Source organism: Ruditapes philippinarum, unplaced genomic scaffold (genome assembly GCF_026571515.1).
Source record: "Ruditapes philippinarum isolate M1 unplaced genomic scaffold, ASM2657151v2 ctg2328_1_1_1_1, whole genome shotgun sequence".
NCBI classification, from domain to species: Eukaryota; Metazoa; Mollusca; class Bivalvia; order Venerida; family Veneridae; genus Ruditapes; species Ruditapes philippinarum.
This window is the reverse complement of record NW_026856099.1, coordinates 55,712-113,944: the sequence shown is the minus strand read 5'-3', so window position 1 is coordinate 113,944 and position 58,233 is coordinate 55,712. Positions and strand designations below refer to the sequence as shown.

The 58,233-nt window shown below is 33.0% G+C and overlaps 2 protein-coding genes across 2 annotated transcripts; both read right to left on the bottom strand.

The window, feature by feature from the left end:
• Nucleotides 1-1,955: 1,955 nt before the first annotated feature.
• Nucleotides 1,956-54,177, bottom strand: LOC132745396 (probable leucine--tRNA ligase, mitochondrial). The gene is made up of 23 exons (XM_060734308.1): nucleotides 54,088-54,177; nucleotides 53,481-53,609; nucleotides 52,539-52,630; nucleotides 51,970-52,030; nucleotides 49,914-50,003; nucleotides 49,308-49,451; nucleotides 48,732-48,845; nucleotides 48,094-48,219; nucleotides 47,465-47,486; nucleotides 46,541-46,651; nucleotides 45,997-46,112; nucleotides 45,393-45,446; nucleotides 15,661-15,771; nucleotides 15,129-15,250; nucleotides 11,839-12,005; nucleotides 10,051-10,224; nucleotides 9,391-9,482; nucleotides 7,925-8,015; nucleotides 7,292-7,452; nucleotides 4,671-4,748; nucleotides 3,973-4,095; nucleotides 2,747-2,815; nucleotides 1,956-2,360 (listed from the first exon to the last, which is right to left on the bottom strand). Exons 1-23 carry the CDS (start codon nucleotides 54,166-54,168, stop codon nucleotides 2,091-2,093), a joined length of 2,598 nt encoding a protein of 865 aa, XP_060590291.1. The 5' UTR covers nucleotides 54,169-54,177; the 3' UTR covers nucleotides 1,956-2,090.
• LOC132745397 (DNA topoisomerase I, mitochondrial-like) lies at nucleotides 19,094-30,347 on the bottom strand. Its single transcript, XM_060734309.1, has 3 exons — nucleotides 30,093-30,347; nucleotides 21,958-22,107; nucleotides 19,094-20,101 (listed from the first exon to the last, which is right to left on the bottom strand). The coding sequence occupies exons 1-3, from the start codon at nucleotides 30,227-30,229 to the stop codon at nucleotides 20,065-20,067; spliced, it is 324 nt and encodes a 107-aa protein (XP_060590292.1). The 5' UTR covers nucleotides 30,230-30,347; the 3' UTR covers nucleotides 19,094-20,064.
• Nucleotides 54,178-58,233: the final 4,056 nt, after the last annotated feature.

The window sequence follows — 58,233 nt, the reverse complement described above, 5'->3', positions numbered from 1 at the left end:
TGCTTTAGACCAGAATTATCAATATAGTTAAGGAACAAGAAATGCTTCCTGTCAAGAAAATCAGGACAGTATATCAACAGACTCTGGTGCTAGGTTTTATACAGGCCTTAGTTTGAAAGTGATGCTAACTCTTACAAAAACTCTGTCAGAGTATGGCAAAAAATTGCCACATAAACTGGATATATATATCTACAAAATACTTGCAGTGCTGGTCAGAATAGGACTAGAGCTAACATTCCATGATCTTGCAAGATGACTTAGTGTATCAACACAGTAAATGAGCAATATCTACAGTTCATGGGTAGACATAATGGCAAGACAATAGTGTAATTTGGGATGCCAAGAGAAACATTATGCCAAACGTTGCCATTGTCATTTAAAGATACATTTCCAAACAACACTTGTATGATAGATTGTTAGGAGATTTTTATTCAGCGGCCCTTTCGTTTAAATGTTCGAACCAAAATTTGAGCACTTACAAAACAATAATACAGCTAAATTTCTAATTGCTCCAAGTGGATTTATCATGTTTTTGTCTTCTTTATATGGTGGTCGTGCTAGTGATATTTACATCACAAAAAAGTGGGTTTCTAAACTATTAGCGTCCAGGTGATGAAGTTATGGCAAACAGGGGCTTCACTATAAGTGAGGAACTATGTGCAATACGAGTTAAGCTTAACGGTCCTATTATTACTTTCAAGACAATATCTTAAGCTTCAAAGTTAAAAAATTAGGAACTTTCAACGTTCGCATGACCCGTGCCATGTCAATTGTAAACAAAATACCTGCACTATGAACACATTCCTCTTATGTACAGTAAAAGAATATTTACAGTTAAGTTCAAAATATGTATTCTAATTTTAATACTTACGTATTTCTTCATGAACTTTCTGCATATTTTTGTTATAAAGTCTGAAGTTATGAATATGCTAATTGTCATTTACCTAAGGAGGTGCTTTGTTTCAGTAACACAGGTCTGGGAGTGTCACATAACAAATTAATTGTGGCGATCAATTTATCGATTATTTTATCGTCTATAATAAAAGCAAGTCAAAAAGGGGCATAACTAAATTGTAAAGTTACCACCTTTTTGAAATTTCTTTTAAAATCTAAAAGTGAATAATAGTGACTAATAGTGAATAAAAGTAAGTACCTTTCATAGTTTTCGAGAAACAGCCCTTCTTATCATAAAGGTTAAGAAGGTAAAAAAAATTAGGTTTAAACGATACCATTTCGTCAATCTTTGACTTTTACTAAAAACTAAAATTAAAACTGAGTAGCCTCCAGTATTGAGTCTTGTCAGACTGAGAAAATGGCCTTCTTATTTTTTCTTATCATCATAAGGCAGAAATAATTAAGCAAATTTAGCTATTCAGGTGAAATGATTCAATCAAATGTAACATATATACAGAATAACCTCTGTAGAGCCATAACCTCTTTCCAACAGCAGAACTGATTCTTCCCAAAGTAAGACTTTAACAGTTAATTTAACCTTTATAGAGCAAACACCTCTCTACAACAACTAAAATCTTTGTCTTCCAAAGGGTGTTGCTCTCTGAGGTTGTACTGTATACACAATATTCTATTTACACAACATGAATAGAAACAGTACCAATACTTCACAATTTATATCAAACATTCCTTTATGTGTATACATCATTGTAACATCCATTTGTTTTACTTTAGTGCTACTAGTACAATACTAAGACTTATTTGTGACTTTAAGTGACTTTGAGTTCAAAGTTATTCAACATTCTACAAATAACAAGGACTTTTCACTGCCCAATACTGGCAATCATCCTATGTATCCTGAATACTGTATGTCAAAATTTCTTCTTATCAGAGACAGGAAGAGAGCTGGGATACAGACCAAACTGAACAAATCATTGTTCCCAAGTTTGTAACCCTTGTTCACAGAATAAGAAATAAACATTAAGAGTATGCATCTGATAATAAATCAAATGAATTAAACAGTATAAATTACGATAAAATCATACTGAAAATACTCCTTTTTTCAGTTGACGTCTTTACTCCAGCATTTACATACAAACACCATACCTTTCACAAAATTTATCAATTCTTACATTACATCAAAACTCTGTCAACCAAGTCTTTTTCGTCTTCTTTCCTTTCTTCTTTTTCTTCTTCCCCTCTGTCTCGTCCAGGAGGCTCGGAACCTCTAGGTTGAGGATGGCATGTCTGTCCTCTTCAAGTAGGAATGGGTAAGATATAACATTATGATCACCTATAGTGTCTTTGTAAAACAGTTGCTGTTCAGCTAGAGATAGGGCTGACTCTTTGGTTAACACATTTAAGGCAGACGGTTCCATTTCAACAATGCCTATCTGGTTATCGTTACACTGTAAAACAAAAATGTTTTAAAAGATAATTATTTACACACAAAAAAGCAAAAACAAAAAACACCTAGTAATATGGTTTCCATAATAAAAAGTATGTCAAACAACTTTTCACAAATATTTATTAAATGTAGCCCTTTTTTCTTTTGAAAACTTTTATAAATAAACCTTCTTCCCCTGAAAAAAAAGACATCCCTGTGTTTTTAATTGTTTTAATATTATAAAATTTCTGGAGCTAAATGAGCCTTTAAAATTGCAAAAAGTTCTTTCTTCAATCAATACTTCATCAAATAATTATTAATTTAATGTTACATGTTATGGCATTGAAGAGAAATTAATGGCAATTAAGTATAACTGATAAGTAAATGATAACTAAAAAGATAACTCACAAATATGTTTAATCTCAATGAAGCATCTGCATCAAGTTCTGGCCATCTCTGATCTAATACATGACCAGGCTGGAAAATGCAATATAAACATAGCTACACATCATGCAAGTACCAAAAATGGGTAATATTTGAGTTACGCCAATACAATTCAAATATACAACATTCTGAAACATTATCTAACATAGCATTTGGATATTTTTCAGTGTTATCAGTAAAAACTGTCATTTTGAAATATTCAACACAGATAGTAAATCAATTGATTTCCTCTTAAACTACTTAAACTAGCTTGATATATTTCTTACTTAAATAAGAAATTAAACAAACACTTTGAACAAATAATTTGAATAATTTGGAGGAATTTGGACAAAAGCCAGCTTTCAAAATTCAACTTGGCTTGTTCATTTGAAATAAAGTTATTTGTATTGTATATGGTATTGCTTTATAAGCTATATACCATTGAAACAATTAACTGAATAATTGAAGACCGATAACGCAATTATGATAAATTTTTCAGAAGTTATTTAGTATATATGTTAATTTCTAATATCCCCTTTCCATGTAACATTTGCATATCAAACTTGCCTAGCGGTCTGTTTGTATGTACTTCATAAAAGTTATGTAGTATTGAAATACTAAAACCGAGTAAAACTTGTTATACTACAAAATTGTGAAGCCTGGCCTGGTTAAAAGAAGACTGTATTGTTTGATTGTTTTTACGCCAATTTTAACACATTCTCATTGTCACGTCTCGGCAGTCAGTCAACCAAACCAGCTTTCCTGGATAACTAACCAGTAATTATCAACTTCTCCACAACTGACCAATTATTAGTCCTACATGATATCTAAATTAGCATTGAGAGACAAACATAATTCACTGTCACACTAGTTCTCGAAGAGTTTAACCCTAAATCTTCAAAAGTTGTTAAATAAACTAGTCCAGTTATGAAGCTGTCTAATTTTAATTCAAGGAAATCAAAACTAAAATAAAAGTTTATCAGCTGACGGTACAAAGCCTGGCTATATACTGGCCTGGAGATTATAAAAACTTTTTCTGATCTCAGGATTTTTTATCGGTAAATATAAATTCTATGCTGGTTTTTGACCAATCAAATGCCTGAGATTAGAGTTTAAGCATAGGAATTTTTTTTACCCTGGCAGCAAAGGCTAATTACTTACTAAAAGTTGCAGCAGGTTACGAGTTAAAAATTTATTTTTATTTTACATACCTGTTTTAGTGCTGCCCAACACTCGGAGCTAAACAGTGGAGAAAATGGAGCAATAACAGTGACCAGATCTTTCACAGCTCTCTCATACTGACAACTCCCGACAATAACATCAGCTGGAACTTTCTGTGAAATGAAATATCATATCAATTATAAAGATTACTGCTGTTTGACAGGTTTTTAGGTCAGGTATATAAGTAAACCCATGTAATCCTTACCTCAAAGTTCTAACTTCAACATTATCCAATGAAAATTTACAATACAAATAAATGTAAATGTAAATTCATTTATAAATTCAATATTGTTAATTTTCAGTCATCACTTCATCATACAATTTTTATTCCACTGATTTACAGCGATTATGGCTTCAATTTTACGTTAAGATATTTACAGCAATTAAAGTTACGATTTTTAATCCATTGATATACAGCTATTAAGGTTACAATTTTTACTCCATGTATTCACAGGTTTATAAAGGTTGCAATTTTTATTCCATGGATCTACAGCTATTAAGGTTGCATTTTTTCCATTAAGGTTGCATTTTTCCATTAAGGTTGCATATTTTCCATTATGGTTGCATTTTTTCCCATTGATTTACAGCTATTAAGGTTACAGTTCCAAAGCTATGAAAGTTTCTTTAAGCTATTTTCAATATTTAGAGTTACATATTTCTCTAACAAAATATGAACATGAAATCTTACCTTGAGAAAACTAGTAAGTTCATGCATCTTGGAGATTGCCTGGTTAAACATGAATGTTTTGTTTAAGGCGTGTCTGATCTGAAACAATTTACATAATATTTCAACTATGCAAAAAAAATTTAAAGCCATCATCATATTCAATAATACAAGTATATAAATATATGCCCTTATTTAAAGGCCTGTTATGCCTCAGAAATGCTTCTATTTTTAAAGATTTTTAATTTTGGAGTACTTTAATAGTATCCAAAAACTTACTCATTCGTCAATTACCTGAACCATCTTTTTCATGTGTTACTTTTTGGCAATAAGTACAGTTATAGTGAATAAGTATTTTGTATGGAAGTCAAAATACTACTTTATTTACATTCTGCTACTGTTATGACAAATAATTTCATATTTGTCACCACTTTCTTCAGATAACAAGCATCTAACATTCAGTAAAACCATTATATAAACATTACAAAATATTTAAAAAAGTTTTCCCTTTCTAAATTTGTAAAGCATGTATGCCCCCTATCGGCAGCCAATTAGTCATGTGATCAGGTTATTATGCATGACTTCTGACCCAGTGAACAAACAATTAATAAGGGTTATCTAGTATCTACTAGTCATGACTAGTCACAAGGTAATAATTATTTTGACCCCATAGGTTGTGTGCTGCAATTTAAGTTATTATAAATCTTACCAAATAATATATGCATAAATTTTATGAATCATGTAGGCCTCATTAATGACAGCCAAGTTGTTATATTACATAAGACCTTCGAATGTCTATACCAAAAGCATTTTTAGTTTAATATAAAAATATCAACCAATGCAACTTGAGTTGTTGAGATATTGGTCAGAAACCGTCATTAAGTATAAGGTCAATATGACATTGACCCCTTGACCCCAAAATCAATAGGGGCCATCAACTGGTCATGACCAATCATCATACAAAGTTTGAAGTTCCTAGGCATAAGCGTTCTTTAGTTATTGATCAGAAACCATTTTTACCTACAAGGTCAATGTGACCTTGACCTTGGACCCCTTGACCCCAAAATCAATAGGGGTCATCTGCTGGCAATTACCAATTATCATACCAAGTTTGAAGATTCTAGGCCTAAGTGTTCTTAAGTTATTCATCAGAAACTGTTTTTACTTACAAGGTCAATGTGACCTTGACCTTTGACCCCTTGATCCCAAAATCAATAGGGGTCATCTGCTGGTCATGACCAATCACCATACCAAGTTTGAAGTTCCTAGGCCTAAGCATTCTTTAATTATTGATCAGAAACCGTTTTTACTTACAAGGTCAATGTGACCTTTACCTTTGGCACCTTGACCCAAAACTCAATAGGGGTCATCTGCTGGTCACAACAAATCATCATACAAAGTTTGAAGTTCCTAGGCCTTAGCATTTTTAGTTAATTGATCGGAAACTGTTTTTACCTACAAGGTCAATGTGACCTTGACCTTTGACCCCTTGACCCCAAAATCAATAGGTCATCTGCTAGTCATGACCAATCACCATACCAAGTTTGAAGTTCCTAGGCCTAAGGGTTCTTAAGTTATTGATCGGAAACCGTTTTTACCTTCAAGGTTAATGTGACCTTAACCTTTAACCCCTCCACCCCAAAATCAATAGGGGTCATCTGCTGGTCATGACCAATCACCATACCAAGTTTGAAGTTCCTAGGCCTAAGGGTTCTATTGTTATTGATCGGAAACCGTTTTTACCTAATTGGTCAATGTGACCTTGACCTTTGACCCCTTGACCCCAAAATCAATAGGGGTCATCTACTGATCATAACCAATCACCATATCAAGTTTGAAGTCCCTAGGCCTAATCATTCTTCAGTTATTGATTGGAAACCATTTTTACCTACAAGGTCAATGTGACCTTGACCTTTGACCCCAAAATCAATAGGGGTCATCTGCTGGTCATAACCAATCACCATACCAAATTTGAAGTTCCTAGGCGCAAGGGTTCTTTAGTAATTGATCGGAAACCGTTTTTACCCAAGAGGTCAATGTTACCTTGACCTTTGACCCCTTGACCCCAAAATTAATAGGGGTCATCTACTGATCATGACCAATCACCATACCAATTTTGAAGTTCCTAGGCCTTAAGGTTCTTTAGTTATTGATCGGAAACCGTTTTTGCTTACAAGGTCAATATGACCTTGACCTTTGACCCCTTGACCCCAAAATCAATAGGGGTCATCTACTTGTCATGACCAATCACCATACCAAGTTTGAAGTTCCTAGGCCTAAGGGTTCTTTAGTTATCACTCGGAAACCATTTGGTCTACGGACCGACGACCGACGGACCGACAAGTGCAAAGCAATATACCCCCTCTTCTTCGAAGTGGGGGCATAAAAAGTTAATTTGTTTCTGAGGCATAATGTGCCTTTAAACTGGACTTTAGTATAAGTTAAGGTTACATAACACTGAGCCCTACAATACAAGTATATACTTGGGCAAGCACACAGCAGAAAAGATCATTCACATTAAACCATCCAATATATCCTATATTAACTACTTGTTCCAAAACTTGCAAATATATATTGGACAGTCAAGAGGTACAATTCAATTGCAGCCATTCTTCAGTTATTTCCTCCTTTTTTTAATCACTTACCTCAATCAAGTAGTGATTTCTAGCAGCCCTAATTTTCCTGTCCCATTCAGCAATCTGTTCTTCAGTAACAGGTTCCTCTGTATTTGTAATCTCGGGTTCTTTAACAAGTGCTCCGACCAATGACCACACCCTGTTTAACCAGCTACGAACCCCTGCATACACTAAACAGCGGATATACAATACACAGAATTAGAATGGATTTAAAGCAATTCAGTGTTTGTAGCAGTACCTCTAGACGCTCACAGAAATCATGATCACAAAGTAAATAAAATGTCCTGTTTTTTTCCGCCAATTCTTACATTTTTCATTCTTTATTGTAAATATATCGGTGTAAACAGATGAATTAGATGTTGTAAAGTTCATTCCATAGACTTTAGCATTTAATCAATCATTTAATTCAAGCCCCTTGAAAATAAATTTATAGCAGGAAGACATGTATTATAACAACTGGATCATTACACAATATTCAAGTTTTAGTAATCTTTTTTCGAAAAACAAACCATTTTTATCCCTCTGTCTGACTGTACAATCTAAATTTATACACTACACTGACAGTGGAAAACTTGAAATATGGCTAGTTTGTGTAGAAAACTATATAGATGAACACACAAAGAGTCTGAAGGTTATTCTTACCATCATTATTCCAGTTGCGATCTGATTGTGGAGATACATTCGACAGGATACATAAACGAGTCATATCTGCTCCATACTCTTTGAACAGATCCTAAATTATAAAGATAAAACCAAATCATTTAGAAATACCCTGCTTAGTCACACTCCTTGGCTAGGCTATCCTTTTGTTTTGTTGGAGTAGAGGGAATGGGGTATAATTTTAACATCACAGTTCTACATAATAAAGTTTCATATCAAATAACAGACCACAAAGACTTACGGGTTTAGTTTTCATGGTTTTTGCTTCAAATCTATGTAACATTGGTAGCCCTAATGTAATACCCCCTCCCCCGAAATGGTATTAGGAGAACAATGATAGAGGACCAAAGATGACACCTTTTAAGCAATCATAAAGTATTTTGTCTATGCAATTCTGAACAAGATTTTACAAGATGTTTTACTTAGGAAATAGATATCAATTCTGAGTGCATTGTTGTAGAATAATGCACGGTTGGAGTTCAAATGCGTAGTAATATAATCACGAAGGCCGATAGGCCTGAGTGATTAATTACAAAGCATTTGGACGAAAAACATGCATTTTTTTTTTATTATACAATAATGCACAAAGAATTAATATCTATTTCCATTCTAACACGTCAAGAAAAAATATAATTATTATCATAATGTTGGACTTTATGTTTGGTGGTTAAATTTGTTTTCGCCTCAAAGTTTCCAATAGAAACGTTCTTTAAAGGCTGTTCCAATGGTATGAAAAAAACTGTCGTTAAATCTTCCGTATGTAGAAACATTTTGAGAATAACAAATTTTGAAAACGTTGATAAAACTGTTTGTTTATTTTATTTCACTCTCTAATTTTTCAATCGAAATAAAATTTATTAAAAGTAAAATAAATGTAAAACTTAACTCGTTTGCGACATTAAAATAGCGTACTTGATTTGATTGTTTTGCACGTGCTGTTTGGCGCTACATTGTGACGTCACGTAAACAATACTTTAAACGCCTGTACAGCGTTAACGACTGTATAAAAGATATTAGTGTTCGGATTCATTTTCTTAGTTAGACCATTTTCTTTCATTCTAGATAGTTTTCACAACAAAATTCGACAAAAAATTGTTTTTATTCATCAGATTTTTCAAATAAAATGGCGCCCTCAATGTGAAAATACACAGGGAGGTAATAAGAATGGCGAGTGCATTGTTGTAGAATAATGCACGCTTCGGGCCTTCTTTGTTTATATAGAAAAATGTCCGATAGTGTTAGAATTGAATATATACCACAGAGGCACAATTTTAACACCCTTGATTGAGGACCACTAGGAGATACAAATGTACTAAATATCAAATATAAATGTGCTAAGCTATGAAATTCTAGAAAAGAAGATATTTATGAAGTTTTACTGCTCATTATCATATACATTTAGGTAAAACAAGAGTAGAATTTTGATATGACACCCAAAGAATAATTACCTCAGGATCTATTCCATTATGTTTGGATTTCGACATTTTTTCATATTTCACTTCCACTTTCTCTCCTGTGTCCTTCTGAACATAGTTGTTACCTGGTAACAGAAACATAATATCATTTATAAACAGTGAAAATCTTACTTAAAAACTGCCCCATAATATTTTGTTCCAGTACGTTTTATTCTATTTACGTACAATATTCATGTGTTTAATAACAGAAACATTCTACATTACAACTCCTCCAAAAATCAACCATAACATTATGAAAGCAACATTATTTTACTTATTTAAATTCCATAAAAATATTTCATCAGATATAGTTCTATACACTTTAATGAATATATGGTTAAGGTAGTCTTACTGTAATGCTTTCCCGCCAAAAAAAATCTAACATTGGCCAATATCGTAGTAAATTGGTTATTTCAAGAACGTTATTTCTTCAAAATCTTGAATCTTGGGCATTAGATTATTTACAATCACTCATCCTATATCCCTAAGTACTAAATTCCGGTGATAAATGGTTAAAAATTATTGAATTCTGAATATTGTAAAAAAAATGAAGTTCCAGAAAAGACCGATTTATTACGATATTGGCAGATATTAGAAATTTTATGGCCGGAAAGCATTACAGAAAGACTACCTTAAATTCATAGCCATACTTACCCACTTTTTCCACATCACAAGGCTTAAGGTACATCCCCGTCTTCTGGACCTTGTAACTCAAACCTTTCACCATTCCCTGTGTCAGAAGGTTGACAAACGGCTCCCTGTGACACGATATACCCTGGTCACACAGGAAGTGACTGATAAATCGTGCATAGTATAAATGGAGTAATGCTGAAAGTAAAAATAAAGTAAAGCTGGTTGTTGGTTTGCAGGATCTTTTAAAACAAAACAAAGCCTTGATTTGTAGTATATTTAACAAATACTTAAAGTAATTGCCGGATACTGATATACATATGATATAAATGTTTGGTGCTAGAGTTGACAATTATTGGCCTTTTTTGTATAGGTTAGTGTTTATTAGTAAGCATTTACCAAATTAAATTGGTTAAGAATGGCACAGCCTTTTGACAAATTAAATTTGGTAAATGCTTACTAATGAACAATAACCTATGTTTGAAATTATTTTATAAACAGTCGATTTACTCAACTGGTTAATAGTGAGCTGATTTACCAAAGTAAACCAGGAAATCTGACGCTCTCCCTATTGAGCTAAGTGGGCTTAAGTAAGGGGTTAAGTAAGTAAACAAGAGCTGTCACAGGAGACAGCCAAGCTCGACTAATAAAATACTGGACGCAGTAAGGAGGACAAAACTATGAAAGAAAAACCAATTATGTATTAATTATGTATTAAGTTATAGTAAAAATATATCATTTGTTAACATAAATTTCAAGATCAAGGGGAATAATTCTAGAAAAAGTCATGCTAGAGTTATGAACCTTTCACACAACATGTGTGTAATGATAAGAAATATATATTTGAAGTTTGAAGTAGATACCTTAAAAAGTAAAGAAGTTATAATATTTCTAAAAGAAAATCCTAAGTTCAAAGAAAGATAAATCTGTAAATATTGCTTCAAGAGTTACGAACATTGTCACATAAAATGTAATTGATGATAAGGAATAAGTATTTGAAGTTTGAGGTAGATACCTTATAGTAAAAAATAACATTTTTCTAGTAAAAAAATCTAAGTTTATGGGGAGATAATTCTTGCAATATTGGTGCTAGTTATGAACCTTGCCACATAAAATGTGGATGATGATAAGTTACATATATTTGAAGTATGAAGTTGATCCCTTTAGAAATAAATAAGTAGCAGTAAAAAATAGAATTTTTTAAGGAAAATTCTAAGTTCAAGGGGAGATAAATCTGAAAATATTGATGCTAGAGTTATGAACCTTGTCACATAAGATGGGGAGGATGATAAGGTACATATATTTGAAGTATGAGGTTGATCCCTTAACAAATAAAGAAGTAACAGTAAAAAATAGTATTTTTTGAGGAAAATTCTAAGTTCAAGGGGAGATAAATCTGAAAATATTTGTGCTAGAGTTATGAACCTTGTCACATAAGTTGGGATGATGATAAGGTACATATATTTGAAGTATGAGGTTGATCCCTTAAGAAATAAAGAAGTAACAGTAAAAAATAGTATTTTTTAAGGAAAATTCTAAGTTCAAGGGGAGATAAATCTGAAAATATTGGTGCTAGAGTTATGAACCTTGTCACATAAGATGTGGTTGATGATAAGGAACATATATTTGAAGTTTGAAGTTGATACTTTAAGAAATGACAAAGTTATAGTGAAAAATATTTTACTGCACCAAAACTTTTTAATCTGAAATCTGGACGCGGGGCGAGTAGGACAGCTCTCCATATACTTCGTATAGTCGAGCTAAAAAGTAAATTTATAATAAACTAAATATACAGATAACATGCTGCAATACCATGTTCAATCCCTCCTATATATAAATCCACTGGCATGTATTTCTTGGCTATTTCTCGTGATACTGGAACTTTCTCGTTTGAATGATCTAAATATCTCAGGAAGTACCACGATGAATCCACAAATGTATCCATAGTGTCTGTCTCTCGCTTTGCTGGGCCACCACACCTGAAATATATACCTTTTTATAGCTACTTCTTTTTTTTTATCTTTTTTATAAACATTTTTATCTAGGAAATGGGACTTTTTCTAATTTTTAGATTTGTTTGGCTTTAAATCACATGGATGCTGTAAAGGCCAAATGGCAACTTCTAGTTTTACACATCAACAGAAACCCCTCGTGCCCCTCAGTGAATTGTATTAGACTGGGCAAATAAGTACACCTACAAGCATACGATATACTATCTAGATACTACCTTCTTCGCATTAAATTATCCAGAGTATAGCCGGACAAGACCTTACATAGGTGTGTGATCATCACCTGTAAAATCCCATCAATGTGGACAAGATAAAATATTGACTTTTCCATAAAGCAAATAAACACTTTCAATGGAATAAATTAGTGACTTGTATCTTAAACAAGAGCCCGGTTTGAGCCGGGTGATGCTCCCCGAATAGAATTTGGACACAGGAAAGTACACCTCTTATAGTTTCAGAGTACAAAGTGCAATAATTCCAAAATTAGACAAGGCAGAGTTACTGTTCTTTGCACTACACTTCTAATCAATGTGATCTATCAACCTACAAAGTTTCTTGATGATATCTCTTATGATTTCCGAGTTATGTCCCGGACAACTTCAAAAAGTAAAAATAAAAAAAGGGCAATAACTCCAGAATTAGGCAAGGCAGAGTTATGATTCTTGTGCACTGCACATCTTCCCATTGAGATATATCTACCTACAAAGTTTCATGTTCATTTCATTTTTCTTAAAGGGGAGATAATTCAAAAATGAGGTTTAACAGAGTTATGGTTCTTTTGCACCGCACCTCTACTCAATGAGATCTATCTACCTACAATGTTTTATCTTGATATCTCTTAGAGTTTTGTCCGGACAAAGTTCAAAGTGTTAAAATTAACAAAGGGCAATAACTCCAAAATTAGGACAAAAAGAGTTATTGTTCTTATGCACTGCACATCTACCCATTTAGATATATCTACCTACAAAGTTTCATGTTGATATCTCTTATAGTTTTACAGCTATGTCCTGGACAAGATTTTTCTATAAGGGGAGATAATTCAAAAATGAGGTTTAACAGAGTTATGGTTCTTTTGCACCGCACCTCTACTCCATGAGATCTATCTACCTACAATGTTTTATCTTGATATCTCTTATTGTTTTAGAGTTATGTTCTGGACAAAGTTCAAAGTGTTAAAATTAACGAAGGGCAATAACTCCAAAATTAGGACAAAAAGAGTTATTGTTCTTATGCACTGCACATCTACCCATTGAGATCTATTCACCTACAAAGTTTCATGTTGATATCTCTTATAGTTTTAGAATTATGCCCCGGACAAGATTTTTCTATAAGGGGAGATAATTAAACAAGAGCTGTCACAGGAGACAGCCAAGCTCGACTAATAAAATACTGGACGCAGTAAGGAGGACAAAACTATGAAAGAAAAATCAATAATGTATAACTATGTATTAAGTTATAGTAAAAAAATAACATTTGTTAAAATAAATTCCAAGATCAAGGGAAATAATTCTAGAAATAGTCATGCTAGAGTTATGAACCTTGTCACACAACATGTATGTAATGATAAGAAGTATATATTTGAAGTTTGAAGTAGATACCTTAATAAATTAAAAAGTAACAAAGTTATAATATTTCTTAAAGAAAATCCTAAGTTCAAAGAGAAATAAATCTGTAAAAATTACTTCAAGAGTTATGAACATTGTCACATAAAATATAATTGATTATAAGGAATAAGTATTTGAAGTTTGAGGTAGATACCTTTAAAACTAAAAAAGTTATAGTAAAAAATAACATTTTCTAGTAAAAAAATCTAAGTTGATGAGGAGATAATTCTTGCAATATTGGTGCTAGAGTTATGAACCATGTCACATAAGATGTGAATGATGATAAGGTACATTTATTTGAAGTATGAAGTTGATCCGTTTAGAAATAAATAAGTTATAGTAAAAAATAGTATTTTTTAAAGAAAATTCTAAGTTCAAGGGGAGATAAATCTGAAAATATTGGTGCTAAAGTTATGAACCTTGTCACATAAGATGGGGATGATGATAAGGTACATATATTTGAAGTATGGGGTTGATCCCTTAAGAAATAAAGAAGTAACAGTAAAAAATAGTATTTTTTAAGGAAAATTCTAAGTTCAAGGGGAGATAAATCTAAAAATATTGGTGCTAGAGTTATGAACCTTGTCACATCAGATGGGGATGATGATAAGGTACATATATTTGAAGTATGAGGTTGATCCCTTAAGAAATAAAAAAGTAACAGTAAAAAATAGTATTTTTTAAGGAAAATTCTAAGTTCAAGGGGAGATAAATCTGAAAATATTTGTGCTAGAGTTATGAACCTTGTCACATAAGATGTGGTTGATGATAAGGAACATATATTTGAAGTTTGAAGTTGATACCTTAAGAAATGACAAAGTTATAGTGAAAAATATTTTACTGCACCAAAACTTTAATCTAAAATCTGGACGCGGACGCGGACGCCGACGCCGGGGCGAGTAGGACAGCTCTCCATATACTTCGTATAGTCGAGCTAAAAACCAGGCAAAATAGAGTTATGGTTCTTTGACACTGCACTCCCCCTCAATGCCCTCTACCACTGTATGAAGTTTCAACAAATTATCTCCAAGGGTTTTCAAGTTATGCTCCGGACAAGACAACGGACGGACGGACGGACATACAGACGGACAAGGCGCCGACTATAAGAAATTTTTTGGGGAGCATAAAAAAGATATGAAACTATTCTTTAGGTTCTTAACCCTAGAATTCATCTATCTGACTTTTTGTGATCTGGCTGGGGCTAAACAAATGCACAAGATGGTCCGAGTTTAATTTTCTTCAGACACTTTTTTATGTCTTAATATTTTATTAGGTGAAGTGAAGAGCTTGCTATTTCTAGTCAGGAACCAACATTTAGAATGTTAACTGAAATAAAAAATTCATTTTTTTTATTACGTGAAACTGTTTGAATATCTGATTGTTAATCATACCTTTTTCTCTATCACTGTCATTTAACAAAACATACTGTAATTATGTTAGAACTACTTTTGAATCATTTGGGTTTTTTTTTTAACACAACAATACTTACTTTGGGCACTTCACATTAAGCCATTGTTCATCTTGTGCTAGGACTGAGCCACCTTTACTGGTAGTAGGTTTTGTTGTGTCCGGTAGGACCACAGGTAAGTCCTCCATAGGTACTGGCACAGTCTGGAAAAATGTATAACAGAACTGATATTAAATACAAGACAAACAAGGACACCATAGAAAGAAAAGTTTGGTTCAGAAAAGGCATGAAATTTCTGTTAATAAGTCAAACACTATTAGGTTAACAAATAAAAAAAAAATGGAAAAATAACACAACAAAAACCAAATATGGCAATAGCAAGTCAGAACCATATAGGAATAGTTGTTTCCATGAATGTAGGAAAGGTATATGTTCTAAGTCTAAAAAAAATAAATATATAGTTTTAGAGAAAAAAGGTACAAAAAATGGTACATTTAACAATCTGAAAACTGACACTAAAGTCTTATTTGAGAATACTCTCAAACACAATTAAAACTATATCAAGTTCTCAACATAATCCTTTCCATTTTCCAATCAAATACATCAATCCTACCTTACAAGTATCACAGTGTATAACAGGTATCGGTGTACCCCAGTATCTCTGCCGGGATATAAGCCAATCTTTTAGGTGCGAACTCACTTGCTCACCCCCAAAACCTTGTTCCTGCAAATATAAAATACCTAAATTTAGTTCATACATGTATAGCAATAAGAAATTGTCAAAAAACTTGGGCTTTCAATGTTGGCAAGGGAAATAATTGGGGGGGGGGGGGGTGTTCAGCAATACTAGCATGGAAAATTGTCAAAGAACCCAGTTATTCTTTCAAAATTAGCACGGGAATTGTCAAAAACAAGAGGGCCATCATGGCCCTGAGGTCACTCACCTGTATATAGGCCCCCCCACACCTGGGCCAATTTTTACCCAAGGGCTTTTATTTGTTTATTTGAACAGACTTGGTAGACACCCATAAGAAGATGTTTCATGCTAAACTCTAATTTCTAGCTCATTGGGTTTTTTAAAAGAAGATTTTTAAAGTTTTTACTATACACATATAGTTAAAAACAATGACACCCCTGGGGCAGGGCCAGTTTTGACCCCCGGGCTTTTATTTGAACAAACTTTGTAGATATTTACTTAAAGATGTTTCATGCTTAATATCTAAACTCTAGCTATTTGGGTTTTTTCAAAGAAGATTTTTTAAAGTTTTTTCTATACAAATATAAGGAAAATCAATGACCCCCCCCCCCCCCCGGGCGGGGCAAGTTTTGACCCCAGGGCTTTTATTTGAACATACTTGGTAGACACCAATTAGAACATGTTTCATTCTAAATATCTTAGCTCTAGCTCTTTGAGTTCTTTAAAAGAAGATTTTTTAAGTTTTTACTAAATGCATATAGGGAAAATCAATGACCCCCTGGGACGGGGCCAATTTTGACCCCAGGGCTTTTATTTGAACAAACTTGGTAAACACTTATTAGAAGATGTTTCATGCTAAATATCTTAGCTCTAACTCTTTGGGTTCTTTAAAAGAAGATTTTTTAAGTTTTTACTATATGCATATAGGGAAAATCTATGACCCCCTGGGGCGGGGTCAATTTTGACCCCAGGGCTTTTATTTGAACAAACTTGCTAGACATTCACTAGAAGATATTTCATGCCAAATATCTAAGCTCTAGCTCTTATGGTTCTTTAAAAGAAGATTTTTTAAGTTTTTACTATATGCATATAGGGAAAATCAAGGCCCCCCCGGGGTGGGGCCAATTTTGACCACAGGGCTTTAATTTGAACAAACTTGGTAGACACTCACTAGAAGATGTTTCATGCTTAATATCTTAGCTCTAGCTCTTTGGGTTCTTTAAAAGAAGATTTTTTAAGTTTTTACTATATGCATATAGGGAAAATCAATGACCCCCTGGGGCTGGGTCAATTTTGACCCCAGGGCTTTTATTTGAACAAACTTGGTAGACACTTATTAGAAGATGTTTCATGCTAAATATCTTAGCTCTAGCTCTTTGGGTTCTTTAAAAGAAGATTTTTTAAGTTTTTACTATATGCATATAGGGAAAATCAATGACCCCCTGGGGCGGGGCCAATTTTGACCCCAGGGCTTTTATTTGAACAAACTTGGTAGACACTCATTAGTAGATGTTTCATGCTAAATATCTTAGCTCTAGCTCTTTGGGTTCTTTAAAAGAAGATTTTTTAAGTTTTTACTATATTCATATAGGGAAAATCAAAGACCCCCCGGGGTGGGGCCAATTTTGACCACAGGGCTTTAATTTGAACAAACTTGGTAGACACTCACTAGAAGATGTTTCATGCTTAATATCTTAGCTCTAGCTCTTTGGGTTCTTTAAAAGAAGATTTTTTAAGTTTTTACTATATGCATATAGGGAAAATCAATGACCCCCTGGGGCGGGGCCAATTTTGACCCCAGGGCTTTTATTTGAACAAACTTGGTAGACATTCACTAAAAGATGTTTCATGCTTAATATCTAAGCTCTAGCTCTTTTGAGTTCTTTAAAAGAAGATTTTTTAAGTTTTTACTATATGCATATAGGGAAAATCAATGACCCCCCGGGGCGGGGCCAATTTTGACCCCAGGGTTTTTATTTGAACAAACTTGGTAGACACTCACTAGAAGATGTTTCATGCCAAATATCTAAGCTCTAGCTCTTATGGTTCTTTAAAAGAAGATTTTTAAGTTTTTACTATATGCATATAGGGAAAATCAATGACCCCCTGGGGTGGGGCCAATTTTGACCCCAGGGCTTTTATTTTAATAAACTTGGTAGACGCTTACTAGAAGATGTTTCATGCCAAATATCTAAGCTCTAGCTCTTGGGTTTGTTTAAAAGAAGATATTTAAAGATTTTTCTTTCGGTTGCCATGGCAACCAGAGTTCTGCATGGAATTAAATTCTTTGAACAATTTTTAAAGGTGACCACCAAAGGAACATTCCGGTGAAATTTGGATGAAATTGGCTCAGTGGTTTATGAGGAGATGTCATTTAAAGCAAAAGTTTACGGACGGACGCCGGACGAAAAGCGATCACAAAAGCTCACCCTGTCACTTTGTGACAGGTGAGCTAATAATACAGGTTTTCTATAAATATTGGTACTGAAAATTGTCAAAAACCCTTGGTTTTTCTTTTGTTTTTTTTTTATCAAAATTTACAAGGAGCAAAAACATGTTTTCTATCCATACTGGCAAGGGAAATTTTCACCGACTAACCTTTAACCTTATGTTTTCTACCAAAATTGGTAAGGGAAATTGTTGCAACCTAATGTTTACCACCTAAGAAAAGCAGGGGGCAGCTGCACACAAATAAAACTGTTTTTTACCTGCAAGCTACAAACTTATTATTTCTAAAATGCTTCCATTATCACAAAAATCTGCCGATAGCAAAAGGTACAAGGTCATGGCACAGATATGGTGTGGGCAATATTTTTCTATGGTCTTTAGGTGTAACATTAACCTTAGACCTCTGACCTTGAGTATGACACAACATCTCATGATGGTGAACATTTACATGTATATTGAGTAATACTGAAATCTTCCATGCACATAGATGATAAGCACCAGAAAATAAATCTTGAATTTTCATCATCTCTAGTTACCTTGACTTTGCACATATGGATCTGATTCATGGATGAAATGCTCAGCCTCAAGATGGTAAAAAATTACAATCTCTCTATTCAAACATTATCATATTAGATCTATTTACTTTTTTTATGGTGGGGGGAGGGGTGTGCATTATCCTCTCAAAAAATAATTAATTCATTCATTTATAAACATGAAAGAATTTTGGTTTATTTATTTATTTATTCTTTTATTTATTCATAAACATGAAAGAATTTTGTAATAATTTAACAAACAATTAATAAAAAGATTTTTAACTGACAATACTAAACACTTCTGACACTTTATTTTTTAAATCTGTATTTTTTTTTTTTAAACGCAAATGTAACACCTTTCTTAGATAAGAAAATTTCGTGCACTTTAAAAATGTAACATCCATTTTGTTCTTTCTACAGTGTACCATTCTAGTTTATTGCAGTGAAAAATTTGGACCCATCTTTTCTTTTCATAGCAAGGTCAACGGCTCACAAAGAGTATTAACAATTAAAACCTTGTATTGTTTTGTTTAAGTTGTGTAAACCAGGTCAACCAGTAACTATGTATTGTATCATAGTTTGGAGACCTTTCTAATGTAAATGTGAAGGGGAGGAAACGCCTCCTCGTACAAACAAGAAAGCCTCATGCTTTGATGCTCTTTCTATTACTTATCCCAGTGTAGCAGTTGGATAACCAATTTCACCATTTATATAAAAGTGTAAACACTGTAAAGAGATCAAAAAATAATTAGGATTAAATTTTTTAAGTAAAACACACGCAGAATCTTCATTTCTGTTATACATATTAAGCACTACACTATTTTTCATTTTCCAATGATATAAACAAAATTTCACAAAAAAATAAACAATTCTTTTATCTTTGCATGGTTATAAAAAATATTCAAATACAACAGATTTGAATTATTTCTATATGGCATGTTTCACTTTGAGTTGTACAATGAAGGTTGACACCCAATACTGTAAGGGTCATATCCTGACTTTCCAACCCAATAGCACGTTATTCAGCCATAAGCCTGTGCCCTAGTTGAACCATCAGCATTCTGTAGCTAGTTTAGTAGCTTCCACACGTAAAAGATTCTAATTTCCTGGCTGGATTCAAACTCACAGTGAAGGGGAGCATGTGGCTGAAGTCAAAGTCACAGTTACCACCACACCAAGTAGACTCTCTGGCGATATTCAAAATCACAGTGAAGAGGCACAAGTGGTTAAAAAGTGACGGTTACCACCATGCCAAATAGGCCTTATTTGCTACTGTCAAAACCGGATATCTGCATCAGTCATGACAATTGCCAACCAGAACCTGTCCCTCTGGGTCTTGTTACACATTCTCCACTGGTACCTTCCACTTTTTACACCTGATAATGAAAATAATATACTATAGCAGTATGGTACGACAACAATACATTTTTTTTTTCCTGAATCTATGATTAAATTTTGTTCTTTAAAGTGCAAATATTAAGCTAAAATTCTATATACATGTACCGTATAAGTACTTTTTTCTGCGGGAACTTTATTTCTGCTATTTCTGCGGTTTGTTACAACACCGCAGATTTAAAAACCGCAGAAAATTAAGCCATTCTCGGCTTTGTTTATGTATACATGTGTCGGAATTTCAGCAACCGGTAATGTCTAACTACATTACCTAACCATTAACATGTATCGTTATCGGCTTTTAACGGTATAAGTAGATTTTTCTTTCTGTCATGAATTAAAGATTATAAAAAATCGTTACTTTGCTTGTTATTTTTGTTGAAATAAATATCATGTTGGTATGATTTTTGCTCACTCTAAGCTTGAATTATTTGATAGAATAAAATGACTATAGTATATGAAGGTTGAAGGTGCTAAACAAGTCGAAATCTCGGGCTTTGGAGACAAATGACAATTCACTGCCGTATTTGCTGGTACACTGCAAGGTAAATCTAAATTTTCTCTGCCGAATATTTTATATAATTAAATGCTTAATAAAACTTATAATTTTTATCATTGCAATTAAATATTAAAATTGTGTTAAAAATGTGTTCATGTGCAGTGTATATCGTTGTTAATATGGCTGTTTCAGTTTAAAATATATTTAAAAACACCATTATCAAAAACGTGATAAAATGACCATTGTTTGAAATTATCATTAAAAACCTGTAATAAACACGCTTTTATGTACCACTATATTATGTGCGAATTTTGCCATTGTGTATTTTTCACACTTAACTGTAAATGTCCACTTAAGCGAAATGATTGAAATTCTTTTATTCAAATTGTGTTGATTTTTTTTTTCTTACAGGCGAATTTCTTCCGCCGCAAATAATCTTCACTGGTAAAACAACACGTTGTTTACCAAGCTATAAGTTCAAGTATTCATGTTGAAAGAGACTAACATTTGCAAGTTTTTCCATAGATTCTTTTCAATGTATATACATGCATGATTTATTTGTTGTGAAAGGAATATAATGAATATATATATAATGAATATAAGGACTATAATGAACCTATAAGATAGTTAAATACATGAATGCTTCAAATTTATACACATACAGTATTAAAATTGTTGTCATTAAATTTTGTTGTTCTTGTTTTCTTAATAATTACGTAATACCGGTATATAGTGTATACCGATACATGATGATTACAACGAAACACATTATCAGTCGTCTGCATTTTTACCGAAAGTAATGACATATCAACAAATCTTGAAATGCCGTTTATTGGTTAATTGTATACAAATATCATGATTTAAACGCAGAAATAAAACACTTGAATGGGAGAATGATGGCACCGCAGAAATAAGAAACGCAGAAATTTAAGACCCCTAATTTTAACGAAAATCGCAGAATTTTAAGACCGCAGAAATAAGTACTTATACGGTAATACTTAATAGTTCAACCTATAACAGAAACAGAAAATCAAATATTAAATATATTTCAAGACCTTTAATTCTACACAAACCCATTTTAATTAATCTCTACAAGGTGTGGTTCTATACAATAGAGAAAAACATTCTCTAAAGAATGTCCAAAACAGGAAAATCAAAATTGTTGCAGGCCTGGTTTTATTAAACCTGTACAATAATGGCAGTGGTTATTGCAATCTACCATAAAAAACGTAGCAGTCTTGCACTGGCTTAACCTGAATTCAACACCTAACATGAAAATGGTGAAATTATTTAAACCAGTTTTCAGCATTCTTTAAACTGAAAAGGAAAATTTCAGCATACCATGCCACGGAGATTCTAGGATCAAGGTAGTGGAGTTTAGAGGTTCCAAGGGCAAATTCCTTGTTCTCAACTTTAGTTGTTGCTTGTACCTCGAGTCTCGTCAGCTGTTCTTTTGCTTTGTTATATGCTTTCTCTTTCTTCTCATATAACCTAAAAAAAATATAAAAGGTTTTATAACAGACTATTTAATCTTATTCACTTGAATGGAAACTTGTTTCAGACATAAAAAAATAACCTTTCAACTTGTGGAGACATTATCAGGAAATTTATCTGAAACATGTTAACTAACAGAGACATTATAGTGTTGCAACTTCTTCATGAACTGATAATAACGTTATGGAAAAAAAATATCTCATGATGCACAAAGTTTATCAATCGCCTACATTTCCAGGGGTTCAAGCCCTCTTTATCAAGGAGTTTGCTGTTTATTTTATGAATCACATATTTATCTTCTTTTTTTCTTACATTTAGTTATTTACAAAAATTACAGGAAATGACATCATTGATGTCAACATTAGAAATTCTGCAAAGTGATGATTATCTTTTTTTGGTCAAATTTGCAAATCTGCATAATGAAGGAAAAGAGTATTTATCACTAACAGTGAGTGATATTTCATTCTGAAAATAATATAATTATGTTTTTCTTTGAAAAATATGATGTTTTAACACATTCTATATTATTTAAATAGACAGAATTATATAAATAATTAAGACTTATATCATCATGTATTTTTAGAATACATTGAAAAATCTTAAAGGGACATTACTCAATTAACTCTCATAACAACTGTTAGGAAAAGAAAGTGAGTTATTTCCCTTTCATTTCATTCAAAACCAAAAGAGGAAGTAAAAATAGCAAAATTTCCACCTAGCTGGTCAAAAGGAAAGAAACAGTTTTTGTTGATTATTTCTATGATACAACCTTCAAAGTAAGTTTAAAACTTTATTCTAAATACACAGTTTCTCATTTATATAAAATGAATTATGTAAGAAAGTAGTTCAGGCAATATTTTAGACAGTGTTTTTAATTTTTTTGTCTCCCTTTCATGAATCTCAAAAAAAAAAATTGTTAAAATAAATTATGTATTTTAATACATAATTGTTTTACATTATCATGTTTTTTACAATATATTGTAGTGTTATATAAATCTAAATTTCCACATATCTGGTCAAATGAAAAGAAATATTTTCTCTTGATTATTTTCAAGAAATTTAAATCCAGAATTCAAAGTAAATTTAAAACATTATATTATGTACACAATTTCTCATTTATATTGGATGAATTATGTAAGAAAGTATCACATGAATATCTAAATGAGTGTTAAATTTTAGTGTCTCTCTTATATCAAAATTCTGAGAACAAATATTCAAATTTACATAATAGAGAAGAAAATACCACAACCAAATAGAGAAAAATATGCAATATTCTTGATCAATTGATATCTACCTCAACTTATTTATTTTATGTTTCATAATGTCCAGATTCAGGGTCTCCTGTTCTGTTCTGTTCTAGGACACAAAGGACAAATAAATAAAAAGTAGAAGTATGTGATAAAATTAATTAAAACTGCTGACTGCAACATTTTTTCTGTATTAATATATTACAGAATGTTTCAAGAACCTGACTACAGAGAAAACTTATCATTGATGTTATCAGAGGTTTTACATGACATTGGTGTCAATGAAAGAATTGTGATGAGAAGTAGAAGAGGAGTCATGCTGATTGAGACTATGAGTAATATCAGGTGCAGGTTAACTGATCAAAATATAACTAAATATTATCTAGGGAGTCAAAGTGAAGGTACAACTACTGAAGGACTTAGTTCAGACTTTGATACACTAGCCTGTAGTCATAATGTCAATATAATACAAGACTGGTCAGAGTGGGAACATGGCAAGAGAAACTTCCTCATGATACAGGATGAGAACACTACCCCCGGGTATTGTTTCTTACAACGACTCAGACATGATGAACCTCTTCCTATCACTGTCATTCCTGATGAACACCATATTACTGATGGAAGAGGAAGAATATTGTATAAAAACACAGTGATAAATGATTTTCTTGAGGGTGCTCATCAGCAGCATGGACCATCTATTGCTGAACACGGCCAAAATGGATTATGTGATATAGACAGAGTGTTAGCTTTTCCATGTCAATCATGGCCTCAATCAGCATCAGGTTGGTTAGATAGACAGGGTATTGGCAGATGGCCAACACAAGAGATGAGAACATATGCAGCCAGTACTGTATGTTTTGTTGTTCCAACTGGAAGTAAGATCAGTGAATATCCTGAATTGGAATGGAGAATATCTACAACATTGACAGAAAGATGTCTTATGTACAATCTAAATATAACACAAATAAGGTGCTATGTACTATTGAAAATGATTCTTAAATCCTTCCTTAATCCTCAGGATGAAATCAACATATCAAGTTTCATGTGTAAAACAGTTCTTTTACATTGTATAGAAAACACAGAGTCGCGAATATGGAAAGATATCAATTTATTTACATGTTTAACATACTGCTTATTGGAATTACACAGTTGTGTACAGAATGACTGTTGTTCACATTTCATTATACCGGAAAATAATTTGATGGCAGGGCAATTTACAGCTGAGACAAAACATGAACTTTCAAAAAATATTTGTGATTTTATACAGAATGATAGACAATGGTTACTTAGTATTGATATTGATGATGTCGGTCAACGACTTCAAGTTAAACTGAACACGGTACCACATGGTGTTTATTATTTTCCTTCTTTTCTTGAAATATATGAAACTGTTACAGCATTTGCATATATAAACATTGCGAACACAATATGTATACAGCATAAGCTTATTTTAAGACATTTTCACAATAAAAACATTAGAACAATAAACCAACATAAGCAACAAATAGTTCAATTGATGAACTTCAGTGATAATGGTAATAGATTTGAACAAGTTGCATTCAATTTTCTAGCACCTTTTCTTTTCACCACATATGGTTCTACCCTAGCATCATCCAGCATTGGTGAAAATAATCAAGTGTCACCTCAAGCATTGGTCTGGCTATCAGCTGGTTTAAACTCAGATATCTCATCTAGCAGACTTAAATTGGCTTCAGTGTTCTTCAGTACAGGAGATATGGAGAAAGCTGAACTAATTCTTAGACACACAGAGCAACAATATTATTCTTATCCTGTTTTATCTATCTGTTGCTGCTGGCAGCCGCCACTAACAGTATCAGCAGAATTCAAGAGGGCATGTAATGAACAAAGTGAGGACTGTATCAAACATATTACAGCTTTTTGTGTCAGATTTATACAGGGAGAGATCTACTGTGTTCCTCATGAACTACAATATGAAATGTTCAGATCTACACACGATGACATGATACACAGACATGCATATAAAGACTGTTGGATGGACTGGGCTGTAGTTGATTCTCTACCTCTCCTGTACTTCCTACAATACAAGATCTATCGTCATCTACAAAGGCATCAAGATCAACAACAAGCACTTTGTAAACTTATAAGAACCATAGAAACAGATAAAAACCTTGGACATAGAGAAACAGCTCTAAACATTTTAGGACAATGTATGGAACAAGAAAACAGACCTCAACAAGCATTTAAATGCTACATGCTTTCTCTTCGACAAAGGGCAAGGAACAATGCAGCAAACTTCCATATATGTAAGCTCCTTTCTGGCTTAATGGTTAGCCAATAAAATGGGATCAAAAAAAGAAAGTATAAAGACTTCACCTTTCAATGATATCAAAAAGTTTAAAGGACAAAATATAGGCCTATTATCATTATTTTGAAACACAATTAAGCATGTTTAATTGAAAGAATGATTCCAACTTCATTGACTTTGAATATCTGACTTTACATTTAAGAGTTAGGAGCCTCTTGTGTAGAGGACCAGTTTTGCTCGTGAAAATGTATTTTAAATTTTGGTTTATAAGGTAAAGTTTTTTTTCCAAGCTTTTTTATACAGTAGTTAAAACAGTTTTAGCTAGTCTTCTATTGTTGGCAGTTTTTATTAAAAGTCTTGTTCTATAAATGTATCTTGTATATAAAAGTCTTGTTCTTATTTTATATTTTGTACCCCGTACAATACAAAACAATACAACCAAATTCATTGAATTTATATCCCACCACCAGTTATTACTTACACAACAACTGGAGACATAAGGCTTTATTTATATATTTATCATAACATAAACAGTAATATTCTTTATACATGATAAAAATTTAGGACAATAACAATGAGATGCAAATTGCCTTTTTGTATTGATGGTTCCCATAGTTTTTTAAGAATCAATCCAGCAGTTGCAAAGAAATAGCAATATTGCTCTATAATGCATTCTACATAACTGATCAAATGCCATAACTCTGTGATGAAGGGTCTAACCTAAACAAAGCAAGGATATGCGCATCTCCTCTTGGTATAAATGGTTCCCATAAAGTTTAATTGAATTCCAGCCAGTTGTTGGAAAGAAATAGTTCGGAAACGATTATTGCTCTATATGCTTACTGCATAACTAATCAAAGGCCATAACTCTATGTTGAAGACTCAACCGGAACAAGTTCATGATATGCGCAATTTCATCTCAGCATTGATGGTTCCCATAAAGTGTCATTGAATTCCTGTCAGTAGTTACAGAGAAATAGGGCGTAAACCATTATTGCTCTATATGCAAACTGCAAACCTAATCAAGGGCCATAACTGTTCAAAGGTTAGACCAAAACAAGGCAATGATATGCTCATCTCATTTTTTTGTATTGATGGTTCCCATAAAGTTTCGCTGAATTCCAGCCAGTAGTCGAGAAGTAGAGCGGAAACAATTATTGCTCTATATGCATAACCAAGGGCCATATCTCTTGTGTTGAAGGGTCAGACTGCGCATTTCCTCTTGATATACCTTTTGTTGAATTCCAGCCAGTAGTTGCAAAAAAGAGGGCCATCATGGCCCTAAAGTCGCTCACCTGTATATAGGTCCCTCGAAGCGGGGCCAGTTTAAACCCAATGGCTTTTATTTGAACAAACTTGGTAGACACCCATTAGAAAATGTTTCATGCTAAACATCAAAGGTCTAGCTCGTTGGGTTAAATTTTTCAAAAGAAGATTTTTTCAGTTTTTTACTTACACATATATTTAAAAACAATGACACCCCTGGGGCAGGGTCAGTTTTGACCCCAGGGCTTTTATTTGAACAATCTTTGTAGACACTTACTAGAAGATGTTTCATGCTTATTATCTAAACTCTAGCTATATGGGTTTTTTCAAAGAAGATTTTTAAGTTTTTGCTATACACATATAAGGAAAATCAATGACCCCCTGGGGCGGGGCCAATTTTGACCCCAGGGCTTTTATTTGAACAAACTTGGTAGACATCCATAAGAAAATGTTTCATGCTAAATAGCTTAGCTCTAGCTCTTTGGGTTCTTTAAAAGAAGATTTTTAAGTTTTTACTATATGCATATTGGAAAAATCAATGACCTTTTGGGACGGGCCAATTTTGACCCAAGGGCTTTTATTTGAACAAACTTGGTAGACACCTATTAGAAGATGTTTCATGCTAAATATCTTAGCCCTAGCTCTTTGGGTTCTTCAAAAGAATATTTTTTTTAGTTTTTACTAAATACATATAGAGAAAATCAATGACCCCCTGGGGCGGGGCCAATTTTGACCCCAGGGCTTTTATTTGAACAAACTTGGTAGACACTCACTAGAAGATGTTTCATGCCAAATATCTAAGCTCAAGCTCTTTGGGTTTTTAGAAGAAGATATTTAAAGTTTTTTCTTTTGGTTGCCATGGCCATCAGAGTTCTGCATGGAATTAAATTCTTTGAACAATTTTTAAAAATGACCACCAAAGGAACATTCCTGTGAAGTTTGGATGAAATTGGCTTAGTGGTTAATGAGGAGATGTCATTTAAAGTAAAAGTTTACGGATGACGGACGATGGACAGACACCGGACGAAAAGCAATCACAAAAGCTCACCCTGTCACAAAGTGACAGGTGAGCTAAAAATAAACGGGAAACGAAATTCAGACAGACAGATGAAGGGACGGAAGGACACAAGAACAGATGGACAAGCCCAAAACAATATCCCCCTCCCTAATCCATCCGGGAGCCCTATATCACTCAACTGATTTCTAGAAAAAGTCAGTACTCTTAAATGCTAAAGTAGTTCATTAGGTGGGATCAATTTGGATCAAAAGGGCACTTAATCAATTTTATAGGTGTTTACTAGGCAATGCTAATATAATAGAAGATTTTTTTGTTGTTTTACTATATACATGGAAGGAAAATCAATGACTCCCCCCTCCTCCTCCCACCCCCAGCGGGGCCAATTTTTACCAAAGGGCTATAAATTTGAACAAACATAGAAGAGATCTACTTTTAGCTGAACAAACTTGGTAAACAGCCATTAAAAGATGTTTTATGCTAAATAGCTAAGCTTTAGCTTTTTGGGGTTTTTTTTAGAAATTTTTTTATTTCTTTTTGTTATCATGGCAACCAGACTTTTGCATGGAATTCAATTCTTTGAACATTTTTTAAAGGTGATCTCCCAAGGAACATTCCTGTGAAGTTTAGATGAAACTGATGGGCACAAAATTTCAATCACAAAAGCACACCTTGTCACTTTGAGACAAGTGAGAAGTGAGCTAAAAACAAGAGAATTTCATTAATTTGACCTTGACAGTCATAATATACAACATGTTTGTTAGGCAGCAAGTCTGCTTTGGTCCATATACATTGTATAAATCAAATCCTTACATAAATAACAAAATTAATTTAATCAAAAGTCAATAATTTGAACTTGATAGTCAAAGTCATTTAAAGCTCAAGTTCAACCTTTTTAGAAGGTCTCCTCCAAAAGGTTATTTTGTCAAGGTATGAAGATTATCCAATTATTAATTACCAAGTTACAGTCAATTATTAATGAAAATTCAATAAGTTGACCTTCAAGGTCAAGGTCATAATGAGCCAAGGTCAATTTGAGTTTGATATACATGAAGGTTTTATCCTAAAGAATGTTTGTCTAAATATGAAGTTAATCTATTCATTATTCTAACATGACCCGCATTTTTCAATATTGAATATAGAAGAACCAAAATTTTGGTTATTATGCAATAAAGTCACAGTTGACGTTCTATATTTAGATATGTGACGTAATGATTATACATGTGACGTAACTCTAAAACAATCTGGCACGCTGAAAATAAGTACAGAAACAAATCAGACGCAATTTTGCTTTAATATCAGGTACAGCAGTATTATCTACGTATTAGGCCATCCTTAAAAAAATGTTTGTTTGCAGTAACGCGACCGACTCACAAAATTGGCCCCTACTCAAAATTTTTTTTCATGGTCTGGGTAAAAAAATTATTTTTTTTTTGAATCAGAAAATTATGCCTTGTGCTTTGTTTTCGTTCTTTTAAAGGTTAATAGAAGAAATAAAATGTAGGTCTTATTAAATAAGAATTCAGTTAACAATTTATTAGTTTTTACCAGATTATCAAAGCATATATTTTCCAGCATTTTGAAATTCCATGTTTATTTGGGAGTACAGTTCAATAAAAAAAAAAAAATCGACCTACCTACCCACCTTGAAAATTCTGGGTCGGGTTACTGCAAACAAACATTTTTTTAAGGATGGCCTTACCTGCGTATCTATACATTTGTGTGGACGGATGTCCGACCCAATCAGGATTAAGGGCCATTTCTATAGTTATTTTCTTTTGTTTAATAGAGGGCCATGGCCCCTTATTCTATTGTTATGGAATGAAATTTATTGTTCTTTTTTGTTCTGTTTACAGTTAGATGGCCCCCTATCCCTATTCCGTAGTGCAGACAGACAGAGGGAAAACCTAAAGTCCCCTCCAGTTAAATCGGTAGGGGACTAATAAGCCTTTACCATCAGTATCTAGCCGAGTCCTCTTAACATCCTTGCAGTCTGACCAGGCCCTAAACTGTTTTGTATTTTGTTATTATAATCCCTTCAATTTCATATAGACTTATCCAAATTCAAAGCAGGTCATATCCATTACACAAATTCAGCAGGTTCGGATTAATGATTAAAAATTTAACAGATTATTTTTCTTAACAATTTAGCTAACAATATATGTACCTGCTACAATTGATTACAACATCCTCTGGCTGTATTCTTCTTTTCAACAAACCCTGTTTAGGATTATCACCTCTACCTCTAAACAGACCAGGAGACTCTGTCCTGAAGTTTCCAATCTTTTCCTTGTGACCATCCATTATGCAATATCCATACTCTTCTTGTATCCATGCCTTCTCTTCCTTCAACTTCTGTGAAAAATAAAAAAAAAATTCAGTTACATAAGTAATAGAAAGAGCATCGAAACACGAGGCTATTTGATTTGTACTAGGGAGCATTACCATAGTCCCTGTGTATAAATCAGATTGCAGAGTGTTTTGATGTTCTTTATCTTTTGTATCATAGTCAAACATAAAAACACGTTCCCTGTTGTCACAATATGAAACTCCAGAAAAAAGTAACCAATGAACGAGCATCTGAATATGATATTTATGTTGTTTACCCTTTCTCTTCCGTCACAATAAGTAAACCCCAGCAAAAATGAGTCAATCAATGGGCAAGCTCTGGAGTACGGGTAACTAATACCTGCACTCCATTTAAGGCACTGTACATGTATACGTATTACACATTTTCAACAGAAAGGTCCCCAAACTACGAAACAATATTATGATAACAAGAGATATGAAATATTGTACAATTTATATCTTCCGCTAACAGTCAAGGACAGCAAAATAAATTGACCATATTGTCACGGTTGTCCCAAAACCTGTAAGAATGAGTGAATTTTTTCCAAAATTTACTTTATAAAGATTAAACTGGCAAGTAAATAAACCATTCAGATGTAACTGACAAGTAAATCAAAATCAAATTTTGCTGCCTTGCCACTTAAATCTTACCATTCATGAATTGACACCCTTTTGTCAGCAAAATAAAATTTTCAAACATCTCCCTAAAGTCACATTTCTTAAACATCTTTTTATATCCCCTAAATATAAATGAAAAGAAAATTATTCTTATTCCAAACTTTATGTGAAATAGTAATAAAATTATATATTTTTTGTTGTTTTTGACATAGTCAAATTTTGTCAGCAAGCATGGATTCATTACTAACGTCCAGTTGGACAGGTGTTAAAAGCAATTTCACAAGAACTGTCGGAGGACAGTAACGCTCGACTATTCGGAAAGTTGTCACAAGTGTGTTTCATTGAGTATAATAATGCTTACCTATATGAATACATAAAATTGTCCAAAAAGGTACAAAGGCTTGTTATTAAAATGTTTTATTGAGTTAATCACTGCTTTATTATTATAAAATGCATAAAAATTGTTCAAAAAAAGGCACAAACCCTTCAGTAGTTATGGAGATATTTGCTTAACACAGAAATTTCTAAGTAGAAAAAGGGGCATAATTATGCAAAAAAGCAAATCAGAGTTATTGGACTTGTGCCGATCATGTTAGATAATCACAGAGAACAAGTGTGTGAAGTTTCAAGCCATTCCCTTCAGTAGTTATGGAGATACTAGCTTGCACGCAAAAACTTAACCAAAAATTTCTAAGTCTAAAGGGGCATAATTATGTAAAAAAGCACATCAGAGTTATTGGACTTGTGCCAATCATGTTAGATAATCACAGAGAACAAGTGTGTGAAGTTTCAAGCCATTCCCTTCAGTAGTTATGGAGATACCAGCTTGCACGCAAAAACTTAACCAAGAATTTCTAAGTCGAAAAAGGGGCATAATTATGCAAAAAAGCAAATCAGAGTTATGGGACTTGTGCCAATCATGTTAGATAATCACAGAGAACAAGTGTGTGAAGTTTCAATCCATTCCCTTCAATAGTTATGGAGATACCAGCATGCACACAAAAACTTAACCACAGGGACGCCTACGCCGACAAATGGGTGACTGCATTAGCTTGATTACTGTAACCCAATTTATATTCGCGAATACAAATTTTCGCATTTTGCCGAGGTCGGACATATTCACGAATATTAATTTCCGCGTTTTCTTGATTTCCGAAAAAAAATATTCGCGGATTGGAAAGTCCGATTGGGCAGTAAAATCCATTAGCCGACTATTAATCTTCAATAATTGAGGTCATTATTGGTGTCTTAAATGGGATTAACAATACGCTAGCCTTATATTGTATTGGTGAGTGAATTGTGATCACAATTTAGCAAAACATTTTCTCTATATATGTACATGTACGCATCGTTCGTCTTCATTTTATCTAGAAAAGTCTTTAAGAAACAAGTACAAATGTTGCTGCAATGCAGCAATTGAGAAGCTCCGCGCAAAAAAAATGTGCTCATTGCAGATACCTTACCAAATTATTCCTACGCACAGGTCATGTTACATTGTATATTCAGATTAAGTACTATTGTAGGTTTTTTCCGAATTTTTGTAAACCATTTTTGCATAATTATACTTATCTTATGCACTGTCCATAATTAAAAAGAGGGGAAAGATATTTAATATAAAAAATGCTTTCACTGATGCCTACCTGGTAAGGAAAGTAATTCCATTGAATACAAACAAAAATAGCATTTGTTGGCACTAAAATAGACTTTAAACTGGATTTTGCCATTCATGAAATGTGCATAAAACTTTGCAACAGAATGTTTTTGGTCTTTCGAAATGTAGCCCATTCAATGTAAATTTCTTATTGTAATCATTTTTATTTTTGTTTAAAATAGTCTTTAAAACATAGAACTGGAAGTGTACTTGCAAATGGCTCATCATATAACAATGTGAGCTTTGTTTTTATATGAATTTTGGCCTACTTTCACTTTGGACAGACTTTGTGAAACACACATGGCTGACAAATCACCTTAGTGAGGGTTCATCCGCTCGTAAGGCTACAAAACGCAGCTTTCGCTGTCGAGTACGGTCCTTTTACAAAGTGGTATGCTGTACCAATGACGCTAATGAAATGTAACGTTATATACTAAAGTTTAATTATTTCAAAACAACCAATATATCAACATGTTATTATTAAACATTTTATTTCATAAATATAAATTAAAAATAATTATCAAAAGCAAAATTGTTAAAATCTTTTGCCTGAAAACTTCTTTACATTGACAAATTCAATCACTAATAGTATACTTGATATGTTGTGTGTAAATGTAATTCAAAATGTAACAAATTATGATTTCATGTGCTACTAAAAAAGGGAAATAACAAATGTATAATCTAAGTGTCAAAAATCAGAACATTTATAGCTATTTATAGCTCTCGAATTTATGTACAGCAGAACTGCTTTTCGGTTCTCATTCATTAATATGACATGCTGCAAATCACCGACGGGGAAACCAATATAGAAATCGAAAGGAGTTCTTCAATGCGGATTTACTTTTAGCTGTAAATCGAAAGGATTTATTGCTCAAATCCGGGCCCATGGACAAAAAAATAGTAACACAAATAGCTCCGCGCCTGTGGGCGCGGAGCAATTAAATTTAAGCGTTTCATAAAATAAAAAAATACCTTCTCCAATCAGGGATCAAACCCACGCCGAGAAAATTATGTTATATGAGTCCGCAATCTAACCAATTGAGCTATACAGGCGGTAAAAATCGATACTAGTATGAAACCATCTTGTATTTCACTGTTTGTAATTATGTACACCCAATACCCTTTGTGATACTCGATAGGTTTATACCACCTTTATCTTAACAATTCACTCAAACAATTATTTTATAGGATCCAAAAAACAATAGCCTTTTGTGATGCTCGATAGTTTTCCCACTTTTGTCAAACATTTATTTTGAAATAAGTGCGAGTACTTTGTATGCATATACTTAGTATAGAAGTGTAAATATGAAGAAACTTAAAACTGACACATGCTCCGTATAGTACCCTATACTGAACGTGATTGACAATAGGCCTACTAGTATTTCATAAACTGTATTTATTTTGATTGTTATATTGACATAGAGTTCTTGTGGTATTTATAAAATAGTAGTAGTTTACTTAGTTTGTGTTTTTTTTTGTTTTTTTTTGCTTTATGGCAATATTCATAACAATTCATTACTTCCTGACAGGTGCCTGTAAAATTCGAATATATCCGGTCAAGTAGCTTTGCATAACCACGTCTAAAATAAAAATTTCTCTCCAATGTATTCGCGAAATCGTGCAGACTTATTCGCGAAAACAAATATTCGCGCTTCGTGGCCATCCGCGAATAAAGCGAATATTAATTGGTCGCGAATATTCGTTGGGTTACAGTACTCTGCGAATAGTCGAGCTAAAAACTAGAACTATCACTAAATGTGATTAATACCCGCAAGACTGCTTCGGAAATGAGGATCATGATCTCTGCTACATAACTATTTCACAGTCAAGTTTCATACAATGAATTTTCTTCATTCTTCATGCAGTTAAATGTATAATGTCCACAATGACAAATGAACACCAATGTCGATTTAGCATCCTAAATCTAAAACTTTTGTAGCAAGACAGGTGATAAAAATAATTTAAAAGAACACTATTTTGGTTGTCCCCCTGCAAATTCAAGCTCACTGTTATCTATCCCATTTATCCAGAGGAATTCCTATCCACTAAAACAAATCCCACATGCATATTTATTAACAAACTTGGAAGAGTAAAATGAACCAAACGTTCATGAACACAATTGTTACCTTTCTCCAATCTGAGAAGAAATTCTTATTGAAAACCTACTTTGAGGTATATTCATGTTGCATCATCTTCACATAAAAGTTTCCATCCCTTCTGCTTTCTCTGACAACCACATAGGCTCTTCTGAAACACCAGAAAACAACAATTATCATATCTGTTTTCAGACTGGTTGTGAATGAAATTATATATTACAACATTGAAGTTGTCCACATTTCCAACAGGTCTTTTCAATTTATTTACCTCACCGTGAAATCTTTTTTTTTCAATTTCACACTGAAATTATATTTTGAAAATTTCAAATTAAAATAATCAAACAAGAGGGCCCAGAGGACCTGAGAAAAAGGTCAAACGGTCAAAGTGGAGCCCTTTTTCACCCCAAAGCAAAATTTGAAAACAAGGGACAGCTTAATCTGCACAATTTTTGTACACTTATACCAAAAAATTTTTGTGTAAAATAATATCAAGATTGAATCAGTGGCTGAGATGTTGTTTAGATGTTGTTTTCTTATTTTAGCTCTGGCAGCCATTTTATTAAACAGTTCAGCCTGTCACTGTAAGAGGTGAACTAATAAAAAGATGACAGAAACAGAGAAGGAAAACAAACACTTGACCTGGCTGGGGATTGAACTGCCAACTTCGATCCCTTGGGGGTGGAGCCAATTTCAACCCCGGGGGTTTTATTTGAACAAACATGGTAGACATACACTAGAACATGTTTCATGCCAAACATCTAAGCTCTACCTCTTTTGGATTTTCACAAGAAGATTTTTTAAGTGTTTACTATATATATATATATAAGGACAATAAATGACCCCTGGTCATTGGCCGTGCCAATTTTAACCCTAGGGCTTTTATTTGAACAAACTTGGCAGATATCCACTAGAAGATGCTTCATGACAAATATCTAAGCTCTAACTCTTTCGGTTTTTTACAAGAAGATTTTTTAAGATTTTTTGTAAAATAATCTTTTGGTTGCCATGGCAAACAGAGTTCTTTTTGGAATCTAATTCTTTGAACAACTTTGGTAGAGCTTCATGCAAGGAACATCCCTGCAAAGTTTCAACAAATTTGGCCAAGTGGTTTAGGAGGAAAAGTTGATTAAAGAAATTGTTGATGCACGGATGGATGCACAGACAAGACAGAAGCCAGGGAGTATAATATAATATGTCCGAAATTCTGTCAGGCATATAAAAATGAAAATTAACATCTATCTATCCATATTTGATAAAAATATTTTCAGTATTTCTTGCATTATCACTGGATCCAGTTTATGTGTTAAATCTGCCATATTTTCAGTCTATTTGTTGCCATAGCAACAAAAGTTTTCAACATAGGAAGAAAGGAAATAGACGTGCATAATATCCAGACTGCCATCTTTCCATATATCAATTTTCATAAAAATATTTTCAGTACTTTTTGTGTTATCACTGGATCCAGTTTATGTGTTTAATTTGCCATATTGTTAGTCTATTTGTTGCATCTATCCATATATCAAGTTTCATGAAATATTTTCAGTACTTTTTGCCTTATCATGGGATCCAGTTTTGTGGACAGACAGATGGACAGACAGACGGACGGAGAGTAAACTAAAGTCCCCCTCCGGTCATACCGGTAGGGTACTAATAATGAATGCATCAAAGGCATTAAAAGAGTAAAATTTCATACCTGGGTATGTCTTTTCTGGATCTCCATTCTGTATTATATGTGGCACTTTTTCTGTAACTCTGTTAATTAACCTCTTGGCAAGAGCAGATATATGTGTGTGATCATACTGAAATATATACAATGTTTTTTGTTGTTTGTTTTGTTATTACACAAACTTTAACATATTTTTGGTCATATTTTAGTGGTCATATTTAAGTATTGTGATACATATGACATAAATGAGTAAGGCACTATTGTGAAAACATCAACATAACTCAATTTTCTTTGTGACATTATCTTTGTGACATTATCTGATTCTTTGTGACATTGTGATTCTTTGTGACATTATCAACATTTTAACAACTCATGGGCATTAACTTTTATAATATAAGACAATAACGTATACAGACTGGTTCACACCTTTATCCAGTTCTGGTTCCCATGCTGAAAGCGCGACGCATTGAAATGCTACAAAGCTGGGCGCCAAGCCGAAATTTGTGGAAAGATTTTGTAAATGGAGTAAATCTTGAACAATTTTGATGTTTTTTTTTCGCATATTTTGTTGTTTATATTAAAGATGAAGCTTAAAACTAACAATGATCGTGAAGTATAATGTGTAATGCTTTAACGGCCTCAAGGATTATGTGAAAATATTGAAAATGAATTAAAATACAAGGTGTAAACGCAGGTAGGTGTGCGGATTTTTTGCGGCGAACATTTTTATCTTGTATATTATTATAGACATTGAAATATGATTTTTTTTTCAAAACGGCTTATATTCAGTTTTTTTTATATATATAATCAGTAGTACATGTGCTGGGATTGACAAATATGCATTTTATTTGTATATTAAAGGCGTTTTGAGCTCCACACCCCAAGTGTCTGTGGAAAACATCAGCATAACTCAATTTGTTACTTATCAACATTTTATCAACTCAGGGGCATTAACTCTTATAATATAAGACAATTTGTTTATTCACTTAATTGGGCTTCAAGTCACATTGACACTATATAAGTCAAATTTTCAGCAATACTGGTGAAGGAAGACCTCAGGTGCTCCTGTTTGTATTACTTTAGTTGCATGTTGGCAACTGAATTAATTATCATCCCTCTGTAAGCTTGCTGGATTCCTCGTTCACATGAAAGAATTTAAAGATGAAAACTCACAATAATGTTTATCACTCTGCTAGGGAACATGTATATGAACATTTGCCCCCCGCCACCCTCTGTCCAAGGACATTTGCAGCCTACCCTTGAAATTCTTTTTTATATCTCAATAATTACGCAGGGCGGGGGGGCATTAAATTATATCCATATGTCTAAGAACACTTTTTTTACTATGAGGCAAATGTCCCAGATTCCTTATCATCAGATGCTCCAATATAATATTAAGTGATAAACATGACAACAAATATTTCACTTTTCAGGATGAAATATATTTGCAAATGTCAGTGTGAACAAACAAACACAATTTAATATTCCGTTTCTTTGCATATATTGATGAATGAAAAAAAGTATTTCATCAGTGTGATATACCATAACCACACGCCATACAGGTTTTAACTTTAATATGATATGTATCAATGTGAAGATCTTGAACAGTATTCTTACTATGCTGAACTTGCCCTCCCTTGAATTTGTAACTGTCAGTTAAATATTTCAGTGTTTATGTATTAGTAACACCACCATTGCAAATAAGGGACATAAATATACACTCGAATGGAAACTTGTTTCAGACATAAAAAAAATAACCTTTCAACTGGTGGAGAGACATAATTAGGAAATTTATTTGAAACATGTTAACTAACAGAGACATTTGAGTGTTGCAACTTCTTCATGAACTGATAATAACATTATGGAAAAAAATGTCATGCACAAAGTTTATCAATTGCCTACATTACAAGGGGTTCAAGCCCTCTTTATCAAGGAGTTTCCTGTTTATTTTATGAATCACATATAAATCTTCTTTTTTCTTACATTTAGTTATTTACAAAAATTACAGGAAATGACACAATTGTTGTCAACATTAGAAATTCTGCAAAAAGTGATAATTACTTTTTTTGCCAAATTTGCAAATCTGCATATTGAAGGAAAATAGTATTTATCACTAACAGTGAGTGATACTTCAATCTGAAAATAATATAATTATGTTTTTCTTTCAAAAATACGATGTTTTAACACATTCTATATTATTTTAATAGACAGAATTATATACATAACTAAGACTATTTATAGAATACATTGAAAAATGTAAAAGGGACATTACTCAATTAACTCTCATAACAACTGTTAGGAAAAGGAAGTGAGTTATTTCCCTTTCATTTCATTCAAAACCAAAAGAGGAAGTAAAAATAGCAAAATTTCCACCTAGCTGGTCAAAAAAGAAAGAAACAGTTTTCGTTGATTATTTCTATGAAATACCATTAAATACAACATTCAAAGTAAGTTTAAAACTCTATTCTAAATACATAGTTTCTCATTTATATAGAAAGAATTATGTAAGAAAGTAATTCAGGCAATATTTTAGACAGTGTTTCCAATTTTCATCCCTTTCTTCAATCTCGAAAAAAAAAATTGTTAAAATAAATTACGTATTTTAATTGAATAGAAATATACAAAATTATGTTTAACATTATCAATTTTTTTAAGATATATTGAGGTGTTATATAAATCTAAATTTCCACATATCTGGTCAAATGAAAAGAAATATGTTCTCTTGAATATTTTCAAGAAATTTAAATCCAGAATTCAAAGTATATTTAAAACATTATATTATGTACACAATTTATTCATTTATACTGGATGAATTATGCAAGAAAATGTAACATGAATATCTAAACGAGTGTTTAATTTTCGTGTCTCTCTTATATCAAAATTCTGAGTTCAATGTTCAAAGGACAAATAAATAAAAAGTAGATGTGATAAAATAAATTAAAACTGCTGACTGCTACATTTTTTCTGTATTAATATATTACAGAATGTTTCAAGAACCTGACTACAGAGAAAACTTATCATTGATGTTATCAGAGGTTTTACATGACACTGGTGTCAATGAAAGAATTGTGATGAGAAGGAGAAGAGAATGCATGCTGAGAGAGATAGTGAAAAATATCTCAAACAGGTTAACTGATAGAAATGATACTCACTATTATCTAGGGAGTCAAAGTGAAGGTACAACTACTATAGGACTTCATTCAGACATTGATATACTAGGCTGTATTCATGATGTCAATATAATACAAGACTGGTCAGAGTGGGAATATGACAAGGTAAACTTCCTCATGATCCAGGATGAGAACACTACTCCCGGGTATTGTTTCTTACAACGACTCAGACATGATGTACCTCTTCCTGCAACTGTCATTCCTGATGAAGACTGTATTACTGATAGAAGAGGAAGAATATTATTTAAAAATACAATGATACATGATTTACTTCAGGGTGCGCAGCAGCAGCATGGACCATCTATTGCTGAACAAGGACAACATGGATTATGTGATATAGACAGAGTGATAGCTTTTCCATGTAAATCATGGCCTCAATCAGCATCAGGTTGGTTAGATAGACAGGGTTTTGGCAGATGGCCAACACAAGAGATGAGAACATATGCAGCCAGTACTGGGTGTTTTTTGTTGTTGGTAACTGGAAGTAAGGTCAGTGAATATCCTGAACTGGAATGGAGAATATCTAACAACATTGAAGAAAGATGGCTTATGTACAATTTCTAAATATTAACACAAATAAGGTGCTATGTACTATTTGAAAATGTTCTTAAATCCTTACCTTAATCCTCAGGATGAAAATCAACATATCAAGTTTCATGTGTAAAAACAGTTCTTTTACTTGTATAGAAACACAGAGTCGCGGATATGGAAAGTATCAATTTATTTACATGTTTACATACTGCTTACTTGGGGAATTTACATAACATTGTGTATGACTGGTTGTTCACATTATTATACCGGAAAATAATTTGATGGCAGGGCAAATTTAAAACAGCTGAGACAAAACATGAACTTTTAAAAAATATTTGTGAATTTATACAAAATGATAGACAACAGTTTCTTAGTATTGATATTGATGATCTTGGTCATAGACTTCAAGTTAAACTGAACAGGGTACCACATGGAGTTTACTATTTTCCTTCTTCTCTTGAAATATATGAAAAGGTTATGACGTTGGCATGTATAAACATTGCAAACAACATAAGTAAACAGCATCAGCATATTTTAAGACATTTTCACAATAAAAACATTAGAACAATAAACCAACATAAGCAACAAATAGTTCAATTGATGAACTTCAGTGATAATGGTAATAGATTTGAACAAGTTGCATGCCATTTTCTAGCACCTTTTCTTTTCACCACATATGGTTCTACCCTAGCATCATCCAGCATTGGTGAAAATAATCAAGTGTCACCTCAAGCATTGGTTTGGTTATCAGCTGGTTTAAACTCAGATATCTCATCTAGCAGACTTAAACTGGCTTCAGTTTGTTTTACAGTACAGGAGATATGGAGAAAGCTGAACTAATTCTGAGACACACAGAACAACAATATTATTCTTATCCTGTTGTACCTATCTGCAGCTGCCATAATACACCCCAAGAAGCAGTAACAGAAGAATTCAAGAGGTTATGTAGTGAACAAAATGAGGACTGTATTAAAGATATAACAGCATTTTGTGTCAGATTTATACAGGGAGAGATCAACTGTGTTCCTCGTGAACTACAATATGAAATGTTCAGATCTACACAAGATGACATGATACACAGAGATGAAATAGAAGACTGTTGGATGGACTGGGCGGTAGTTGATTCTCTACCTTTCTTATACTTCCTACAATACAAGATCTATCGTCATCTACAAAAACATCAAGATCAACAACAAGCACTTTGTAAACTTATTAGAACAATAGAAACAGATGAAAACCTCAAACATAAAGAAACAGCTCTCAACATTTTAGGACAATGTATGGGAACAACACAAAACAGACCTCAAGGTAGCATTAAGATTGCTACATGCTTTCTCTTCACAAAGGGCAAGGAACCCAATGTAAGCAAACTTCCATATATGTGCTCCTTTTCTGGGCCCTTAAGGTTAGCCAATAAAAAATGTGATCAAAAAAGAAGTATTAAAGACTTTAGTTTTAAATGACATCAAAAAAATTTAAAATGATAAAAATATGGGGCCTGCCATTTACAAGTTTTTTTTGGGTTTTTATTTTGAAACACAATTAAAAAAACATTGTATAACAAGAAATTAGAATCTAATCATTTGAAAATTGTTTACCACACCTTAAACGGTATTTCCCGCACTTTGTTTTTTAATTTGATATGTTACTTGTTTAAATTTTGATATGTACTTCCCTTTACATGTATCATCCTTGAATGGGACTTGTAAATATTTTAAAAATTTTAATTTTTTTGTTCTGACAATTTCAAAAGTACATTTGGGGATCACCAAAAGTTGTTGCAATTAGTTTGTAAAATTTAGTTTTTATAATTGTAAAAAAAAGTTTTTTCCCCTTAAAAAAGGCCCCCCCCATTGGGAAAAATTGGGAAAACCCCAAAAGTGTAGCCCCCGATAAAAAAAGCCTTTTTCTTTTCTTAATAAAAATTTTTTTTGAAAAAAATTTATTTCCAAATTCATTTTACTTTGAAAATTCCCGACTTTACATTCGAGTATTGGAGCCTCTTGTGTAGAGGACCAAATTTTGCTCGTGAAAAAGTAAATTTTAAAATTTTTGGGTTTAAAAAGGTGAAATTTTTTCCCAAACTTTTTTAATTTTATAGGGGGTCAAAAAAAGTTTTTTGCAGGGGCTTCTATTTTGGTGGCAATATTGATACTGTTGGCAATATTTATTAAAAGTCTTGTTCTATAAATGTACCTTGTATATAATAGTCTTGTTCTTATTTTTTTATTTTGTACCCCTTACAATACAAATCAATACAAGCAATTCATTGAATTTATAACCCCACCGAGAACTTGTTATTACTAACACAACAACTGGAGTTAGTGCTCGCCAGTTTTTTTAAGCCATTTACCGACGAGGATTTTTCAAATTTTCAGGTTACATATCTTAATAGAACAGATTTTATATAAACTGGACGTTTTATGTTATAAAACGCAAGTGGGCCGAGCACTAAGCCGGTTAGAGTGCATACTGGATGTTCTTCGTAAATAAGAAAGCAACAGTCGCTTCGCAAGCTCCGCTCCTTTTTAGCTTTCTTATTTACGAAGAACACCCAATATGCACTCTAACCTATACACAAGGCTTTATTTATATATATTCATCATGGCATAAACAGTTATATTCTTTGTACATGATAAAAATTCAGAGCCATAACATGATAATAAGATGTAAATTGCCTTTCTGTATCGATGGTTCCCATAAAGTTTTGTTGAAATCAATACAGCAGTTGCAAAGAAATAGCAATATTGCTATGTATGCATATTAAATAACCAATCAAGCGCCATAACTCTGTAATGAAGGGTCTGGTCTGAACAAGGCAAAAAATTGTGCATATCTCCTCTTGGTATTAATGGTTCCCATAAAGTTTTATTGAATTCCAGCCAGTTGTTCACAGTCTCTGCTACATAACTATTTAACAGTCAAGTTTCATACAAGAATTAATGAATTTTCTTCATTCTTCATGAAGTAAAATGTATAGAGTCCACACTGACAAATGATCACCAATGTCGATTTAGCATCCTAAAACTAAAACTTTTGTAGCAAAACATATTTTTTTTATTTCATCTCTAGTATCAATGCCCATATTGACCTGAAACATAATGTAAGGGTAGAACTTCATGGAAGGATCCAGTGCACAAAATATCTAAGATATCAATTAAACAAGATGTTAATGTTCCTGTAAAAAATTGTGAAGATATTTACCTACGAGGGCTTGAACCAATAACCTCTGTCATATAACACTAATGCCTCTTCCACTGTGCTTCCAATGTGAATACGATTATTTAATCGAGCTGTTAGATCTAAATCCATTCAAAACGTTTGGTGTACCAATATATTCCGTATCTATTCACATAGACAGGTGACACGCGAGTTGAAACAAATATTCAAATAAACACAATGATCTATATTCATATACTTCTTTTGATTAAGATCTAATTCACAAAGACACTGTTGGGAGACTTTCCAGTTTTGTGGTTGAGGAAGACCTTAAGTGCCCTTTTGTGCTATCTAAGGCATGATTTTGCATATAAGTAAAACCATCGACCTTCTGAAAGCTATTTGGATAGCTTCTTCATATGAAAGAAGTTCCCGGTGAAAGTTCCTGGTGAATATCAAACCCACAGTAATAAGAAAACACAATAGTTCAATATCAACCAGCCATCTACTCGACACAATTAACAACACGATTAATAATATTCTCTCACTTTATTAATTTCAGGTGTCCAACATAGATTTAATAGCAGATGTCAAATCAAGATTCTTGGCTGAGAAAATGACTTTTGGATCTTTCTTTTGAAGAAGCTATCAAGCTAGCATATGAAAGGAAGGAGTAATTGCTATTGTCAGCTTACAGACCATCCAATTGTTCCAAAATTACTGGACAAGTGTATGTCAAATGATCAGGCAAAACCTGAAGTTTGGTGGACCAAATTAAACAGGGTTCATACAGACATACAATGCCAAATTCTTGAGCACCTTTTAAGACACAGTCTCAAATTTAAGCACTTTTTAAGACTGTACAAATCAACCCTGTTAAAGCTTTGTCAAACTGATTTTCATTGTCCTCATGGAAAAGTGATTATTCATCTTTTTTCTCAGTTTAATAAATCATGCTAAATATCCTTTCGACGGCCATCCGCTATACCCGTAGGACGGCCAAAGCGTAAGAAAACGTATCGAATTTTTACATTCCTGAAAGCCAGTCTTATTTTACGACAGACATCCATAGCGTAGTAAAACGTATCAAAAATATATCTTTCTAGAAACCGTAGCGTAAATCAGTGTAAAACTTGAATTCTGTGTCATGCAAACCCGTAAAAACCTCGTTTTCGTACATTCTGGTTTTTTAATGTGTTTATGAAAAATCCAAATATTACGCTACGGCTGTTCAACTGCATACGATAAACAACAAAGCATACCGTATACCACTGTTAATATTACGTTTTTTTAAACAAGTTCTGAACGTTTTAAAACGGTAAATTTTACGTTATTTACCTTTATAGCCCATAAGAATACCGTGTTGAGTAAAACTTCCACAATGTCTTAAAACATAATTATTGAAAATCAATGAAAATCAATTTTTCTCAGGAAGGGTGATTGATAGTATGCTTTTCAACGTGAATTTTGTAAGTTCAACTCATTTTTGTTTCAAATAAGAGAACTGCTTACAGAAACTCCCGTTTGATGTATCAATAAATGCATTTTAAAATACTATACCATTTAAAAGATTTTCTTCAATTAATTTGGATGTTGATTTGATTACCACATTAATTAAAAAGTGTACTGTATTTCTAAACATTTACTATATCTGTCAATAAAGGGTACTATACAATTAACAAACTTGGTGTTTTTATTTGAACAACATTTAACAGAATGAAATAAATGAAAGGAAAACTTCAAGAACTTAGTCATTTAAAACTAAATTTTGGTGGCCTTCCTACGACAAAACAGTAGTGGCTTTCAAGAAGCCAAAATTTTATACCAGTTTATTACGTTATAGCCTTCTTATGACTATAGGGCCCGGCTTTTGAGAAGTCGATTTTTCGGTATGTTTTATTACGCTATGGCCGTCGAAAGGATATCTGCTCTGTCACTTGAAGAATTTTCTCACTTGTCAGGCAAATAGGTCTCTTTCGGGGAATCAGTCTTAACCGCTCACTCTTAACATTTTGGTTCTTGTGAGCTAAAACTAAATATTAGATAAAAGCTTGGGGGCTTCAGGTCAATAAACTTCTAATCACATAACCAAAACTTAAACTTTATAAGATATAAGGAAGGTCCCTTCATTTAAAACCAGTTTATTTCACAGATATTTAAAAGTGCCATCTAATACCACATCAATTAAACATTGGAATTCATAAAAAGTAAGCTTTCATACACATACCCTTGCTAATGACATGACTTTCTCGGCTGCATCTTTTCTGTTTAATCCATCAACCTATTAATCAAAAGGGTCCACAAAGATGACATACAACATGTTATCAGATAGATACACAGATGAATCGTCCTCTAAAATTTAAATCCAGTCATCACATGAACATTTTCTAAAGTTTTAAAATTCATTCTACTGTAAATTTACAGGGTTTTCATTATTAACAGATTAGCAATCCATATCATCGGTGCTGTTAAAATTGGTTGTATTTTCAGCCTGTAGATTTAAATATCCCTTGCTTCTTAGCAAAACTGGTTATTTTAGTTTGCACATCTGTTGCCTCATATAAAATTCAGAAGTTTTCAAAGGTGATTAAATTTTGCTAATTCAAAAAAAAAATTATTTTGCAAAAATAACTATTCAGTATGTATCTACCATATATGCATTAAACAGAACTGAATGTAGAGATTTGCAAACCTTCAACCATGCTAATCAACTATACAAACTTAAACTCTTGTTTTTTTAACTGCAGGTGGCTCTATATAGCCAATTCTAATTTTATAACTTTTTTTTCGAGATAGCAAATAAATCTGAAATAGTTTCAAATGATACTAACCATTGCATGAGAGTTCATCAATATTTGGTTGTCAGGGTCGTCTGTGAATATATTCCGCCATGATAGACCACATAACACCGCCACAATTTTATCTTTCTCCGACAGGCATGGAATACCTTGAACCAAAAATACACCGTGAAGTTAAATGACAACAAAATGTTCACAAAACGGTTCTAGTGTCAGAAGACAAAATTTTATAAATCTCATTTTCTATCTTTGATAATCTATTATAGCAAAAATATGGACCTATCGATAAGTATGTTGAAACTAATTATAATTTTTATTTTTTCTTTGATAATCTATGATAGCTTAAATATGGACCTATAAATAAATATGTCGAAACTAATACAGCTTTATGAATAAGTATGTTTCTAAATATTTCTTAACCGAAGGATTCATACCATGATTCTCTGTGTAAGGGATGAAACCCCCGGACTTTTAAAACACTATTGTAATGTTTCATACACATGGCTTTTATAACATTAGCAGAAAATATGCCCGATTTAGCATGGCCACAATCAATAGATACTAGAACAACATTTACCTAACTTGCAGTCATTTGTCTCCATGGCTTCCATTGAACGATGAGATATAACTATTGGTACAGACTCTCCAGTCACCGGGTGTACAGCTTCTATATCAAGCAGTGTTTCTCCTGCAAAAACATATAAAAATTAGTCAATTATTGAATCTACCTCTGAAAACTTTCAAAAATTCATAAACCTTGTCAAACAGTATGTAGGAAATTCTCACTTAAATCAAAGTATGTTACATGTATATGTTTTGTCAATTATGGACCTACTCTGAATTATCCACGCAAGTCACAATTATTTCCTACCAAGTCTATGCTTATAAAATGCATATGTTACGCAATGGACCCTCAGGTGCCCGAGAAAAATGTGGCACTGTGGGTAAGCCACTAGCACAGAGAGTGACGGCTTGAAAAGCAGGCCCTTTGCTTAGCACCAACAAACCTTTTGAATTATGGCAACATTTATGTTTTTATTGCTGTGCAGTGACCTACATTTGGTTCACTGAACGGAAATTACAGGGAGATAAATGACCACATTTTTCCTTCAAAATTGACCCTTTAAGGGGCATGACTGGTGACATGTCCTGGGTCAGTACTCATCAGTGAAAGCTGCATTTAGTGCCTTAATGGGCAGATGGACAGACCATCAATAAACATAGAATACATACATAAAAATAATGTCTTTAAACAATAGTGCTTTAAACCTAGTATATTAAAGAACCAGTTATTTCCCCTGGAATGGAGTAACATCTGTAAAAGTGTGTGAATGAAGCGAGTCCCCAATAAATGTTTCCACTATAACATTTTCCTCTCAGTGCATTATTTCACGCACGAACGGAAATGAACTACCACCAACTTTCTAACAGCCAGTTAAATATGTCAGTATGTCTAACTGTTCAACATACATGTTTTAGGTCATTGAGATAATAAACTTACCTGGACCAAAAGAGCTGTTTTTCTGAATAAGAAAAAAATAGAGCATAATTATACAATGAATTGAAACCTTTTAAAACTGCTACCATATTTGACACCGTTACAACAAATGATTCTGAACTGTTACACATCAATCTGAATTGTTACAACAGAATCTGCCTGGTAACAGGGTTCTTGTATTATAGTAATAAAGGGTTCTTAATTGTTATTTTTGTAATAAAAAGATTTTACAGGCCTGGCAGGGAATTAATTAAAGACAAGTCAGTGTCATTGCTCTTAAGTTTTAGTGTTCTTATCATGAATTTTTTGTTTTATTATTATGATTATGTTTGTTTTGGGTTTTATGTCACATCGACACAGTATAGGTCATATTGTGACGTTCCAGCTTTACTGATGGAGAAAGACTTCAGGTGCCCTTCCATGCATTATTTAAGGCACGAACGGGTACCTGAGTAGAACCACCGACATTTCGTAAGCTAGCTGGATAGCTTCCTCACATGAAGATAATAAGAAGTTTAATGAAAAGAGTGGGGAAAAGAAATTTAATCAAAGAAGTGGAAATGTGAAATTTAATTAAAGGAGCGGGAATAAAAAGTTTAATCAGAGGACTGGGAAACATAGTTTAATCATACCTTACAATAATACTTTTCATGGTTATATCTATGCTCTGTTGACAAGGCTATATGTGACACACCAAACACTGCCTCTGGTACGTCCGTGAATACTGAGAGAGGTTCCTCAAAGTCTTTACCATCTCGCTGCATGTGTATAAATTATTATGTCATATGACTTTATATTGTCACTGGGTAATTCTACAATCAGTATGCCATTACATGAATATCTAATATTTAGAGGAATCAAATTATCAGAGATTACATAAGATTTCCTTCAAACTACTGATACAAATAGACATTTGTTTGGCACCTTTGCAATAAATAAAAGCATAAGCAAGGGCTGCAAAATCAATTGTCTGTATTACCCGGGGTTGTCCCACAGCCTATATGGACAAGTGGAAATTTTAAAATTTTCAAAAAATAACTGTAAGTATCATACGGATAAGTTAAGAAATGCCTCAGATAAAAACAAACAAGTAAGTCAAAATCAGATTTTGTTGGCCCTGACATACATTTTTTTCTGATATTGCATAATTTTTACAAATAACCTATTTTAAAAGTTTATCATATATATTTCAGCCAATTGCATAACATGAACAATCATTTAGTAAATATTTCATTAAGTGAAGCATTTTCAACAAATCTTAAGAACTTACCTTCAATGCAAAATCAAATTTACAGCCTGTACATTCCCCTATCCATGTTTTCTGCATGCTAATAACATTGTTCCACAAGTCTGACCTCACTGTATCTAGGCCTTGTAAAAGGGACTGTGAAAAAGAGCCTATAATACTAATTCTGGGTATCAACATTATAAGAAAGTAATACAAATGGGTTCTATCATTTTAGAGTTAAATTTCAATCAACCATTACATCTTTTAACTGACAATAAATCACTTTTGAAGAAAGACTTTTATAGAAAGGATTAAGTGAAATTTGTATGTAAATTATTCACACTAAACTTAAAGTGAGTGGCGATGTGGTCGAGTGGTTAACCCGTCAGACTAGTAGTCTAAGGATTGCTGACGGCAAGGGTTCAAACCCTGTCAGGAGGCAAGCTGTTGTTTCCTTGAGCAAGAAACTTTACATTCATTGCTTAGAACTGGTTGGTTCCAGGAATGGATTCAAGAGTGTTTCAATAAGCTTACAGCTTCCAACACAATCAAACTAAAATAAATTTGTACAAACTAAACTTAAACTCACACAAATCCCTCAGAGTAAGATGATATTACCTGAGCATATGCTGTAGTTTTAATGTACCACTGTTTAAGGTATCGTTTCTCCACTTTCGCCCCTGATCTCCACGAGCAGCCTTTATCATCCACCTGCTCGTCCGCCAGTACCGTTTCATCCACGGGGTCCCAGTTTACACTAGCCTGTAAATACATTGCATTAATTTCTTACTAAATTCTTACAAAAAGATGTGTCAATCGTCATTTCTGTAATTATATTCAAATGAGTTCAGTTTAAACATATTCAATTTAACTTCATTGTGAAAGAAAGTTTTTGGAAATTGTATCAATCATTTTTAAGTCTGCTTCCTGGAACTTACTATTCCAAAATCATATGCGTAAAACATGATCATGACCTGTGTAAAGGGCTAACGATAAATTTTGTTACAAATTTCCTGATTAGTATTGATGTTTATAGGACATCCTAAATGATGCTATTATCTGCTAAGCATTCTAAAGTTCAAAAACATATTTTTTACAATTATTTTCAAGAAAAACTTCACATAATTTGACATAATTTTACAGTTTTACCATTTTTCGAAGCTTCATCATTCAGACATGAACAATCACAATATAATAATAATTTCAAAGTAGAAAGAGACCAACCTGTTTCTGATACACCAAGCCTGCCTCGTACATTTTCAGGAATATATATTGTGTCCATTTATAGTAGGAAGGGTCACAAGTTGTCAATTCCTACAAAATAAACATAAATGTAAGTATCGAAAATTAAAATCAGATGTTTTATATATAAGATCTGTCAGTAAGACAGCATCAGCGACTATTTTCAGTGCTTGATAGTAAATCAAGAGCCTGGATAATGTAGAACTTTATAAGTTGATAAATGGCCATTATTCTGTAAAAATCTATGATCAAGTTATGGGCCTTAGAAAGTGATCTCCTATTATGCTCTCAAATAAGTATGGGAAGTTTTAACCAATTCTCTTCAGTAGTTTTTTAGATACAAACTTGCATGCAAAACTTCACCAAAGTGTGCCGCCTGAACCAATGCCTGGGCCAGTACAATAACATCCGCTATTCTTTGAATAGTCAAGCTAAAAAATATGCCTTTATTGACTTTCACTACAAGAAGACATTTCTAATACTGTATTCCTAGAAAAGATTTCGCGCATTTTAAGTTAGCGGTAGGCATGATTCCGCGAATCTTTATAGCCGCGAATATGTCACTTATAACAAATCCGAGAACATTTCTAGCTTCAACCAAATATAACATAAAAAGTGCTGAATATTTATTATAATCTACTTACACAAAAAAACCCATAAAAACACAGGTGCTATAGAAATGTGTAAAGAATTATTTATGTATGTTATTGATACTAGTTTGCACGCTGAAAAATAAAATATCAATTATTAGTAATTATTATGCTTATTGACGGTTAGTCACGGAGTTGACAAACGCATTTACAGTTTGTGAACATTTAATGACTTGGATTTTATTTGCTAGGTGTAATCCTTTGTTAAAAGTACAATAGCGATCAAGTGCTACATTGATAAACAGCTGTAATGTTGTTATAATGAAAGCCATGTACAGTCCGATAATGTGTAAAAATTATGTATCGACATTTTGAAGAAAAAGTAAGTTATGATTCAAATGAGAATAAAAGCTAACGGGTCTGACTAAATCTAACTTAATCACATAATGAAAAAGGTAAGGAGACATGAAAGTAGTCAATGAAACTGTATCGAGTAACGTTGCGCTTTAGGCGCGACATGTCAAAAAATAAAATAATTAAAAGCACCCAACAGGCAAGGTCATGAATCAAAAACGTAGCCTCAAAAAACTGTAATTTAGGCTGTAGCGACTTAACATTCGCGGAATTCGCGGTTACTACATATCCGCGAAAGTTTGTCTCCGCGAAAATGCCGACGTTGTGAAAAACGCGAAATATTGTATCCGCGAACATTTCTAGGAATACAGTAACAAAGATGTATGAGCTTTTTTTCTAAACTGTCAAGTGAAAAATCCATATTGGTTACTTTTTAGCATATATTATACTTTTAATTTAGTTTGTGCAACTTTAATTAAATGTTTAATAAGAAAAATCCATACAAGATTTCATTTCTATTTTATTGAACTTCTATTACTCTAAAACTCAAACTTTGAAATTCCCAGTTTCTAAAATTCCTAGTTGTCATAAGTAGTTTCCTTGTTTGGAAACATTTTATCAATTTTACAATCAATTCTAATACTATAGCTGCATTATATAACCCAGTTACTTCCATTTCCTAATAAGATTTGACACTAAGGGAGACAATCTTAGATTTGACACTAAGGGAGACTACCTTAAGTTGTTTAACCCTTGCCACCCTAAAAATCTTAAATAGACTTGACCATTTTTCAGTCTGGATAAATCTATTTATCATTTTTATGGAAAATTTCTAAATAAATACTGACTGAATAGTGAACAGTGCAGACCATGATGAGACTACTGCACTAGTTGTATGGGTATAAAGCAGGCTAAAGGTTAAAGCCTATCTATTGTGAAATTTTTTTCTTTTTCATTAAACATTTTAATAGTGCCATTGATATTTAGTGACAGGGTGAAGTTGTGATTCAAATTAAATAGGGAAGTCAATCCAAAATATTCTGTTCAAAGTATAGTCTTGATTCAACAAGAGTATGACAGATAAAAATATTTACCCGTTCCCAATCAAAAGCACAGCAAAGATTTTGTAACTGTTCCTTCATTGTAGCAATATTACTGAAATGACATTTCATAAATGACAATCTCAATATTAAATTTAATAAATTTCAACTTACAAATTTGTTCTATAAAGGTAATGTATTCCAACTTTTTTTATGATAAGCTTAGCCGACTCCCAAGTTTATTTATACAATATTATATTTTTTATTTTTACACGAGATAGGTCAAAGGTCGTGATGTATCGCCATTACAGTGATATGACTTTGGTTAACTGAAAAGTATTTACCTTCATTGTATCAGGGATTAAAATATTGACAAAAACTCAGCCACTCATGTTCAGTTTCTTAGAACCATTCTCTTAACTCATTTATTTTATCAAAAACGAATAAAAGGGCATCAAGAGCAGTTACTTCGTCATAAGCTCATATTTATTAAAACTAGCCTAAGAATATAAAGTTAGGACAGTATTTAAATCTACAGGCTGAAAATACAACCGATTTTAGCAGCATTTCAACCGATGATATTGATTGCCAATCTGTTAATAAGGAAAGCCCTGCCAACCTACCTGTAGGTCCAATCCTTAGGGTGTAAGCCTCTCTCTATGGCAGCGTTCTCAGCAGGTAGACCAAACGCGTCCCAACCCATCGGATGTATCACCTGCAATCATAAATACTACAGATTTGTATCAAATTTTTACATCACACCATTGAATGCATAAGGCATATGGATAGAATATCGATTTTATATAAATAACTTTTGCCACGCTTGCAGACTAACTTCCCCATATAAGTAATAATGTAAACTGCTAAGCATATTTCATAAGATCTGATTCTTAATTTTCTTTTTACAATTTTTATTTTAACTTTCGCTGTTCTGCTGAATTTATGCACTACTAATCAAATTCAAGTTGGTCATAACTCATGATAATTTTTTTTTCAATTTTCAAAACCATTTGAGCCGTGTCACGACAAAACCAGCATAGTGCGTTTGCCACCAGCATGGATCCAGACCAGCCTGCGCATCCACGCAGTCTGATCAGGATCCATGCTGTTCGCTTAACAACTCTATTACAAGTAGAGAAACTGATAGCGAACAGCATGGATCCTGATCAGACTGCGGGGATGTTGGTCGCAAACCCATTATGTTGGTTTTGTCATGACGCGGCTCATTTGATTGCAATACATGGGGTCTTATATAACATAATCTACAAATGATTAGCATAGGTGGTTGCATGAAGTATGTTATTCACATTATGGATAGTAAAGATGATAACATTAAACCAATGCTACCAATATACAGCAATGCCAGTCTGCACATACATACAGTGTGACCTACACTACCATACATATACTGTACACTGCCCAATTTTAAATCCTGTTTTGAACAGTTCCAAATTCAAAGGAGACAAAGTCCTTTGTATAAATTCAGCAGGACAAAAGTTAGATAAAATTTTTAAAGGAAGTTAAATGAATGTACATGGATTAAAAAAGCCTACAATACAACGCACCTTGTGACCTAGCATTCTATGGTACCTGGCCATGACATCACTGATGGTATAAACACGCACATGACCCATATGCAGCTTTCCACTTGGGTATGGAAACATTGACAGGGCATAGAACTTTTCATCACTCTCCTGGAATCAAAAACAAGGGATTACTATCATTAAGATTTCTAAATCTTCAGAATTCCATGTATGTGAACAATGAGATTCACCAACCTAGACTTCAGTTGAGGTGTAGAATATAAGGATCTTACACCTGATGCTGGTACAGACTTAATATCTAGATTAAGAGTGGCAATCAGGCCTTGTCGAGTTTCCGCTAAACCGATACCAGAGAGCAAGATATTCCTGTCTGGGAAAACCTTAATTTGTACTAAATTTATAAGCACACTACTGCTTGACCTAAATAAAGTAGTTAAAATGCAACCAATCATACATTACAATTGGACATGTAAAAGAGCACACAACTACTTTTTGCTATTTCTTTCAGTTTTCTTTCTGGATGGTACTACCCAGCCCTTTTTGGGGCTTTTTATATTCAAATATAATGAAATACATGTAACAAATCTACACATTTTTCTGAAATCAAGCACTGCAAGTGTTCACATACCTTAATGTCCGAGAGGTCAGCTTTATTTTGAGCATATAGTTGGTGAAGTCTTTCTTTCCATACTGCCTCAATATCTAGCATTAAAGTTTTACTCAAACTGGTTTGCCTGAAAGTATCAAATCTAAAGTAATCTTCACAAACAAAGAGAAATAGTTTAAAAATATCACTTAAAGACAAACCATAGCAAGAAACAAGACCTGTCAGTAGGACAGCACACTCGACTAATTCTAAGCGCTTGATAGTAAAAGAGCCTTGATAATGTAAAATTTTCACAAGTTCATAAAAGGGCTAATTTCTTTTTAGAGCCAGTCCTATTAGGCCATCCTTAATAATATATATGTTTGCTATTGCCGACCCAGAGTTATAAGGAGTGGGTCGGTAGGTAGGCTTTTTTTTTTTTTTTTTTTGATATATGATTTTTACTGAACGTAAGTTAATACGCTTAGTACGTTGTAGCGTTGGTGGAAATTTGGACTATCAGGTGATCATTACTCAATTTATTACACGTCTGTAAAAAATAACACGCAAGATTTGTCTCCTATAATTTCTGAATGGCGGATATTTGCACCCCTGTTTTAAAAATGTTAAAATATTTCATTGTTAGTTACCGAAAATTTTCGCCGATTGTTGAAATTCCATAGCGCTAAAAGACACAAAAACACTCGCGCAAAAAAAGTAGCATCCATAAATAAAAGGAATATAATGTTTCCATTGTTAAATAATAAATACAAAATTTACACACGAAATGACCTCTGACAAATGACTGGTCGGCTCTTCTGAAGAATCTGTGAATCTTTGATGTTTACACACCTGTAGTTGTTGCCGAATCATCAAAGAAGTGCCGACACTCAATTGACTTCCACCTCATTTTTATATATCAGAAAAAAACTGTCATTTCTTTTTGTCAAGGAATGATTACACATGTTTAATTATTGCTCAAGTAAAAAAAAATGTTGGATATTTATTGTGTCAATATTATTGACATATTATTAATCGGAAGTTCATTTTGACATGGAGTTTAATTAGACGTATGTATATTTGTGATTGTGATATTTATTTACATTTTTACGATCTTGAAGATATTGTGCAATACTTGTGTCTGCTATCAAAGCAACAATGCATATGAAAGGACCACAGCTTCCAAAAATTTATTTTTTCGGTCAATTTTATGACAGAATCCCCGCTGCTACCAGAAATGTTTCATTGCATGGGCTAAGTATTTAATCTGTGTTGGCAGTCATCAACAAACGAACATGTACTCCAAAGCACATTAAAATTACCACATGGTAAACTATGAACAATATAAATGCTTTACAAATATTCATTAATTGAACAAACATTATTTTTAATCCCGTTTTGATACGTTCTATTATTAGTTAATTCAACTTAATTGCCGCGCGCATGCAGTACTGCGTGACCTAAGGAAAATATCCTTCCCTGGTTGGTCGCTATTTATGTAAATACTTTAAATAGTAATGCACAGAATGCCCTCATGAATGATCACTCGTTACTTTACATATTAAATGTGTGATTTTCCTCCGATTTTATTATTGTTTTCGAGGGAATTTTTTAGGTCGAATGCCCTGGCTGATTTGGCGGAAATAAAAAAAAAATCTGATTTTTTTTAAGCTGAAAAAACTTTTGAGTCGGGGCATTTTCGGTGGGTCGGCCGGCAATAGCAAACAGATAATTTTTTAAGAGTGGCCTTATGCTCACAAAGAAGTGTATATAAATTTCAAGTTGTTTCAAAGCAAGATGACAATGAAATATGAAAATATCTGAGGTAAAACACACACTTAAACGTAAATTCTTAGTCGAAAAAGGGGCATAATTCTGTCTAAATGCTTGATAGAGTAACCTCCTCCTGTCTACAGGTTAGGGGCATGATGGTGAACAAGTGTGTAAGCCATATGTCAGTGGACTTTGAAAATATTTGAGGTATTAAAAAAAACTTTAACATAAGTGGTCACACCGGCCCGACGCTCGGTAGACTAGTATAGCTCTAATTATTTTTATCGAATAGTCGAAGCAAAACCCAGGACTTACATCTTTGTAACGTAACAGGCCATGAATATCCATCACTTTTTACAACAAAAAGAGGTAATTGAATGCAAATCTGCAAGACTGCCTGCCTGCTGGCACTTGGGGTAGGTTGCACAAAAGGTAAATTTTTTCTCCAGTGGTTACAAATAGTTACAAAACGTTATCAGAAAAACTTTATGTTTTTGTATTCAACAGTTGCATAAACATAAAAAACTTTACAAACCCAAATTCCGTTCTTTTCATAGAGAGATGCTGGTACACATAGGCAGCGGCACTGCTGTACATTGATCAAAGTGTGCTTCATAACAGACCATGACACTTGCGGCATACACTTTAACAGCTTCATTCCAGTAACCCTAAATTCAGCAAAACAAAGTAAAAATAAATGTACAAATAAATGTATTCTCTAAAAACAACAGGATTCTAATTGATAATTTATACTGTGATATACTTCAATTACTTTCTGATAACTGTCTACGAATTAACTTATATTGTTTTCTAAAGAAAATGAAATATTACATAAGTCTCTATGATAATTTGTGACTTGGATATTTGCATTTATAATTCAAGTCCATGTCAGTCCTGTGATCAGCAGAAAATTTCAATGAAAAGGGGGAGTAATCCTCTTTTAGCTACCACTATAGAACAAGATCATTTAAATGTGTCAAGACATTTCATTCTCCTATGAAAGATCACCTCTAAAGAACGAAAAATTAAATTTTAAAACAATTTAATGTAGGACTAGGGGCCATTTGGGAAAATCAACACGTGAGTCTGACCTAAACAGCTAGGGTCACAAAAAATGCAGGCGGCATAAACAGATATGTCATCTGTTACACACACATCTTGAGCTGTTAGTCTCGTTCAAATTTTCATCAAACTAAAGTAGCCTACTATCAATGCAAATCTCGCCATTTTTTAGCAATATTACAAATAAATAATACATTTTCGAATGTTTAAAAATGAACATCGCGAAAACATATAATACAAACAATAACTTTGATTTCCTGAAAGAGCTCATATCATGAATTTAAAGCAAAGTCAATAATAACAATATCTTCGCAAAACATGCAATCAATTTAGCTATTTCGTATCAGAATAGCATGTAAAAAGCAACTCACGTGTTCCCAATTTCCCCAACTGAGCAAGAAAATATATTAGCGGTAAATGACCTAAGTGATGGTCAGATGCGTCCATCGATTTTCCTGCACGAGTATTCAAATGATTGAATATTTTCCAATGTTATCAAAAGACAAGAAAACATATTAGACAAGTTATACCATATTTGATTGCATGAATGTGTTGTCATATGAATCAAAATATTACTCTTTATTAATTTACATATAAAAACATAGACATTCTATCTACAAAATGTACATTATATATAGATCTACCAGGGTTCTACATGTATTTGAAAGACCCTGACATAATAATAATAATAATAATAATAATAAACTCTTTATTTAACGAAGGTAACTTATTAAGACAATACATCAAAGCATTAGATACAACACATATAATGCAAAATCTTATTTTTAACAAGGCCTTCAATAAAATATAAACATAACAATGGACATATTCAAGCAATTATATAGATTACAACATTCAGTAAATCTTAATCAACAAAGAAGACAGACATAATTTTATATTATAGTATAGGTAAATTTTCTATAATTCATCTCTAGATAATAATAAATGTTTGAAATGTAACGTGATTTAAACAATTTAAAACTTGAAAGATTTCTTATTTTTAAAGGAGTAGTGTTCCATAACTCCATACTAGTTAGAATTTACTTACTTACTGGGCGTTCGTTCTACAGTCACGCCAGTTATTCCGCATGAAGGTTGTGGTCCGTGCCGCAGGTCCTCATGTCTCCGTACAGCTTCTGCCTGGAGTGTTGCACCTCGGGCCACGTTGCCCTTGCTCCTGGTCGTGTCTTTTGCATCTTTTTGGGGGATATCTCTGTAAGTCTGGTCCTCTTCTCCACAGGGAATATGGGGGACGGCACCTTTTGTACTTCCTGCACAATGTGTGCATTCATATGTTGTGTTTTCCCGAGACGGGAAGCCTGACCATTCACCGAAACTTGTTCTGGTCGGGGT

Bases quoted from the DNA above. Each gene is read 5' to 3' on its own strand.
- LOC132745397 (XM_060734309.1), bottom strand. From the start codon at position 30,229: ATGGATGGTCACAAGGAAAAGATTGGAAACTTCAGGACAGAGTCTCCT. The intron at 22,108-30,092 runs GTACATATATTG...TATTTTTTTTAG, and splicing joins GTTGTAATCAATTGTAGCAG to GTTATATGAGAAGAAAGAGA. The intron at 20,102-21,957 runs GTATGCTGAAAT...TTTCATTATCAG, and splicing joins CCTAGAATCTCCGTGGCATG to GTGTAAAAAGTGGAAGGTAC.
- LOC132745396 (XM_060734308.1), bottom strand. From the start codon at position 54,168: ATGCTAGATATTGAGGCAGTATGGAAAGAAAGACTTCACCAACTATAT. The intron at 4,096-4,670 runs GTAAGATTTCAT...TTCATTTCACAG, and splicing joins AACTTACTAGTTTTCTCAAG to AAAGTTCCAGCTGATGTTAT. The intron at 2,361-2,746 runs GTGAGTTATCTT...TTTGTTTTACAG, and splicing joins CATTGAGATTAAACATATTT to TGTAACGATAACCAGATAGG.